This window comes from Mustelus asterias, unplaced genomic scaffold, assembly GCF_964213995.1.
Source record: "Mustelus asterias unplaced genomic scaffold, sMusAst1.hap1.1 HAP1_SCAFFOLD_35, whole genome shotgun sequence".
Classification (NCBI taxonomy): Eukaryota; Metazoa; Chordata; class Chondrichthyes; order Carcharhiniformes; family Triakidae; genus Mustelus; species Mustelus asterias.
The window spans coordinates 3,782,947-3,843,894 of NW_027590117.1; the positions used below are offsets into that span (position 1 = coordinate 3,782,947).

At 44.3% G+C, this 60,948-nt stretch overlaps 7 non-coding genes across 7 annotated transcripts; 2 read left to right on the forward strand and 5 right to left on the reverse strand.

The window, feature by feature from the left end:
- Window positions 1-424: 424 nt before the first annotated feature.
- On the reverse strand, window positions 425-514 carry trnap-cgg (transfer RNA proline (anticodon CGG)). The gene is given in 2 exon segments: window positions 425-460; window positions 479-514. It is a non-coding gene; the product is annotated as a tRNA-Pro (tRNA).
- Window positions 515-29,034: 28,520 nt separating this feature from the next.
- trnag-ucc (transfer RNA glycine (anticodon UCC)) lies at window positions 29,035-29,107 on the reverse strand. Its single transcript has one exon. It is a non-coding gene; the product is annotated as a tRNA-Gly (tRNA).
- Window positions 29,108-30,940: 1,833 nt separating this feature from the next.
- trnas-gcu (transfer RNA serine (anticodon GCU)) lies at window positions 30,941-31,022 on the reverse strand. Its single transcript has one exon. It is a non-coding gene; the product is annotated as a tRNA-Ser (tRNA).
- A 5,705-nt stretch (window positions 31,023-36,727) lies between these two features.
- On the forward strand, window positions 36,728-36,811 carry trnal-cag (transfer RNA leucine (anticodon CAG)). The gene has a single exon. It is a non-coding gene; the product is annotated as a tRNA-Leu (tRNA).
- A 6,756-nt stretch (window positions 36,812-43,567) lies between these two features.
- Window positions 43,568-43,639, forward strand: trnam-cau (transfer RNA methionine (anticodon CAU)). Its single transcript has one exon. It is a non-coding gene; the product is annotated as a tRNA-Met (tRNA).
- Window positions 43,640-59,326: 15,687 nt separating this feature from the next.
- trnas-uga (transfer RNA serine (anticodon UGA)) lies at window positions 59,327-59,408 on the reverse strand. The gene has a single exon. It is a non-coding gene; the product is annotated as a tRNA-Ser (tRNA).
- A 297-nt stretch (window positions 59,409-59,705) lies between these two features.
- trnag-ucc (transfer RNA glycine (anticodon UCC)) lies at window positions 59,706-59,777 on the reverse strand. Its single transcript has one exon. It is a non-coding gene; the product is annotated as a tRNA-Gly (tRNA).
- Window positions 59,778-60,948: the final 1,171 nt, after the last annotated feature.

Sequence of the window (60,948 nt, forward strand, 5' to 3'; positions counted from 1 at the left end):
TGAGTTAATTGCCTCTGGAGTGGAATGCCGAACAGCATCACAAAGATTCACTTCCTGCTCAGTGAAATGCCTGGAGCAGAGTTAAAATATAATCAATTCAAAACCAAACTGTGACCCCCAGCTTTGTCAGACTGCAATTTCTTTCTGACTAAAATACAATTGAACACACGATGCAAGAATCCCTGACGCGATAAGCAATGGACAGTCCTGATTGATTCATTGGGATAAGTTTACAGTCTGGTTACGTGGGTGAACATTCTTGAAAACTTTTCATTTTCTCCATGTGCAGCATTGGGAAAATTGTCGCGAGGTGTTGCAGGATTTCAAACCTGATCTCGAGATATGTAAGTCCCGCCATCTAAAACGCAACGTATTTTGTTCAGATCAACGACCAGCATTTGGGATCAAAACTGGCAGCAAGCGAGGGCTCGTCCGGGATTTGAACCCGGGACCTCTCGCATGATCAGACGACGAAATCCCCGAAGCGAGAATCATACCACTAGACCAACGAGCCGCTGGCAAGCAGGCTCCTCAACCAATACACTTCTGCTCACTAGCTGTCTTTACAGACAATGTCATAACAATGGAAAATTGAAGAAAAACACAGCAGACTCACGGGGAAATGTGATCCTTTTTGTCTTAGACCCTGAAAATTCAACCAGATGTTCAATGTTGGGATTGTAGTTTCTCTCAGCGAAAGAAATTCCCATCACGTCAGTTCAAAGATTGTTGTGAAGAACCGACATGAGCAAAGTGTGGAAGACCACAGCTGCATGTGTTCAAATACAGAGAAGTTATTTGTTAAACGTTCCGTAGATTAATGATGAGAGTGAGTTTTAAACTCACCCGTGTAGACCATCGCTAAAACCGTTCGGCCATCTCCTCAGTCACGCAGGAGCTTGGAAAAAGGCTTCCATCCATTTGATTTTCGATCCATGAATATTTGGGGAAGAAGGTCACCCTCACCATCGCTCCTGGATGCCCAGCCAGATGGAATATGTTGGAAATGTAGTTGCTGCAAAACAGAGAAAATTTCCATCCCAGCAGGTCACCTTCTATTGCCTTTTAGCTCTGATAAAGGGTCAGCTGGACTCGAAACGTCACCTCTTTTCTCTCCTTACAAATGCTACCAGACCCGGGAGATTTTCCAGCATTTTGTCCATTGTTCATTAACATTTCTGATTTTACAATTGCGTTGCGAAAAGATGGTTGATAAGCTTAGGGAGACAATAAAAGTATGTTTGCACTGGATCTTCATGTAGCGGCTGGCTCACCTCACTGGCCAGAGGGCATGATTCTTGCTTGGGGTAATGACATTACAATGCTGGAGGTCTCCGGTTCAAATCCTGCATGATCCCAGACACAATTTAAAAAGAAAGTTCTTCGCAATGGAGATGGCGACAATGAACAAAAGTTGGGGCAGAGCTCATCTCCCGAGAAATCATTGCAGAGAAGAAACCATACAGTCTGACAGAGTTGGCAATCCCACGGTTTTGTTTTATTTTTTCCACATTTTGGTATTACTCTGGTTCTCCCACTGAGCCTTGAGGATTGGTGCGTTTCAGCAATCCAGTTCAGGGGAAATTAACAATTAGGATACATACACAAGAACACTGGAAACAGGAACAGAAGTAGGCCATTCGGCCCCACGAGCCTGCCCCGCCATTCAATAAGATCATGGCTGATCTGTTTGTGGTTCAATTTCCACATTCCCATCTACCTCCGATAACCTTTGATTCTGTTGCCGAACAATAATCTATCCATCTCTGCCTTAGTAAATATTTAGTACCCTGCCTCCACCGCCTTCTGAGTCAGAGAGTTCCAAAGTCGCACAATACTCTGAGAGAACAAAATTCTCCTCACCTCAGCCCGAAAAGCGGAAGATCAGTTTTCTTTAAGTGTCTGTTTTTCTGAATTCACCCACAACTGGAGACGTCCTTTTCACGTGTATCTTCTGAAGGTCATTCAAGATCTGATGTACATCGAGCAAGTTACCTCCAATTCAGCCAGTTTGCGTTACCTTTCAGCCTAGTAAATCTCGTCTGCACTGTCCACCCACTCAGTTATCAAACTAGTAAAGCTTTCTGGACCGTTTCCAACGCAATTACATCCTTCATAGAATATGGATACCAAAATTTCGCACAATGGTCGAGATACTTCACAAATGACCTGTACAACTGAAGCATAATATTCGTTTCTTTCATGGTCAATTGCTTGTAATAAAGCAAACATTCAATTAACCTTCTTTATTACTTGCTGTACCTACATACTAATTATTTGCGCCTCATGCACTAAAACACCGAGACCCCCTCTGCAACTTCGAATTCCACAACCGTTCTATATTTGAGTAATAATCTGATTTTGTACTCCTTCTGCCAAAATAAATAACTTCACATTATATTCCAGTTGCCAGGCTTCAACCCATGTCCAGAACTCGTCTATAACTAGCTGCATGCTCCTTCTGTCCTCTTCACAACTCACTTTCCTCGATGTATTGTGTCTCCTGCAAATTCTGCTCCTATGCTTTCATGCTGTGGACTGGGGTAGCTGAGCTTCTATTGAAAGACAACTCCCAGACACAAAGGTCTGAATGATCTTTTCCTGTGCTGTAACTATTCTATGTGTATCGATGTAGGAGTCATTCTGTGTCACTTGGTGTGTGGTACAGGATTTGAGTGTGGAATTCATTGTCTATCTGTCAGTCACTGTGGGTGTGTATGAGTGAATGATTCATTCTGTGTGACTCTGTCTTTGCAAATACTTTGTAAATCTGGAGTAATTCAATAAATAATATACCTAAATGAAATTGGGTCAATTAGTTCTAATTGGTAAACTGCTCGACACACCCCTCCTTCCAGATTTCCATTAATTACAGCTGCGCTAATCGTCTCCAATTTTCTGGACGACAGCAAATTGCAAATGTTGCCGATCCAATCATAATTTAACAGTGATTTTTAGAGTGGATTTATTGATTACATTACGAGGTCTGTCCTATCCCATCCCATTATTAATTCTTCATATTGACCTGTTCCTGCAATATCGAAACTTTATGTGAATATCTTCCCTCTGTTGAAGTTCTGGTTTCGGCGAGTAGATGCCAACAAACTCGGGTAGAACGAAGCTCACGTATTAGAGAGGGACAAACAGACAACACTTGTTCATGTTCTGTTGGCGATGTGAAGTTTTAGCAACACTAATATTGAACGTGGCTTTTAATGGCATTTACTTTGTAACAAACATTTGTTGTCGTTGGCCGTCCATCGATTCGAGGATAACATCCACTCAGGTCCGTAAGTTTCTCCTATGGATCTTCATGTGAGTGAACGGGGCGATTCTCGGCCCACAGATCTTTGGACACATGGGACAGGATGTCCCACGAGGTAGTGGGATCAAGAGCGCAGAATTAGCTTCCTGTTACTTTCTTCTCTGCCGCCATTCTGCCTCATCATTAAGATCCTGTGACTCAAAGCGTGCTGCAGCTTGGGGGACCGATTTTGGCCATTTTGAACGATGACTAACAAACTGCTCCCAGTCATCAGCATGAATGAATCGCTTCAACCTGGAGGACGTCGGGGAGGCATTGCTGGTACAATTCCTCTCGTACACTTAGGATTCTCTGATACACTGGAGCAGTTACCTCATTGTGCTGAAACCACCAACAGTCAACGACATATATGAGAGAGTGAGATACATTCTTATCTGCCCTTCTCTGGTCCATTTTATCGAAATCTTTCACTAATTTCAAGCCCAGAATGAGGCCACCCCTCAGCCTTGTTATTACAAGAAAAGAAAGATGCAAACAGTCAAAACTTTACTAGGCCTTTCCTTTGTTCTTAATGATTCTTCTTTTTATGGGCTGTGGATTTCACCTGCAGGACCAACATTTGTTGCCCTTCCCGAATTGCCCTTCAACTGAGAGTGGCTTGCTCGCCCATTTCAGAGGGCAGGTAAGAGTCACCCACATTGCTCTGGCTCTGGAGACACATGTGCCCAGACCAGGTAAGGAGGGCACACTTATTTATCTAAAGTGCACTGGTGAACCAAATGAGGTTTTATAACAATCGACGGTAGTTTCAAGGCGGCCATTACTGAGACCCAGTTTTTCAATTCTAGATTGATCAAATCAGTGAATTTAAATTTGACCAGCTGCCATGGTGGGATTCACTCCGTGTCCGCAAATATTAGTGCGGGCCTCTGGATTACCAGCGCAGTGACATTGCCTTTCATCCCTGTAAACAAAAACAGTTCATTCAGTTCATTATTAAACCTCTTCCTGAGGAGAATAGATTCCCCTCCCCACAGAATTCTATGAAATCTATTGCTGCAAAGCCTGTTGCTCCATTCGGGAGCATCAATAATTTATTAAGATTACACAGATGAGATTGATTTCTCAGGAGCTCAATAAATTAATGATATGAGAAAATTGAATGAAGCAGACAACAATGAAATACTTCCTGAAAAGGCGCCCTGCAATGTTTGCAAGAAAATGCTAAACTAATAGTTGATAAGTAACATGGTGGTTTTCCGGATCTTTTCTGCATAATGCGACGGTGACAGGACACGAAACTACAATCTTCTGATAACAGCGTAATCACGAAGTCTTATCCATTAGGCCACGCGATCAGCACATGTATTGATGCAGAGGGTGTTACTGCCATGTGAATAACTACCGTGGTTATATTCATTCTCAGTTCTATTTTTGGATGCTCCGCTGCTTTCCATATACCAGAAACTCGAAGGGAAATCTCCAGCTGCTCTAACCTGCAGAAAACTAAAGTCCACTTCTAACATTCCTGGGTGCTGTCTGTGTGGAGTTTGAAATCAAAAGAGAAAATGCTGGAAAATCTCAGCAGGCCTGGCAGCATCTGTAAGGAGAGAAGGTGCTGACGTTTCGAATCCAGATGACATTTTGTATGGAGTTTGCACGTTCTCCCCGTGTCTGCCTGGGTTTCATTCAGGTGTTCCGGTTTCCTCCCAGTTTCAACAAGGTGCAGATTAGGTGGATTGGCCAGACTATATTGACCCTTAGTGTCAGGGGGATTAGCAGGGTCATTACGTGTGGTTACAGGGATGGGGAGGGATTCTCTGTCAGAGAGTCGGTGCAGAATCAGTGGGCAGAATGGCCTCCTACCGCACTGTAGGGATCCTATGCCTCCAACACATCCTGCCTTAAACATTCAACACCTATCCCCGAATCTCCGTGCTCGCAGTTAATGTAGCAACTTCCCCTATGTGCCTTAGTTCAATATGTTTTTTACACGTCTCTTACACCACTCAATCTCGTGTGCTGCAAAGAGAAAACGCTCCGAATTATCCAACCAAACCTTGTAGCTAAAATCTCACATCGCTGGGTCCAAACCAGTAAATCTCCTTTTCTCCCTCCTAAGGACCCTCACACAATTTCTAAAGTGTGGTTACCAGGTCTCGTTGTGATTCTAAAACAGCCGCAGTTGATCCGAGCTTTATAAAGATTGAGCATAGCTTCCCTTCTTTTATATTCAGTGTCCTAATTAATGAGGCCGAAGATGCAATCCACTTCCCGAACGACTCACTCAAAATCTCCTCACGTTCAAAGATCTCTCTAAACCTCAGGTTCCTCTGATCCTGCAATCCTGTGTAGAACTGGAGCATTCAGAGTGGCAGGGTGGCACAATCATTGACACAGTGGTTAACATATTGCCTCACAGGTTCCATTCCGGCCTCAGTTCACTGTCAGCTTGGAATTTGCATTTTCTCCCCATGTTGCATAGGTTGCCTCCAGGTTCCCTCGTTTTCCCCACACAGTTCAAATATGTGCGGGTTAGGCTGATTGACCATGGATTGAATGCATAGTGTCAGTGGGATGAGACGGGTAAATGTGTGGGGTTATGGGAATAGGGCCTGGGTGGGATTGTCGTCAGTACAGACTCGATGGGCCAAAGTGCCTCCTTCTGTACTGCAGGGGTTCTATGTTCTGTTGCCTCTTTCCATCCCTTCTATCAGAATGCAGCACTGTTCCTGATTGTGGGATGAATAATGTGTTTCTACTACAATATTAGTCAGAGCTAAGACTGCAGCTTCTGTTTCTCCAAACCGGAATTTACAAGGACTTTTGGCACTGATACATTATCTAGCCGAGCAGACTCTGTCTCTGTCTATCCCTCCACCCACTCTCATCAACTCTTTATGAAGGCTGAATATTGTTTAGTGTCTGAATGCACATAATATGTATCTACATCTGATCATATAGAATTCAGCTTGTGAACAAGATCATCATTTCAACCAGTTCCGGGGTAACCCAGGCACAGCTCTGATTGGCTGCAACCCCCGAATCTGGGGAACTGACACAGTGAACATCGCCGGCCTCAGAGGCTTTAACAGTTACTGAGCTGTGAAACTCCAACTAATCCCCGATAATCCACAGCACAGAGCGAGAGAGGAAAGCCTGCCCTGGGAGCTGTCAATCTGAACATAAGAACATAAGAAATAGGAGCAGGAGTAGGCCATCTGGCCCTTCGAGCCTGCCCCGCCATTCAACAAGATCATGGCTGATCTGAAGAGAATCAGTTCCACTTACCCGCCTGCTCCCCATAACCCCTAATTCCCTTATCGATCAGAAAACTATCTACCCGTGATTTAAACATAATCAACGAGGAAGCTTCCACCACTTCAATGGGCATAGAATTCCAGAGATTCACTACCCTCTGAGAGAAGATGTTCCCCCTCAACTCTGTTCTGAACCGCACCCCCCCTCCCCTTATTTTGAGGCTGTGCCCTCTAGTTCTGGTTTCCCTTCTAAGTGGAAAGAATCTCTCCACCTCTACCCTATCCAGCCCCTTCATTATCTTATATGTCTCTATATGATCACCCCTCATCCTTCTAAACTCCAACGAGTACAGACCCAATCTGTTTAATCTCTCCTCATAAGCTACACCCCTCATCTCCGGTATCAACCTGGTGAACCTTCTCTGCACTCCCTCCAAGGCCAATATATATTTTCACAAATAAGGGGCCCAAAACTGCACACTGTACTCCAGTTGCGGCCTCACCAGTGCCTTGTACAGTTGCAGCAAGACCTCCCTGCTTTTATATTCTATCCCCCTCGTGATAAAGGCCAACATTCCATTCGCCTTCTTGATCACCTGCTGCACCTGCAGACTGAGTTTTTGCGATTCGTGCACAAGGACCCCCAGGTCCCTCTGCACAGTCGCACGATGTAATTTTTCTCCATTTAAATAATATTCCAATTTACTATTATTTCTTCCAAAGTGGATAACCTCACATTTGCTAACGTTATATTCCATCTGCCAGATCCTCGCCCACTCGCTCAGCCTATCCAAATCTCTCTGCAGACTTTCCGCGTCCTCCACGCAAACTGAGACATAGTTTGACTTGTCAATGTGCAAATGTGAATATTGTGTCAGAGAGAGTGTGTTGAAGGGGCGGCTGGGTTAGACTAATGTTATTGTGTTTGTGTGTCCGCCCTCAGCGCCGGATCTCGCCGTCCTTCTGGTGTCAAATCGCAAGATTTCCTGGCATAGGATCGCGCTGTTCCCTTGCTCAGGCCTGAAGAGAAAATTTAATGGAAAATGTTCGTCGATTGCAAGATTTCAGTTGACAAACGGAGAATAAGTCAGCGCTGGACTGAGAGAGCGCGATCAATGCAGCAAAGAGACGGGTTGAAATGGAAATTGCTGCCCGGAATTCGGATGGAACTTTCTCAACAGGAAATATTCGGATTTCAGTAACAGAAATAATTAGTCTGAGAATGCGAAATGTCAAGTTTTAATTGTAATGGGATAGATTGTGAGGAGAGACAAACACAGAGAGGCTGGCGGAGCCGGGAGCTGACAGCAGCTTGTCTCTGCTCCGTCCGCTCTCTGTCTTTAAATTACTCTGTACCGCCACCACTGGTTTCATTTCGGATCCAGTTCTGACTCTCACACACATTTTCCACACACTCTCATATGTCATTGTTTAAAAAGGGCTGCCGGGAAAAGCCTGGGAATTACAGGCCAGTGAGCCTCACAGCTGTGGTGGGTAAGTTGTTGGAAGGTATTTTGAGAGACAGGATCTACAGGCATTTAGTGACGCAACGACTGATTAGGGACAGTCAGCATGGCTTGGTGAGTGGAAAACCATGTCCCACAATTTTGATTGAGTTTTTTGAAGGGGTAATCAAGTGCAGTGAACTTGATGTTGCCTACATGGACTTTAGCAAGGCCTTGACAAGGTACCACATGATAGGGTGTTGCATCAGGTTCAATCTCACGGAATCCAGGGTAGCTAAATGGATACAAAATTGGCTTGATGACAGAAAGCAAAGGGTGCTTGTCGAGGGCTGTTTTTCAAACTGGAGACCTGTGACCAGCGGTGTGCCTCAGGGACCGATGCTGGGTCCGCTGTTATTTGTTATTTATATTAATGATTTGGATGAGAATAGAGGAGGCACGGTTAGTAAGTTTGCAGATGACACCAAGATTGGTGGCATAGTGGAGAGTGAAGAAGGTTATCTCTGATTGCAACGGGATCTTGATCAATTGGGCCAGTGGGCTGACGAATAGAGTTTAATTTAGATAAATGCGAAATGATGCATGTTGATAGATTGAACCAGGCAAGACTTCCTCAGTTAATGGTAGGGTGTTGGGAAGAGTTACAGAACAAAGGGATCTTGGGGTACAGGTTCATAGCTCCTTGAAACTGACGTCACAGGTGGACAGACTGGTGAAGACGGCATTCAGCATGCATGGTTACATTGGTCAGAACATGAAATACAATAGATGGGACGTCTTGTTGAAGTTGTACAAGACCTTGGTAAAGCTACACTTGGAATACTGTGTACAGTTCTCGTTACCCTAATGTAGAAAGGATATTATTAAACTGGAAAGAGTGCAGAAGAAATTTACTGGCATCTAACGGGACTTGATGGTTTGAATTATAAGGAGAGGCTGGGTAGATTGGGACTTTTTCCTCTGGAGCGTAGAAGGCTGAGGTATGATCTTATAGGGGTCTATAAAATAATGAGGGGCATAGATTAGCTAGATAGTCAATACATTTTCCCAAAATTAGGGGAGCCTAAAACTAGAGGCCATAGGTCCACGTTGAGAGGGGTGAGATACCAAAGAGTCCAGAGGGGCATTTTTTTTCATAGAGAGGGTGGTGACTGTCTGGAACAAGCTGCCAGAGGTAGTAGTAGAGGCGGGTATAATTTTGTCTTTTAAAAAGCGTTTAGACAGTTACAGGGGCAATATGGGCACAGAGGGATATGGGCCAAATGCGGGCAATTGGGACTATCTTAGGTGTTTTAAAGAAAAGGGCGGCATGGACGAGTTGGGCCGAAGGGGCTGTTTCCCTACTGTAAACCTCTATGACTATATGACTCTGTCATCTTGTCGGCTTGGTGCATATTGTACCAGAAATATATCGTGTGCGTAAACAAGACAACAACTGCTTTCTGAACGAGCTGTCCAGCTCGATTCAATCTGTCAGAAATTATTGGACGTCTTTTAAAGCAACATCGGTTTATTTGCAATATTCTCTAATCTCTGAATATATACCATCAATTTGTCGCTTGTGTTTGGGATCCTGGGAAAAGCGAGCACTTAATCCAGACATCTTGAAATCAATTCTAACATGGAATTTCCATTGATGTCTTATTATTCTCAAGAATCCTCTTTCACTAAAGTCCCAATATGACTATTCCTCCCTATTTTTCACGTGCTCCTTCCATTCCCAAACTGTTATCACCAGGAAGACCGAACGCTCAGCTTGTTGCAATGTGTTTGAATGAACACGATGTCATATCATATCCCCAGCATTTTGAATTTCTCATTCATTCAATGCATTCTGGTGAAATGCTTTTCTTATGTCCTGTGTGTCATTACATAAGAATCTTACTCTGACAAGAGACCTTGTTTTGCTCTTATGCTGCTATGTTTATTTTCTTTCACGTTATGATTTTTCTCATGGAAGTTACAGCACAGAAGCCATTCGGCCCATATTGTAGATGCCAGCTGAGAACACCCTGGTGCCCATTCCAATACCAACTTCCTGCGCCCGGCTCACAGCACAGATCCAGCTTTTCATAGAAAAAAAATACTGAAAATTACGATTCATTCCCGTGGACTGCCCTGGAGAAGCTAATTAAACATTTAAAATGAGAACCGCTGCGAGCAGGTTTCCAACCTGCGCATGGAATCCCCGCTGTGGTTCGAGTCCAACACCTTAACTGCTCAGCCACCACAGCGGCTTATCCGTACGAATGATGTAACCACTTCAGAAACATTCATAGCAACTTCGTCAGGCACCCAGATTATGCAAAGCACAGCGTGTGAGGTGAAATCTGTTTGTCTCTCTCTTTTTGGTATCTTTATCTTTGATTATGAATTCACTTATTAGTTCAGAGATTTTCGTCTATTTCAATATTTTTTTCAGCATAAAAAATTGAAGCCGAATTTAACATCGGCAAAAAAAAACAAGTTAAGTCCATTTTAATTCACAACCGGCAAACATTGCGTTCGAACTGTTTGTGCCCACATGCTTTGAAACGCAAGAAGCCGTGGATAAGGTGACAATTGATTAATACGATTAGCGGGAATTGAACCCAGGTCAACTGCTTGGAAGGCAGCTATGCTCAGCACTATACCACCATCGCTGTGTTGTTTAAGTGCCCGTTAATTTCATTAGTTATAATTATGGAACTACCTGAATTGCTGATTTCATCAGACACCAGGTGTGTCCAAAGCACACGTTCATAAACTGAACTTGGCTTGTCTCGTTTTTCTGGACTGTTTAACTTACCTTTTTTACTGTTGTTTCTGACTGAGAACTCATTGATTAGTTTTGAGGCCTGTTCTTCCATTGAAACAAAGTTTACACTGAAAGCAAATTGAAGCTGGATTTACCGTTCGTAACTCATTGATAATAAGAATATTCATTCAGTGAGTCCCATTTTACGAGTGACCCTCTTCTGTTCTGACCTGCGATAGCTAATTAAATAAGTCACCACTGTGATGGTCAGGAACTGGCGTTTGGTCAACTGCTCGCACAGACACCACGACACCACCATCGCTCACCTGACTCTGCAACTTCCCCTGTATTTACGGAACTAATACACAAGGAACGAATTGGCACAGAAATCAAAGATTCGAGAATCCTATAACCGACGTTCCGTTTCGCGGAGTTTTACATTTTCCGTAGATCGGGGTGAGCAGGATCGCCCAATCAGAAAGCAGATCTCTGGAACATGGAATTTGATTGATATCATGTTTTACAATCATTTTAATCGGTAAAGTACCACGTTGATGTTATTTCACTCCAATCCAAAAAAGGTTCTGAATGAATCGTTAACTTGCGTTCAGCCAGGAGATGGCGGCAGTGAACAATAATTTGGACTTGCTGTTTGTGTCCACACATCTGGACAGGAATGGACCTGCTGTTGCCGCGTAGTTGGCCAAGCAAGAGGCACAGATACTGACCAACTGCACCCGCTCCAAATAGATTCACAAAATTTCTGAACAAACGGAAAACAAGCGCAACTGATCTTTTAAGAAGATATGACAATCTCTGAAAGCATTATATTCACACATCTTCAAGAATCAATTTGCTGTAACTAATTCAATATGAACCGTTTCGATGTCAGCCCTATGCATGGCCAGTTCTCAAACAGGCATTGACTGGTTAGAAGTTTTAATGTTATCAGAGAACAGTCATCAATATTCTCAGAAAAGTGAAACTGCCACCCCGAACTTCATAGAGTACCTACAGTACAGAAAGAGGCCATTCGGCCCATCGATCCTATGCCAACAACATGCAGGCCCTATCCCAGTAACCCCACGTATTTAACATGCTAATGCTCCTGATACTAAGGGGCAATATAACTTGACCATTCCACCTAACCCGGCGCTAATTTTCATGGCGGAACGACCGATTCTGGAAAGACAAAATCTGCCACTAGTGCCGCAAATGAAACTAAATCTGCTTTGGAGCTTCTGAAATCACATGGTTTCATGGTGGCAACTCCTACCCAAAGCTGGTGTCCTAATTTGAATCGGTTGTCAGCTCGGGTTTCTCATTTGGATGAAGAATACGGAATGGTGCTGGACTATTCACCCTTCAAACCTGTGGAACTCTGTGTCTTACCTTCACATGGTTCGTGAACCTCAAAATAAGTGATCAGTTCATCCTCAATCAGTCAAGTCGGAGACAGAGTTTTAAATGTCATAACAATAAAGATGGAATGCAAATCGATTTGTGCAGAGATTTTAAACATTGACGTCGCTGGTCAGAATGGCCGAGCGGTCCAAGGTCACAATCTCCACTGGAGGAGAGGGTTCAAATCTCACTCCTGACCTTAATTTCTCATTCGCGAGCCACCATCCAAACCCAAGAAATCTCTCACCTGGCAGCACAAGGGCAACAGACGCAGAGAAACAACGACCCGCTCTAAGTTCCACTCCGAAACCCACATCATCCTGACTTGGAAACATATTGCTGTTCCGATGGGTCACAATCCTGGAAATTCCTCCCTAACAGCAGTGCATGTTCTGATACCACATGGACTGCAGTGGCTACAGAATGAATTCATACCAATTACTCAAAGATAATTAATTTGGATAATATGTGCTTCCCGGGTCAGCGACACACATATCCCGTTTAAATGAAGTATTTTAAAGAAATCACCTCGCGCCACAGAATGGCCTTCAGAGCAGAAAACTGTGTGTATGAATCACATCCTGAACACGGCTACTTTTATAGCAAAAGTGGATCTGAAAACAGTAAATGGAACCAGCTCAAGATAAACCGCTTAATGTTTAGCGGAAGTGTTTCACTGAGTGATGTGTGCAATTCCCTCTGATGTGCTTGTTCAATGTCGGGGCAAGGCGGATTTGAAAGGTTTATGGGGAAATCGGTGCAGTCTCAATAGACCGCTGTAGGATTCAAATATTTTTCTTTCATGAATCTTTCCGAGATCCCGTAGCATCTGTGGAGAGAGAAACGGTCGTTCCCGTGAAATGTCTGCATTCGAAATGTGAACTATCTCTATTTTCACAGTTACGTTCCAGGTCTGGTCGTATCTCTTTTTTCACAAATACCACCAGATCTGGAACGTATTTCCAGCATTCCGCTGTACCACGAGTAGCAGTGTCAAGCTCTGTGGCTTAGTTGGTGAAAGCGCCTTTCCGGTAGCAGGCATGACCCTCGTTTCAAATCAGTGTGAACATGCACTGGAAGTGTCTCTTTTTTGACAAATACCACAAGATCAGGAACGTTTTTCCAGCGCTCGCTTGTCCCAAGAGTCTCTGGGGTTTAGTTGGATAAAGCGCCTTTCTAGTAAACAGATGATTCTCAGTTCAAATCTAGTTAGAGCCTTGACTTCTTTCACGTGATCTTTGCAATTGCGTAAGTCACAATGTCCGTTTCTTGCTAGTCCATGTTGCCTTTCCCATTCCAGTGCATGATCTCCACAGATGAAACAAAACCATATTTCCAGACTCCCCACGAATATCTCGAATGTTTACTTACACGATTCAGGTATTTTCATCATCTTGCAGTAAAAAAACATTTAATCTGCAATTAACCCAATGCTGCAAGTTCTTCAAACACAGATTTTCATTTTTTCCCTCCGGGAATTTCTAACCGTCAAATGGCCTTCGATTAATACAATCCCGACAGTGCTGAAGGAGACCATTCTGCTCATCGAGTCTATATCGACTCGCAGACAGAGAATTGCACACAGGAAATATCCCCACGGCGCCACGCATCCACCCCGCTAATCTACCTTTACAAACACCTTGGGGACCAAAGGGCAATCTAGCATGGCCAATCCACCCAACCTGCTCATCTTTGTGGGAGGAAACCGGATGACCTGGTTTGCTGAGATAACTTGCCTGGGTGAATACAGCTTGAACAGCACTACAGATGTTTGGCACCATCCAGGACAAAGCATCCCAATTAATTCGCTTCCCATGCATAAAAAAATCACACCCTTCACTACCGAAGCACAATGGCAGCAGTGTGCACCATCTACAAGATGCACTGCAGCAACTCAGCAAAGCTTCTTTGCCAGCACCTTCCAAATCCACGCCCATTACAGACTAGAAGGACAAGCGCAGCAGACACATCAGAATAACACCACCACCCTGCAGGGCACGGATATTTATTTATTGATTGCAGTTATTTATAAGTTTTTGTTGTTGCGTGTGTGTGTCCTTTAATCTGCTTTATCTTCCAAAAGAAGCAACATATCTAATTGAAAAATATGTTACTATTTCTAACGCAATCAGCGAACGTTGTGTCAAACTTTAAGAAAGCCACTGGGGATTAAGTTTTCTTCTTGAGTCAGTGGTTTCCCTGGGAGTCGAGTTAACAGAAACAGAATGGAGAGAAGGAAACGTCGGTGCCAAAGCTCAATCACAACAATGAAGCAGCAAACCGCTTGCTTCGAATCCGACCCAAAGTCAGACTTTGGTGGGACTCGACCCCGCAACTTTTGAATGGCTAATTTGCACATTACTTTGAAGTCCAACGCGCTATCCATTGCGCCACAGAGCCGCGTGCCGGGAGTTTATGCTCCACATATGGATTCTTGACAATGTAGAAACGATTGGTAAGTTCAACAACCTCGTAGTTAAAATGTCGGGAACAGTAAAGAGGAACTTCATTGTTTGCAAGTTATGTTGGAACATCTTATGTCTGGTAAAACAGCTGTGGAAATACACACCTTTGTGCCCTTTACACAGAAAATCTGTCCATCACGGAATGATCCTCCCTCTCTCTCTCTTCCTCATTCTCCGTACAGCTTGGCGTCTAATCTCACATGCTTCATAGTCGGGAGACGCATTCTACTCCATCTGTCACAGGGCGGATCAAAACCTGTTCCCAATTGCAGTAAAACACCTGCACAGAACACAACGCAAAGCTGGGAGCTGGAAATCTGAAACAAAAACACAAGATGCTGGAAATGCTCAGCAGATGAGGCAACACTTTTGTTTAATGGAGATTTCTGTAAAACAAGCTCCTGAAGCACAGCACAACTGCACAGTTTAAAGTTTCCTTTCATTCACAATGGATGCTCCAGCATATGAGTTTGAACAATTAAAATTGATAATGTACATTGTTATTCTCGACGTCACAGCCTGAAAACGGCTTCAGGCATTGATGTCACCCTTGGATTTTAAATTTGTAAATCCATTCTCTATCTTTTTAGAGCGACTATTGAAACTGTATCCATCACCCGCTCAGTTCTTTGTGAATGAGAAGGAGAATTGAAGATATATTTGGATAACTTTCCTTTGACTAAATTTCAACAGAAGCATAAAGGCGGGAATCACACACAGCACTTCATGAACTCACACGCTAAGCATTGAAAGGTGACAGTGTTTATTCAAAGGATGGTTCTATTTATTCATTTATTATTAATGGAAAATAAAAAAGTTGGAACAGCGTGCAATCTGGGCAATATAACTGGGCAGAATGAAACACAATGGGGACTGGGCAGGATAAGACGACCATGGACAGTTCACAAAGTGAAGGTGCGACTTTGACTGAGTTGTCAGACGGAGCAGGGAGTCGTTGCAGAGCGAAGGTACAAAGGAAAGTGGGAGTGCTAAATGTTTAATGATCACTGCACAAGTAGACGGTGAAATGTAGACTTTATTCGATGGGTTCTGACAAGGGTGAATAGACTGTGGCATCTTGGCGCGGTAAATGTGCAATTGGGATGAGGAAAGCTAAAGTTATACAAATTATTTTATATCACCTCTCCTCGATCTTCGAACCAAAATGCATCACCTCACACTTCCTTACATTAATTGAATTGCATCCGTCACTTGTTTGCCCATTCCACCAGCCTGTCTGTATCTTCTTGAAGAATATGAATACCCTTCTCACTAAGGGTCAGAATATTTTCATGTTTTGGACCACTGGCAAATTTTGAGATTGAAACCTGTACATCCAGATATAGTTCAGTAATATATATCAAGAAAAGCAAGTTTCTCTCTGTATACCATCCCCAATCAGAAATAGGTGAAACTTTGTGTAATATATGCTTTAATAAGTTTGTACTAATAATTAAACTGTTGCATAATGAAATTCTAATTATGCTAAACAATAATGATTCAAAATGCCACTTGGTTCAAAAGAAAATACATACCGGTACTAATACTTACACTTAAAAAACATAGCCTTGTTGCTTTATCGGTATATAAATGATGAATACAGAAGAAAGCAGCGTACTGGTAGATTTCGAATTGGTATGGCCAACACATTTAGCATTTCGAAATTCCTCTGTCCCAGTTCAATACAATGTGAACAATTTTTGTTTGTTGTGTCCCTCTCTTACGTCTAAACTTCGGTCTGGTAAGAAAACTCACAACACCAGGTTAAAGTCCAACAGGTTTATTTGGTAGCACAAGCCACAAGATTTCGGAGCACTTTCCCTTCATCAGGTGAGTTTTACTAGTTACTGTGAAATTTCTCTCGTCGCCAGACTCCAGCGCCTTTTCGGGTCAATGCACCTTACCAGCACATCTTTCAGACTGTGGGAGGAAACCGGAGCACCTGGAAGAAATCCATGCAGACATGGGAAGAACGTGCAAACTCCACACAGACAGTGACCCAAGCCAGAAATCAAGCTCTGTTCCCTGGCACCGTGAGGCAACAGTGCTAACCACTCTGCCACTGTGCAGCTGCAGGGTGACCAAGGGTGGGAATTGAATGTCCCAGGGTATTCAATATTTAGGAAGGATAGTCATAAGGGAAGAGTGGTGGAGTGGCACTGCTGGTTAAAGAAGAAATAAACGCAACAGTGAAAAAGGATATTAGCTCTGACAATGTGGAGCCTGTATGGGTAGACATGAGAAATAGCAAGTGACAAAAAAACCTGAGTGGGTGTCTTATATAGACCCCCAAACTGCAGTGGTGATGTTGGGATTGGCATTAAACACGAAATTAGAGATGCATGTGAAAAGGGAATATCGGTGATAATGGGTGATTTTAATCTGCACAAAGATTGGACAAATCAAATTAACCACAATGCCAGCGAGGAGGAATTCCTGGAGTGTATACAGGATGGTTTTCTTGAACAATATGTTGAGAACCGACCAGAGAGCAGGCCATCTTCGACTGGGTACTGTATATTGAGAAGGGAATAATTGCAAATCTAGCTGTATGAGAACCTTTGCGGATAAGCAACGATAAAATGATTTTTTTTAACAAATGGAAAGTGGAGTAGTTGATTCGGAGATTGTGGTGTTGAATCTTAATGAAGGAAACTATGAGGATGTGAGCCGTGAGTTAGCCTTGTTCGATTGGGGAGAGTTCTGAAAGGGATGACGGTGGATAGGCAAAGGCAAACATTCAAGGAATGCATGGGGGAACTGCAGCAACTGTTTATTCGGGTCTGGCACAAAAGCAAAATGGCGAAGAGGTCCAATCCATGACTTACAAAGGAAATTAGAGAGAATATCCGATCTGAGGAAGAAGCATACAGGTTGACCAAGGGAAATAGTAGATCTGAGGATTGGGAGCAATTTAGACTTCACCAAAGAATAACCAAGGGATTGATTAAGAAGGGCAAAATACTGTACGAAAGTAAGATTGCAAGGAACATAAAGGATGACACTAAGAGTTTTTATGGATACGTGAAGAGAACGAGGTTGGTGAATGTAGGTCCCCTCCAGGCAGAAGCGGGGGAATGTATAATAGGAGACAAAGAAATGGCCGAGCAACTGAATACATACTTTGGTTCTGTCTTCGCAAAAGAGGTTATAAATTAAATGCCTGGAATATTCGTGAATGAACAAAGAACAAAGAAAATTACAGCACAGGAACAGGCCATTCGGCCCTCCAAGTCTGCACCGACCATGCTGTCCGACTGACCTAAAACCCCTACCCTTCTGGGGACGTATGCCTCTTTTCCCCTCCTATTCACGTATTTGTCAAGACGTTGCTTAAAAATCATTATTGTCCCTGCTTCCACTACCTCCCCCGGCAGTGAGTTCCAGGGACCCACCAACCTCTGTGTAGAAATCTTGCCTCGTATTGCGCCTTTAAACTTGCCCACGCACCTTAAAATTTTGCCCCTTTAAATCTTGCCCACGCACCTTAAACCTGTGCCCCCTGGTAATTGACTCTTCCACCCTGGGGAAAAAGATTCTCACTATCCACTCTGTCCATGCCACTCAAAATCTTGTAGACTTCAATCAGGTCGCCCCTCAACCTCCTTCGTTTCAGTGAGAAAACCAAGTTTCCCCGACTTCTCCTCATAGCGAATGCCCTCCATACCAGACAACATCCTGGTAAATCATTTCTGTACCCTCTCCAAAGCCTCCACATCCGTCTGGTAGTATGGCGACCAGAATTGAACACTATATTCCAAGTGCGGCCTAACTAAGTTTCTATAATCCAGTCAATCTCTCCAATCTCTCTATAAAGCTGCAACATGACTTGCCAATTTTTAAACTCAATGCCCCGGCCAATGAAGACAAGCATGCCGTATGCCTTCTTGACTAACTTCTCCATTTGCGTTGCCACTTGCAGTACCTGTACACCCATATCCCTCTGCCTATCAATATTCTTCAAGGTTCTGCCATTTACTGTATATTTCCTATCTGTATTGGACCTTCCAAAATGCAGTACATCACATTTCTCCGGATTAAACTCCATCTGCCATTTCTCTGCCCAAGTTTCCAACCGATATATATCCTGCCGTATCCTCCGATGGTCTTCATTGCTATCCACAAATCCACCAAACATAGTGTCTTCCGCAAACTTACTAATCAATTACATTTTCCTCCAGATCATTTATCTATATATTACAAACAGCTAAGGTCGCAGGACTGATCCCTGAGGAATACCACTTGTCACAGCCCTCCATTCAGAAATGCACCCTTCCACTTCTACACTCTGTCTTCAATGATCGAGTCAGTTCTGTATCCACCATGCCAGCTCACCTCTGATCTCAAGCGCAATCACCTTCTGCAACAGTCTGCCATGGGGAATATTGTCAAAGGCCTTATTGAAGTCCATGTAGACAACATCCATTGCCCTACCCTCATCAATCATCTTCATCACTTCCTCGAAAAACTCGATCAAGTTAGTGACAGAAGACCTCTCCTTCACAAACCCATGTTGTTCTGGCTAATCCGTCCACCTATTTCCAAGTGGGAGTAAATCCTGTCTCGAAGGGTCCTCTCCAATGATTTCCCTACGACTGACAAGATTTAGTGAGGGGGAAGAACTGAGGGAGATTAATATCAGTAGAGAAATGGTACTGGGAAAATTGAAGGGGCTAAAGGCGGATAAATCCCCAGGGCCTGATAATCAACATCCCAGAGTACTGAAGGAAGTGGCTCCAGAAATACTGGATGCATTGTCATCTTCCAGGATTCTATAGACTTTTGAACAGTCCCTGCAGATTGGAGGGTAGCGAATGTCATTCCAATATTCGAAAAGGGAGCTAGGGAGAAAACAGGGAACTGTAGACCAGTAAGCTCAACATCAATAGGGGGGAAAATTCTCGAATCCATTATCAAGGATTTATCGCAGAGCATTTAGAAAGCAGCGGCAGGATCAGACAGAGACAGCATGGATTTAAGAAGGGGAAATCATGCTTCACAAATCTGCTGGAATTATTTGAAGATATAACCGGTGGACCTGACAAAGGGATACCAGTTGATCTGGTATATTTGGACTATCAGAAAGCGTTTGACAAGGTCCCGCACAAGAGATTATCGTGCAATGTTAAAGCAATGGAATTGGGGGAAGTGTATTGAGAGAGATAGAAAGTTGGTTGGCAGAGAGGAAACAAAGAGTAGGAATTAATGGGTCCTTTTCAACTTGGCAGGCAGTAACCAGTGGTGTGCCACAGGGATCGGTGCTGGGACTCCAGCTCTTCACAATATATTTTAATGATTCGGATGAGGGAACAAAATGTAACATCTCAAAGTATGCAGATGATAACAATTTGGGTGGGAGGGTGAATTGTGACGAGGATGCAGAGATCCTTCAGAGCGATCTGGACAGGTTGGGTGAATGGGCTAATCAATGGCAGGTGCAGTATAATTTGATTAACTGTGAGGGTATTCACTTTGGAAGCAAAACAAGAAGGCAGATTACTACCTGAATGGCTGTAAATTCGGAGCGGGGGTTATGCAGCGGGAGGTGGGTGTCCTTGTGCACCAATCACTGAAGGTAAGCATGCAGGTGCAGCAGGCGGTAAAGAAGGCAAACGGTATGTTAGTCTTCATTGCGAGACGTTTCGAATACAGGAGCAAGGATGTGTTGCTGCAATTATACAGGGCCTTGGTGAGGCCACACCTTGAGTATTATGTGCAGTTTTGGTCTCCATTTCTGAGGAAGGATGTTCTTGTTCTCGAGGGAGTGCAGCGAACGTTTCCCACGATGATTCCGAGGATAGCAGGTTGGAGAGATTGACTAGATTAGGATTATTTTCGCTGGAGTTCAGACGAATAAGGGGATTCTCACAGAGACGTAAAATTCTAACAGGACTGGACAGGGCAGATGCATGGAGGATGTTCCCGATGCTGGGGGAATCCAGAACCAGGGGTCACAGACTGAAGATTCAGGGTAGACTGTATAGGACGGAGGTGAGGAGACATTTCTACACCCAAAGAGTGGTGAGCCTGCGGAATTCATTTCCACAGCTAGTAGTTGATGCAAAAACATTGAATGTATTCAAGAGGCGGCGAGATATAGCACTTGAGGCAAAAGGGATCAAAGGGTACGGGTAAAAAGCAGGATTAGGCTATTGAGTTGGACAATCAGCCATGATCGTAATGAATGGTGGAGTAGGCTTGAAGGACCAAATGGCCTCCTCCTGCTCCTGTCTTCTATGAATCCCCCAAAGCGAGAATCATACCACTGGACCAACGAGTCGGTGACATGCAAGGAGCTGAGCCAATCAATATATGTTCCGCTCAAAGCAGACTAGCTGTCTTTGCAGACCATGATCGAGGAATAGAAAATGAAGAAAACACAGCAGATTTAAAGGGAAACATGATCCTCTCTGTCTTAAACCCTGAGTATTCAACCAAATGTTCAATGTCGGAATTGTAGTTTCTCTCAGCGACATTGATTCCCATCATATCAGTTCAGAGAAAGTGTGGAAGAACACAGCTAAGTGTGTTCAAATACAGAGAAGCAATGCATGAAACGTTCCATCAATTCATGATGAGAGTGGGTTTTGCACCCACCCGTGAAGAATACAATCGATAAACAGACCATCGCCAAAACCACTCGACCATTTCGTCAACTTCTCAGAAACTTGTGAACCGTCTCCTTCCATTTGATTTTCTATCCATGAAGAATTGGGGAGGAAGGTTCCCCCCACAATCGCTCCTGGATGTCCAGCCAGATGGGACCTGTTTCAAATGTAGCTGCTGCAAACACAGGAAATTTCTATCCCATCAGGTCAGGGAATGTTAGGAATGGAGCGGTGTGAAACATTCCCAGGCCATGTCCCACATGTTTCTCCTCAGCATGAAAACTCACCGCGGAAAGACTGAAACAGAGGCTCATTCAATCACATCATGATTCACATCACTCACACCTTAACCATGAGGCCACTGATGAAGTCAGGATGACTTCGAATTTCTCCTAAAATGCCAACTGACTGGCAGAATGACATTACACACGGGACTGGCGAGTCACAACCATCGGCTGACTTGGCGAGTAGTGAAAATTGATATAACTCCTTCTGATCTTCACGAGAACAGGCAGTGAAATAGAACATTGTTCATTGACACCTCTGCTGCATTGTGAAAAAGTGGTTGATAAACAATTGCGTTGTGAAAAGATGGTTGATAAACTTTGGGATACATTGAAAAGTTGTTTTCATTGCGTTGAGCTCCAACGGGTGGCTCGTTGGTCTCGGGGTGTGATGCTTGCTTTGGGCGCAGCATTAAAATGCGAGAGGTCCCGGGTTCAAATCCCGGACGAGCCCAGGCAGGCTTTTTTTTAGAAGATAATTCCTTGCAATGAAGAGGGCGACAATGAGCGAAAGCCGAAGCAGTGCTGAGCTCCCGAGAACTCATTGCAGAGAAAATGTCTCTGCAAAAGTCCGGAGGCAACCATACAGTCTGACAGAACTGGGAATCCCACGGTCTGATATTAATTTTTCCATAATTTACTTTCATTCCGGTGCTCCGAGTGAACCGTGAGTATTGGTGCATTTCAGCAATCCTGTTCAAGGGCAATTTACAACCAGGCGACATACACATCAACAGAGGAAATAGGAGCAAAAGTAGACCATTCGGCCCCACAAGCCTACCCCACCGTTCACTCAGATCATGGCTGATATGTTTGTGTTTCGATTTCCACATTTCTATCTATCCCCGATAACCTGTGATTCTGTTGCCAAACAAGAATCTATGTACCTCCGGCTTAAAAATATTCAATATCCCCGCTTCCACCGCCTTCTGAGGCAGAGTTGCAAAGTCGCTCAATGCTCCGAGAGAACAGAATTTGCCATCCGAAAAGAAGAAGCTCAGTTTTCTTTAAGTGCCTGTTGTTCTGGATTCACACACAAATAGAGACATCACTTCCACGTGCAACTTGTGAAGACCATTCAAGATCTGAGGTGCTTTGAACAAGGTACCTCCCACTCGGAGTATCTCTGGGACAAAGACGCCCAGCCAGTCTGCGTAACCTTTCCTCTGATCAACCTAGTAAATCGTCTCTGCACTGTCGAACTATTCATGATATCAGACTGGTAATTCTCTTCTGGACCGTTTCCAACACATTCCCACCCTTCATTAAATATGGACACCAAAACTTCAGACAATATTCGAGATACTTCACTAATGACCTGTACAACTGAAGCATGACATTCTTTTCTCACACGCTGAAATGCTTGTAACAAATCAAATATTCCATTAACCTTTTTTATTCCTTGCTGAACATGCATACTAATTATTTGTGACTCGTGCACTCGAGCACCGAGATCCCTCTGCACCTTGGAAATCTGCAGCCGTTCTATATTTGAGTAATAATCTGATTTTGTTATCTTCCTGCCAAAGTGAGTACCTGCACATTATATTCCAGTTGCCAGGTTTCTGCCCATGTACAAAACCTGTCTGCAGCTATCTGCAAGCTCCTTACGCACTCTCCACAAATTACTTAACGACATATATTGTGTCTTCTTCAAGTTTTGCTGCCATGCTTTCATGATGTGGGCTGGGATAACTGAGCTTCTATATAAAAGCCAACTCCCTGACACAAAGGGCCGGATGATCTTTTCCTGTGCTGTAACTATTCTGTGTGTATGGGTGTGATAACCATTCTGTCGCACTTAGTGTGTGGTGCAGGATTTGAGTGTGGAATTCATTGTCTATCTGGCAATCTCAGTGGATGTATATGAGTGAATGATTCATTCTGTATCACCCTGTGTTTTGTTCATCCTGTGATTGGGGAATTACTAAATGTCTCCCAGTCTCTCAGACACTTTGTAGATCTGGAGTGATTCAATAAATAAGATACCTAAGTGAAATTGGGACCATTTTTTCGAATTCTTAAACTGCTCGTCCCGATCCTCCACCCAACTATTTCATGTAACATTATCTGTTTGTATCTGAAATCCATTCTCCTTCCAACACTTATCCAGCTTTCCATTAAATGCAGCTGTGCTAATCGTCTCCAATCGTAGAATGCCGAAAGTACAGAAGGGAGGACATTTGGTGCATCGAGTGTGTACCGACTACAATCCCACCCAGGTCCTAGTTCAGTAACGCTCATTTACCCTGCTGATCCCGCTGACAATCGGGTCCATTTAGTTAGGCCGATCAGCCTAGCCCGCACATCTTTGGACTGTGGGAGGAAAGCCACACAGACATGGGGAGAGCGTGCAAACTGCACACAAACAGTGAACCGAGGCCGCAATTGAACGTAGGACCCTGGCGCTGTGAGGCAGGAGTGCTAACCACTGTGCCACCCAAAATTATTTCCAGTCTCTTCGCAAATTTCCCGTGTCATATCCTCCAGTACCTTTGGATGGTCAAACGAAATTTAAATCTGGTGATCGTTTCTTCTCGTGTTCTGCAGTGACATATTCACTGCAATGATTTCTCATGACCTCAAACCTGCTCCCGATTTAATAAACGATCGCTTGGCTTGTCCGGGTTTTAAACCCGGAAGCACTGGCATACTAATATTACCCTAACCGAGAATCATACCCCTCGACCAACGAGCCAACTGCCAATGCTCTGGACGATAGCAAATTGCAAATGCTGCCGACTCAATGATAATTTAATATTGATTTCTAAAGTGGATTTAATGATTAAATTACGAGGTTTATCCAATCACACCCCTTTATTAATTCTTCATATTGACCTATTCCTGGAACACCCTCACTTGACGTGAACGTCTTCCCTTTGTTGAAGTTCTGGGTTGCGGCCAGTAGATGTCAGCACACCCAGGAAGAGCGAAGCTCACAGACCAGAGAGGTATAAATAAACAAGAATTGTTCAGACTATCGGGAAGTTTTAACAATATTAATGTTGGACGTGGCTTTTTTATGTTAGTTATTTTGTAACAAGCAGTTGTTATCGTTGTCTGTCTCTTGATTTGAGGATGACACCCAGTCAGGGCCGTGAATTACTGCCATGGGTCTTCAACTGAGTGAACAGGCCCATTCTCGGGCCACAGAGCTTTCTTCTCTGTTGCTTTATTCTCTCCCGCCATTCTGCCTCATAAAAGCGTGCTGTAGATTGAGGGATATGTTTTGGCTATTTTCAACGATGAGTAACAAACTCCTCCCAGTCACCAGCATGAATGCTGCCTCGCTTCAATCTGGAGGATGGCGGGGAAGCATTACTGATGGAATTTCTCTCACACTCTTAGGATTCGCTGATACGCTGGTCGCATGTACATCATTGTGCTAAAACCACCAACCATCAATGAGAGTGAGATACATTTTTATCTGCCCTTCTCTGGCCTATTGTATCGAAATGAAATTTTTCAAAATCTTTCACTAATTTACAGCCCAGCATCAGACCACCCTCAGCCTTGTTATTGCAGGAGAAGAAGCATCCAGTTTCTCAATCCGTTACCAGGCCATTCTCTTTCTACATCACTATTCTACTTTTTATGGGCTGTTGGTGTCGCCTGCTGGACCAGCATTTGTTGCCTTTCCCTAATTGTCCATCAACTGAGAGTGGCTTGTTCGGCCATTTCAGAGGGCAGGTAAGAGTCACCCTCATTGCTCTGGGTCTGCAGTCACATGGAGGGCAGACTTCTTTATCTAAAGTGCACTGGTGAACCAGATGAGGTTTTACAACAATCGGCGACAGTTTCAAGGCCGCTATCACTGATACTAGCTTTCAATTCCAGATTGATTTAATCAATGAATTAAATTTCACCAATGGTGGGATTTACTCCGTCTTCCCAATGATTAGTGCACGCCTCTGGATTACCAGCCCAGTGACATAACCTTTCATCCCTGTAAACAGAAACAGTTCATTCAGCTCATTATTAAACCTCTTCCTGAGGATGTGAGAATTCCCTCCACAGAATTTGATTAAACCATTTGCTGCAAAGCCTGTTGCTCCATTCGGGAGCATCAATGATTTATTAAGATCTCAAAGATAAGATTGATTTCTTGGGAGGAGAATAAAATAATGAGATTAGAAAATTGAGTTAAGAAAACAACAAGGAAGTGCATTCTCAGATAACGCCCGGCAACGTTTGCAAGAAAATGCAGAGCTTTCAGCGATAGAAGGACATTTCGTTTTTTTCCGGAACTTCGACCAGATTTCTGCATAAAACGACCGCGACAGGACACGAACCTGCAATTTTCTGATAGCATCATCACTACGATTGCCGAAGTCAGACGCCTTATCCATTAGGCCATGCGGTCAACAGATGCAATGGTGCACAGAATGTCAGTACCATGTGAATACCTACCGTGTTTATATTTATTGTCACTCCTATTTTTGGATGCTTCGCTGATTCCCAGATGCCACAAGTTGAAGGGGAATCCCCAGCGTTTGTAACTGGCAGAAAACTGAATTTCATTACTAACATTCTTGGATGCCTGTCTGTGTGGAGTTTGCACGTTCTCCCCGTGTGCGTGGGTTTCCTTCGGGTGTTCCGGTTTACTCCCATCCCCAACGATGTGCAGATTAGGTGGATTGGGCAGGCTGAATTGACCCTTCTTGTCGGGGGGATTAGTAGGGTAATTACTTGTGGTTGCAGGGAGGGATTCTCCGTCGGTGAGTCGGCGCAGAATGTCTGGGCCGAGTGGCCTCCTTCCGCGCTGTTGGGATCCGATGCCTCCTATACATCCTGTCTTAAATCTTCACTGCCTGTCCCTGAATCCTTCTGCTCGCAGCTAATCCAGCAAATTGGCCTGTGTTCAATGTGTTATGCTCTTTTACACGTCTCTTACATCACCACTCAATCCCGTCAGCTGCAAAGAGAGAAAATCCGAATTATCCAGCCAAACCTTTTCGCTAAAATCCATCATCGCTGGATCCAAAGCAGTAAATCTCCGAAGGACCCTCACACACTTTCTAAAGTGTGGTTACCGGGTCTGGGTGCAAACCTAAAACAGCTGTAGTTAAGCAGAGCTTTATAAAGATTGAGCATAACTTCCCATTTTTTATACTCAATGCCTCCATTTATGAAGTAAGAAGTCTCACAACACCAGGCTCAAGTCCAACAGATTTATTTGGTGGCTTACTTCTTACTGTGTTTACCCCAGTCCAAAGACGGCATTTCCACATCATGGCTTCCATTTCCGAAGCCAAGCATCCAATCCGCCTTCCTGACAACTCTCTCAAACTCGCCTCTCTCCTTCAAGATCTCTCTGAACCTCTGGTCACTCTGAGCCTGCACACTGCTCAGAACTGGGCCATTCAGTTTATATTGCCTCTCCCCATCCCTTCTGTCAAAATGCAGCACTGTCCCTGAGTGTGGGATTAATAATGTGTCTCTGTTACAATATCAGTGAGAATCTCCAAGAGAATCTTTCTGGATAAAGCCGGAATTTACAAGGATTTCAGCCACTGAGGCATTGTCTGGCCGTCTGTGTATCATCGCCCTAACTCACTCTGTCCATGTCTATCCTTCCACCCCCACTCGTTAACTGTATATGAAGGGGGGATCTTGTTGGTTAATGACTGAGTGCAAACCATCTGTATCTTCATCTGAAAAAATAGAATTCAGCTTGTGAACAAGATCATAATTTCAAACAGTTCTGGGTTAAACCAGGCACAACTCTGATTGGCTGCAGCCCCCCGAATCTGGGGAACAGACACTGTGAGCATCGCCAGCCTCAGAGGCTTTAATAGTTACTGAGCTGGGAAACTCCAATAATTCTCCCCGAATCCACAGCACAGAGCGAGAGGAGAGGAAAGCCTGTCCTCGGAGCTGTCAATCTGAGACACAGTTTGACCTGTCAATGTGCAGAGGTGAACACTGTGTCAGCGAGAGTGTGCTAAAGGGGCGGCTGGGTTAGACTAATGTTACTGTGTTTGTGTGTCCGCTCTCAGCGGCTGATTTCCCAGTCCGTCTTGTGTCAAATCACAAGATTCTCCTGTCATTGGATCGCGCTGCTCAGACCTGAAGAGAGAATTTAAGGGAAAGTTTGGGTCGATTTTAAGGTTTCAGTCGACAAAAGCGCGATCAATGCAGCAAAGAAACGGGTTGAAGTGGGAATTGCTGCCTTGAATTCAGATGGAATTTTCACGACAGGAAACGTTCGGATTTCAGTAACAGAAATAAGTCAGTCTGAGAATCTCGATAGTCTAATTTTAATTGCAGTGGGAGAGTTTGTTAGGAGAGAGAAACACAGCTGGAGGATCCGGGAGCTGACAACAGCTTGTCTCTGCACCATCCGCTCTCTTCCTTTCAGTTGCTCTGTGCCGACACCACTGGTTTCATTTCGGACCCAGTTCTGACTCTCACACACATTTTCCACACACTCTCGGATATCATTTTCTGCCAGAAATACATCTGATGCGTAAACATGGCAACAGCTGCTTTCTCAATGAGCGGCCCAGCTCGGTTGGATCTGTCAGAAATTATTGGGAGATTTTAAAGCAACATCGATTTGGTTGCAGAATTCTCTAATATCTGAATATATTCCATCACTTTTTCGCTTGTGTTTGGAGTCCTGGGCTGAGTGACCACTTAATCCATAGACATTTTGAAATTAATTCTAACGTGAAATTTCCTGATGTCTTATGATTGTCTATAATCCTCTTTTACTAACGTTCCAATATGATTATTCTTCCTTATGTTCCACATGTTCGTTCCATTTCCAAACTGTTTTAAGCAGGAATACCGAACGCCCAGTAATGTCCAGCTTGTAGCATGTTTTGAATGAACATGATATTTCATCATCTAAGCAGCATTTTGAAATTCTCATTCATTCAATGTATTCTGATGAAGTGTATTACTTATGTCTTGTGTGTCATGACACAAGAATCATTCTCTGAAATAAGACCTTGTTTTGTCCTTGTGCTGCTCTTTTTCTTTCTTCTCAAGTCATGATTTTTCTCATGGAAGTTATAGCACAGAAGCCATTCGGCCTATATTGTCGATGCCAGCACAGTTCCCGGTCTTTATAGAAAGAGCCCACAGTAAATTAGAATTCAATATCATGGGCTGCCCTGGAGAAGGCAATTAAACATTTCCAATCTCGCTCATTGCGCACAGAGTTTGAACCTTCGCGAGGAATCGATGGTTTTGAGTCCAACGCCTTAAACACTCGGCCAACGCAGCTGCTTATCTCTCAAAATGATGTAATCACCTCAGCGATGTTCATGTTAACTTCATCAAGCACCAGGATTGTGCAGTGAGCAGTGTGTGAGCTGACATGTGTTCCTCTATTTTTATTTGGTGTCGTTATGTTTGACTGAGAATTCATTTGTTCAATTATTCTTCTATTTCACCATTGTTTCAGGATAAAGAAATTGAAACCGAATTCTCGGTCCGAAATAAATAAAATTAGAAGGGGAAGCGTATTTATCGGCAATTGCCGCGTTCGAATTTTATTTTGTCCACAAAATAAAGTCATAACCCCTACATTACCAATGCGATGGCCGGGAATCGAACCCGGGTCAACTGCTTGGAAGGCAGCTATGCTCACCACTATACCACCGCTCGCTATGTTTAAACGATGGTTATTTACATTTGTTATAATTACGGAAGTGCCTTAGTTGCCGATTTCCTCAGACACCAGGTGGTCCTGACGCACATTTTGTAAACTGAAATTGTTCACCCTTGTTTTTTGGACAGTTTAAGCCTACTTTTTAATATTGTACCTGCCTGGGAACTCATTGAATAGTTTTGAGGCCTGTTCTTTCGGTTAAAAAAGTCTCCAATCAAAGCAAATTTAGATTCCAAGTCGAACGCCTGAACCACCCTGCCATCGGAGCTGTTTATTGGCCAGTCGATGCAACGACCTCAGTAACGTTCATATTGACTTCATCAGGATTATTGAGATCACAGTCAGGGAGGTCAACTGTGTTCGGTTCCCGTTACTTTATATCTTTGTCTCTGACTGAGAACTCATTCATTAGCAGAGAGACTTCTTCCTCCTCAATATTTTTTTCTGCAGAGAGAATTTGAAGCGGAATTTTCCGTCCGAATAAATAATATTTAAACGGGACGTCCTTTTTTGTTTCATTTTCGGCAAATGCTGCGTTTGAACTGTTTTTGACCACATGATTTGAAACGCAAGAGGCCGTAGATAAGGACCGAAATAAATGACCAGTGCTCAGGGCGGGAACCGAATCCAGGCTAACTGCTTGGAAAGCAACCATGCGCACCACTACACCACCATCGCTTACTCTGTTAAATAGGTTGTTATTTTCATTAGTTATAATTACGGAATTACTTTCGTTGCTCACGAAGGTGTGTCCATAACACAATTTGTAAACTGATCTTGGCTGTCGCGTTTTTCTGCACAGTTTAACACCCCTTTTAACTGTTGTTTCTGACTGAGAATTCATTGAATAGCTTTGAGGCCTATTCTTTCATTGCAACAAAGTTTACACAGGAAGCAAATCGAATAAATATTTCCATTAATAACTCATGAATAATGAGAATCTTGAATGAATTTCATTTCAGATGTCCTGTTCTGTACTGTTCTGACCTGCGATAGCTAATTAAATAAGTCACCAATGTGATGGCCAGGAACCTTGATCGAATGCTCACACAGTCACCACCCTCGCCCACTTGACTCTTGGAGCTGCTGCTGCCCACAGAGGTGGCCAAGCAAGAGGCACAGATGTTGACAAACTGCACCCGCTCCAAGTAGATTAACAAAATTACTGAACAAAAAAAGGCACTATGACAGTCTCTGTGAAAGCATTGCACCAACACCTCTTAAAGAATCAATTTGCTGTAACTAATTCAATATGAACCTATTCAATGTCAGCCCTATTCCTTGCCAGTCCTCAAACAGGCATTGACTGGTTAGAAGTTTTAATCTTATCCGAGAACAGTTGGAGAAATTCTCAAAGACGTGAAACTGTCGCCCTGAACTTCATAGAATCCCTACAGTCCAGAAGGAGGCCATTCGGCTGATCGAGCCTGCGCCATCAGCAATCCCATGCAGGCCCGTAACCCCACATATTTAACATGCTCATGCTCGTGACAGTAAGGGGCAATTGAACATGACCATTCCACCTAACCCGGCACTAATTTTCATGGCGGAACGTCCGATTCTGGAAAGACAAAATCCGCAACTGGTGCCTCAAATGAAGCTGGAGCCTGTTTTGGAGCTTCTGAAACCACATGTTCTCCTGGTGGCAAACGCCTGCCCAAAGCTGGTGTCCTGATTTGAATTGAGTTTCTCATTTGGATGAGGAATATGGAATGGTGCTGGATTATTCACCCCAAATACCTGCAGAACTCGGTCGAAACTTCACGTTTGTTCGGAAACCTCAAAATAAGTCATCAGTGGGTCAATACGAAGACGGAGAAAATGCACCTACGACGAAGATGGGATTCGAACCCACGCATGCAGAGCACAATGGATTAGCAGTCCATCGCCTTAACCACTCGGCCACCTCGGCATGCGTCTCCACTCCCCCAAACCAGCTCTTGTGCTCTTAACACCCGCAACAAGAGGACATTTCTCCCGCAGGACAATGTTGTGTTCCTGCTCTCTCGTTAATCTCGGTTCGTTGTAACTCTTCCATTCGATGTAAATCCATAGAAAGTAAAGAGGGAGACAGTTAATTTATCAGGTCCCTCCAGGTCAGAAGGTTGCGTGTTTAATTCACGTCAGGCTCCTGGAGGATTTCTGCAGTTGGTCTTTGCACTCTGCATCCGGGGAAAGTTGATTGTTTGCAAATGTTCGCGAAATGATACATTTCAAAATTATGATGAAATGATATTTTAGGGATACCTCCGGTTTCCACGAGCAGGTCATATTTTTGCTGTTTGTAAATTTAAAGCAACGTCCACGGTCCGAGATGATTCAGCGGACATCTCGGGGAGAGCTGACTTCTGGTGATTTGACCGGAGGATTCACATCTCAGGCGGGGAGCAAGGCTGAGAAGGCGGGGCCTGTATCAATAATCTCAACCGATACGGGAAATGATCGGGAGCTGTTGGCTGAATCTGCTGCACAGCCAACTGAACTAAACCTGGGACAAATGCGCTGTGCCACTCACGGTAACACAAATCAACATGACGAAGCAAATTTGCTGCCGAGAAAATCCAGATTTGCTATTGGACAGCAGCCGAATATGCCTTTTTGATGCGAGTGAAAACACGATAGCAAAGGGTGGTTTCGATCCATCTACCTCTTGGTTACGGGCCGCTTCCGCTGCGACACTCTGCTCCAAAACATAATCGCTTCCTGCCTATGATTGTTGCGCGGCAGTCCGACAACTATTAGAAACATAGAAACATAGAAACCCTACAGTGCAGAAGCAGGCCATTCGGCCCATCGAGTCTGCACCGACCACAATCCCACCCAGCCCCTACCCCCACATATTTACCCGCTAATCCCTCTAACCTCCGCATCTCAGAATTCTAAGGGGCAATTTTTAACCTGTCCAATCAACCGAACCCGCACATCTTTGGACATCTATTGATTTAAAACAACAACCTCCGTGGTGGGAAGCACACCCTGGCTGGACAATAACACATGACATCACCTCGAGTGTAACAGATAGAGAAAGACACACAGAAAAGCAGTAGAGACTATCAGGATACACACACAATGACAGACAGAAAAGGTGCCGAGCAAACCAGCAAGATACTGAGATGGAAAACATGATTATTTCTGAAAAGCTGTTTTCTGTTACACAAAGCCAGGCCCTGTTTTGAAATCTATTTCCTGCTGTTTAACTGTGTTCTGTGCTGTGTAACTGTTCTCTCCGTTGTGGAACGGTGACTCTGTCGTTGACAGATCTTCACTGTGGTTGTGTCAAATTCTTCCCTGTTGTGTAAATGTGTTCCCTGTTGTGTAAATGTGTTCCCTGTTGTGTAAATATGATCCATCTTGAGCAGAAGTTTTCTCGGTTCTGTAAAGGCGTGTCCTGTTGTGTGACATGTTCTCTGTTGTTCTGTGATGTTGTCTCTGGAAAACAATCGACGGAAATTTCAAGGCAGCCATTTCTGAAGCTTGCATTCAATTCCCGCTTTATTTGGGCCGAATGGCCAACTCCTGTTTCTGTTTTCTATCCATGTTTCTATGTATTAAATCCGTGAATTTGAATTTTGCAAGCTGCCGTGGTGGGATTTACTCCGTGTCCCCAAATATTAGTCCGGACCTCTGGATTGCCAGCCCAGTGACATAACCTTTCATCCCTGTGAACAAAAACAGTTCATTCAGCTCATTATTAAACCTCTTCCTGAGGACATTAGAATTCCATCCACAGAATTCCCATTGGCCGATTGATAACAAATCATTTTGTTCGAGTTGGGAACATCAATAATTTATCCAGATCAAACAGATATTGTGGAATTGTTCGGATCAAAACTTCTAAGATAATGAGAATTAAATGGACAAAGTTACAAGGGAAGTAATTCTGAGAAAGCTCCCTGCAATTTCTGAAAGAAATAGTGGATTTCAGTCAACAGGCTCAGTTTTGAGGAGGTTCCACCAGATTTCTGTACAAAGTGACTGGGTTGGAAACTGTAATCTTCAGATAGCATCACAAAAGGCACCGTTCGGCTCCGGTTACGCGCCTGAAAGTGAGTGATTTTTGTGGAGTATGTGGAATATTTCTGGTTCCAGTCCTGTTCAGCCACCGCCACCGCCCCCCCCCCCCCCCCCCCACCCCGCCACCCCCTCTTCCCACCCCCCAACTCTTTTTCCGTTACGTCGATGACTGTATCGGTGCTGCTTCCTGCTCTCATCTGCGCCTGGAAAAAATAGCGATTTTGCTTCCATTTTCTACCCTCGTATTTTCGCATGGTCCAAATCCGACACTTCCCTTCCCTTCCTTGACCTGTCTGCCTCCAATTCTAGATAGACTGACCACCAGTAACTAAAGCCCCACCGACTCACACGCCGAGTACAGATCCTCATACCCCGCTCCCTGTAAGGACGCCATCCCCATTCTCCTAGTTTGTTCACCTCAGTCGGAACTGTTACCCTGATGCACGGTAGCACAGTGGTTAGCACTGCTGCTTCACAGCTCCAGGGTCCTGGGTTCGATTCCCGGCTCGGGTCACTGTCTGTGTGGAGTTTGCACATTCTCTTCGTATCTGCGTGGGTTTCCTCCGGGTGCTCCGGTTTCCTCCCACAGTCCAAAGATGTGCGGGTTAGGTTGATTGGCCGGGTTAAAAATTGTCCCTTAAAGTCCTGAGATGCGTAGGTTAGAGGGATTAGCGGGTAAAATATGTGGGGTTAGGGCCTGGGTGGGATTGTGGTCGGTGCAGACTCGATGGGCCGAATGGCCTCCTTCTGCACTGTAGGGTTTCTATGATTCTAAGATTCTTTCCAAATCGGCGCTCCTGACATGGACTCCAACTTCCTGAAACCAAGGTGCCTCCACCCCGACCCTCGGTGTTTGGTTGGGCGCTCAACCGTGCCCTATTCATCTCCCGCACCTCTGACCTCACCCCTTTCTCCTCGCAGAGCCACGATCGGCTCCCAAAATACAGAAGTCAAACAGACATTGTTATCGTCTTCTTTTCCATCTGCTCACTCAATATTTCGTCGATATCTTCACAAAATCCAAAAGGAATGGCGATCAGTTTTCCAGTCAGTGATCAGCCCTCTGGAGGTGATAAAAGAAAATGAACAGTTTCATCCACTCTCGAAACCCTGGGGGCTTGAACATGCGCGGTGAACCACGTTAGATTTTAAATCAAACGCCTGAACAACTCGGTCATCGCAACTATAACCAACATCTAACAAACCAGTTTATGAACAGCTGATTTCTTCAAAGTTTACCTTTGATTGTCTCGCCAGACAATGACGAGGAATCTAACACACTATCCGTTGCGTCACAGAGCCACACCTGGTGCACTTATTCCCCATCCCCATATGGGAATTTCTGACGTATCGAACAGACAGTTCAAAAGTTCAGCAATTGGACAATGACTATATTTCAAAAATCCTTTATTATCAGTGAAATGATTTGGGACGCCCTTTGGTTCTGAAAAGAGCTACAGAAATTCCAGTCGAACTCTGAAAGGACACAGACAGCTTAGTGGAATGGGAGGACATGTGGCGGATTAAGTGATTCATTTTGGTGGGAAGAACGCAAAGAGACAATACAAAATAAATGATATAATTCCAAAAGGGGAAACAGGAACAGCGGGAAATATATGGACCTGTGTACAAATCATTGAAGGTGGCAGGGCAGTTTGTAACAGCCGTATATTATCCCCGGATTTAAAAACAACATCAGGATTTTGATACAAATTTTCTGCAAAGAAAATCCAGATGTACTATTCGATCGCACATTAGATATTCCAAGCATTGCCTGTCGCCTGAGGTATGGTAACCCTTGGGTTAAATCGCCACAAGTAAGCTCTCCCTTTTGAGGGGGAAAGCAGCCTCTGGTCATTTGCAACTACGGTGACTTTATCTTTATATCTGTGTCATATTCTTTGATTTTATTTCATTTGATTTATTCTTGTCACATGCATTAGTACACAGTGAGAAGTATTGTTTCTTACATGCTACGCAGACAAAGCATACCATACATAGCGAAGGAAAGAAGAGAGCGCACAATGTAGAGTTACAGTCACAGCAACATGTAGAGAAAGATCAAATTAATACGAGATAGGTCCAATCAAAATTCTGATGATAACAAGGAAGACGCTGTTCTTTACTTGGTTCCTGCCTGCCCTCAGATTTTTGTATCCAGTTCTCGACAGAAGCCGGGGGAAGATAATCTGTCCACGGTGTGTGGCTGCTTCAACTCGCTGCTTTTCCAAGGCAACGCGGCGTGTCAATGGATGGCAGACTGGTTTGCGTGATGAACTGGCTTTGTTTACGACACTTTGTAGATTTTTTGCGGTCCTGGACAGAGCAGGAGCCGCACCAAGCTGTGATGCAACCAGAAGGAATGCTTTTTCTGGTGCATCTGTCTGTATTCAGACTGTGTTTTGCATTATCTGCTGCTCAATGAAGATTGGGATCTTTCTGATTCGATCAGTTAAACTGTGCGTGGAGAAGTGACTTGTTCTGACTGTCAGCTTCCGGAACTGAAACATGGTTTCTCAATGAATTCTGTCTCTTTCAACTTTTGGTACTGCAACTGAGTTTCTGTATCCCCTCATTTTGACTCACCGATTTATGTTGTTTATTCATTTCTGGTATGTGGGTGTCGCTGGCTGGGCCCGCATTATTGCCCATCCTAAATTTCCCTTGAACTGAGCGGCTTGATAGGTCACCTCAGAGGGCAGCTTAGAGTCACCAAAGTTGCTGTGTGTCGGGGGCCCCATTTAGGTCCAAACCAGTTAAAATATTCATTCCTTAAAGGACATTAGTGAAGCAGTTGTCTTCCTTTTGACAATCGATCCATGGTCGTCAGACTTTTAATCCCAGATGTTCTTAATTGATGAAATTTCACCATTTGCCTTGGTGGTGGTGGTGGTCTGTGTGTGTGTACGTGAGAGAGAGAGATTCTCACATAATCAGTCCGTTTGTGAGTGTGGATTAACCTTTAATATTCCCTCACAAACACTGTGATCCCCTTGCTTTTGTGAATTCCCAAGAAGCATTTGTACTACTGAGACCCTGGTGGTCGGGTGGAGGGTGGGGTGAGGGTTGAAGGCAATGCCGCAGGGTGCTGAGTGTGGAAGCAGCCGATTTTAAAGCTTGTGAGTTGGAAAGTGAAGAGTGAACTTGTCTGTGTGAAGATCACAGAAAAGGTATGTCTGGACCTGCGCCCTCGAGACAAGTTTTGGGTTGTCAGTAAATGAACTCCTGTAATGAAGGGACAAAATCAGAAAGAGGAAATGCTGGAAATATTCAGCAGCTCCGAAAGCAGCTGTGGAGAGATATTCCTGTCGCCAGGATATAACTCTCCGATTGGATACTTCACGTTGCTCAGATCTGACACTCTCAACACCTTCGTGTAAGGAACAGGTAGGGCGGGAATTGGGTCTTTGTTGATTTGAGCAAACAGCGCAATCCAGCAATGAGAAGCTCCTCAGCCCCCGGCGGCTTGGGAAAGGATGGGACTCAGATACAGGACTCTGGTTAGGGTTCAAAAATGGAAAAATACATCGAGTTATAAATGTAATGACAATAAAGGTGGAATTCAGATCGACTTGTGCAGAAATTTTACACTTGGCTAATGTAGTCAGGATGGCCGAGCTGTCTAAGGCGCTGCGTTCAGATCGCAGTCTCTTCTGGAAGGCGTGGGTTCAAATCCCACTCCTGACAGTGATTTTTCGTTCGCGAAGCAGCATCCAAACCCAAGAAATTTCTCACCTGGCAGCACAAGGGCAGCTGATGCTGAGAAACAACGACCACCTGTGAGTTCCACTCCGAGACACACTTCATCCTGACTTGGAAATGTATCACCGTTCCCCTGGCTGACTCACAATCTTGCAACTCCCTCCCGAACAGGAGTGTATGTGTACATATACCACATGGACTGCAGCGGCACCAGAATGAATTCATCGCCAATTACTCAAAGATTATTAATTTGGACAATAAATGTTTCTCGCGCCAGCGGCACACATATCCCGTATGAATAAAGTACTTTTTAAAAAATCACCTCGTGCCACAGAAGGAGCACAACTGCCTTCAGAGCAGAAAACTGTGTGTGAATCACATCCTGAACACGGCTACTTTTATACCAGATGTGTGTCTGAAAACAGTAAGTGGAACCAAGCTCACGATAAAACTCTCAATGTTTAGTGGAAGTGTTTCACTGAGTGATTTGTGTGATTCCCTCTGATGTGCTTTCTTTTGTGAATTCCTAAGGAGCACCTCCCCTGAGACCCTGGTGGGCGGGTGTCGGGGAAAGGCGGATTTGAAAGGTTTACAGGGAAATCGGTGCAGTCTCGATGGGCCACTGTCGGATTCAGTTATTTTTCTTTCATGAATCTATCCGAGATCCCATAGCATCTTTGGAGAGAGAACCGGTCATTCCCGTGAAAGGTCTGCATCTGAAATGTGAACTATCTCTATTTTCAGAGGTACGTTACAGATCTGGTAATATCTCTTTTTTCACTAATACCACCAGATCTGGAAAGTATTTCCAGCATTCTGATGTACCCTCGAAGAGCGGTATCAGGCTCTGTGGCTTAGTTGGTTAAAGCACCGATTTAGTAAATCAGAAGATTCTGGATTCAGATCCTCTGATTCCTTTCCAGTGAACTTTGCAACTACGTAAGTCGCAATATCCATTTCTTGCTTGTCAATTTTGTCTTTCCCTTCACAGTGGATAATCTACAACGATAAAAAAACATAGTTCGAGAGTCTCCTCGAATATCTTGACTATTTATTGACGTGATCCAGGTACTTTCATCATCTTGCAGTAAAAAAACATTTAATTTGCAGTAAATCCAATTCTCCAAGTTCTACAAACATAGCGTTCCATTGTTTTCTCAGGGAATTTCGAACAGAGTCAAATCGCCTTAGAATCACACCATCCCGACAGTGGTGAAGGAGACCATTCTGCCCATCGAGTCTGTCCCGACTCTCCGACAGAGAATCGCACACAGGACCTATTCCCGCAGAACCACGCATCCACCCCGCTAATCTACCGATACAAACACCTTGGTGACCAAGGGGCAATCCAGCATGGCCAAATCCACCCAACCTGCTCATCTTTGGACTGTGGGAGGAAACCGGAGCACCTGGTTTCCTGAGATAACTTGCCTGGATGAATGCAGTTTGAACAGCACTGCAAAAACTTGGCACCAGCCAGGACAAAGCATCCCACTTCATTCGCTTCCCATGCATAAAGCTTCACTCCCTCCACTACCGACACACAATGGCAGCAGTTTGCGCCATCTACAAGATGCACTGCAGCAACACAGCAAGACTCCTTTGCCAGCACCTTCCAAACCCACGACCACGACAGCCTAGAAGGACAAGCGCAGCAGACACGTCAGAATAACACCACCAGGTTGCAGGGCACTGATATTTATTTATTGATTGTAGTTATTTATAAGTTGTTGTTGTTGCACGTGTGTGTTGTTTAATCTTCGTGATCTTCAAAAGAAGCGAAATATCTAATTGAAAAAGATGCTACTATTTCTAACCCAACCAGCGAACGTCGTGTCACACTTTAAAAATGCTCCCGGGGTTTGCGATTTATTTTTGAGTCAGTGGTTTCCCTGGGAGCCAATAAACAGAAGCAGCATGGAGAGATGGCAGAGCAGGAAATGTCGGTGCCGAAGCTGAATCACATCAACGGAGCAGCAACCTGCTTTCGACTAATGGGACCCCAAGTCCGATTCTGGTGGGCCTGAAACCCACAACCTTTGAATGGCTGACTTGCCATTATTTAGCTGTCTAACGCGCTACCCAAAGCGCCACATGCTGGAAGTTTGCTTTACTTGTCCATATATGGATTTTTGACAATGTGGAAAGTTCAACAATCTCGTAGTTAAAAAGTCAAGGACTGTGAAGAGGGACTTTATTATTTGCAAGTCATGTTGCTACATCTTATGTCTGTTAAAACAGCTGTGGGAATACAGACCATTTTGTCCTTTGTACATGAAATCTGTCCATCACAGAATGATCCTCCCTCTTTCTCTTCCTTATTCTCGTGGACAGCTCGGAATATAATCTCACAGGCTTGATAGTCGGGGGCACATTCTACTCTATCTGTCACAGCGCTGATCAGAATCTGTTCCCTGTTCCAGTTAAACACCTGCACAGAACACAACGCAAAGCTGGAAGCTGGAAACCAGAATCAAAAACCGAAAATGCTGGATATGCTCAGCAGGTGATGGATGAATGGAGATTCCTGTAAAAGAGACCTTGGGGTACAGGTTCATAGCTCCTTGAAAGTGGAGTCACAGGTGGACAGAGTGGTGAAGAAGGCATTCGGGATGCTTGGTTTCATTGGTCAGAACATTGAATTCAGGAGTTGGGACGTCTTGTTGAAGTTGTACAAGACATTGGTAAGGCCACACTTGGAATACTGTATACAGTTCTGGTCACCCTATTATACAAAGGATATTATTAAACTAGAAAGAGTGCAAAAAAGATTTACTAGGATGCTATCAGGATTTGATGGTTTGAGTTATAAGGAGAGGCAGGATAGACTGGCACTTTTGTCTCTGGACTGTCAAAGGCTGAGGGGTCTATAAAATAATGAGGGGCATAGATCAGCTAGATAGTCAATATATTTTCCCAAAGGTAGGGGAATCTAAAATGAGAGGGCATCGCTGTAAGGTGAGAGGGGGAGATACAAAAGGGTCCAGAGGGGGAATTTCCTTCACACAGAGGGTGGTGAGTGTCTGGAACAAGCTGCCAGATGCAGTAGTAGAGGCGGGTACAAATTTGTCTTTTAAAAAGCATTTAGAGAGTTACATGGGTAAGATGGGTATAGCGGGATATGGGCCAAATGCGGGCAATTGGGAGTAGCTTTGGCGTTTTGATAAAAAGGCGGCATTGACAAGTTGTCCGAGGGCCTGTTTTCATGCTGTAAACCGCTATGACTATATGACAAGCCGCTGAAGCACAGCACAGTTGCACAATTTAAAGTTTCCTTTCATCCAAAATAGATATTCCATTCTAGTATTTTGAACAATTCAAATTGAAAATGTGCATTGTTATTCTCGTCGCCACAGCCTGAAAACAACTCCAGGCATTGATCTCTCCCTTGGATTTTAAATTTGTAAATCCATTCTCTATCTTTTAAAGCTACTATTGAAACTGTATCCATCACCCGCTCATTTCCTTGTGAATGAGCAGGAGAATTGAAGATATATTTGGATAATTTTCCTTTGACTACATTTGTACAGAAGCATCAAGGTCAAGGAGGGAACCACACACAGGACTTCATGAAATTCACCCACTAAAAGGTGACAGTGTTTAATCAAGGGATGGTTCTATTTGTTCATTTATTATTAATGGAGAATATAAAAGTTGGAACGTTGTGCAATCTGGGCATTGTAACTGAGCAAAATAAAACACAATGCGGACTGGGCAGGATAAGCCTAGCATGGGCAATGGACAGAGTGGAGGTGCGACGTTGGCTGGCTTGTGAGACGGCGCAGGGAGATGTTGCAAGGTGAAGGTACATCGGAAAATGGGAGTGTAAAATGTTGAATGATGAATGTGCAAGTAGATTGTGCAATGTAGACTGCAGGCTGGATATTCAATGGGTTCTGTGATGGGTGAATAGACTGTGGAATCTTGGCATGGTAAAGGTGCAATGGGGATTAGGACGGGTAAAGGTGTATCCTTTATTTTATATCACCTCTCCTCGATCTTCGGACCAAAATGCATCACTTCACACTTCCTTACATTAATTAACTTGTATCTGTCACGTGTCTGCCCATTCCACCAGACTGTCTATATCTTCTTGCAGATTATCAATATCCTCCTCACTAAAAATCATAATATTTTCAAATTTTGCACCACTGACAAATTTTGAGATCGAAACCTAAGCACCCAGATATAGGTCAGTAATATATATTATGAAAAGCAAATTTCTCTCTATATAATATCCCCAATCAGAAACAGGTAAAACTTTCTGAAAAATATGCTTTAATAGGTTTGTACTAATAATTAAACTGTTGCTGAATGAAATTCTAACTAAGCTAATTATTCAAATGCCATTTGGTTCCAAATAAAATGCGAACCGACACTAATACATTCAATTATAAGCATAGCCTTGCTCGTTTATCAGGATTTAAATGACGAATACAGAGGGAAGCAGCGTACTGGTAGATTTCAAAATGAAATGGCCAAAAGATTTAGTATTTCTAAATTGCGCAGTCCTAGGTTCAATATGATGTGAACAATTCTTGTCTGTTGTGTCCCTCTCTGATGTCTGAACTTCAGCCTACCAGAGTGTGCTGACATCCATTGGCCGCAATACAGAACTGCAGTAGAGCGGAAAAATGCATCTTAACTGTCGTTGTTGCAGAGACAGATCAAACAGGAGTTAATGATTGGATATCGGCATTACATTCCATAGAGAAATCAATATTAATGTACTTTTAAATGCAGTCAGTATGACTTCGAATTTGCTATTACCTGGAGCAGTTGAGTCGACTAGCACAGATGTACGAAAGGAAAATCTCGGTAATGAGACGATGGAGAATGAATTTCAGAGATAAGCAGATGATGTTACGTTGAAGAGTTTTAGTAGAGGATAGTGTGGAATCATGTACTAATTAGAACAAAGGCCCTGTTTCAATTATGTACCTTCCAGATAGAATGTGTACAGATTTGCTAAGTCTCTCAGAGAGATTCATAATGAACATCACACACATATGTCGCACCAGAGACAGAGCGATACAGAATGAGTCCAACACTCATACACCTCGAATCTTAGAATGGATACAGCAAAGAGAGGGAGATCATTCGGCCCTTTGTCTCTATGCTGGTCTGTACAAGAACAACTCAGCTCATCCCTTTCCCGTCCTTGTCTCATAACCATGGAAATCCTTTCACTTCAGGTGCTGATTCCATTCCTCCTTGACAGCCCTGATTTGATGCTGCCTCTGCCACCCTCTCAGGCAGTGCATCCCAGGTCCTAAATACTCTGCACATTAAAAGTGATCCTTCTCTCCTCAGGCAATGGGAGCAATATTTCTTCATCTACTCTTCTTAGACTGCACCCACAAGCCCACCACCTCACCAGGGTAGAGACAGAGAGATTCTTTCCACTTAGAAAGGAAACAAGAACTTGAGGACACAGCCTCAAAATAAGGGGGAGTCAGTTTAGGACAGAGTTGAGGAGGAACTTCTCCTCTCGGAGGGTAGTGAATCTCTGGAATTCTCTGCCCATTGAAGCAGTGGAGGCTACCTCGTTAAATATGTTTAAGTCACAGGTGGATAGATTTCTGATCAATAAGGGAATTCACGGTTTTGGGGAGCGAGCGGGTAAGTGGAACTAAACCACTATCAGATCAGCCATGATCTTATTGAATGGCGGGGCAGGCTCGAGGGGCTAGATGGCCTACTCCTGCGCCAATTTCTTATGTTCTTACCATCTCGAAGGACAGCGGCAATAGATACATGGCAACACCAGCACTGCAAGCTCCCCCTCAAGCCACTCACCATCCTGACTTGGAAATACATCGCGGCTCTTTCGCTGTCAGAGTGGCAAAATTCTGAAAGACTGTATGGCGAACAGCACTGTGGCTGTACCGACACCTCATGGACTGCAGCCGTTCAAGAAAGCAGCAAACCATCACCTTTCGAATGTCAGTTGGGGATTGGCAATGAATGCTGGCCTCTTCAGTGATGCCCACCTCTCGAAATGAATAAAACAAATAAACTCTCGCAACTACAACCGGAGACAGATAGATACAGAACAAATCTCACTCACGTGCATGTTTGGATACAATCTGAATCCCCCAATCACATTCACTAACAGAGGGTAAAATGCAGTCGAAATTGGGCGATCGTTATCCAGTTGCAGTTTAACCAGAGTTTTATACAAGAATAGAGAACATCTTAACACAACGTGCAACATTTTAACCCAATATGGAACATTATGAGACCAGTTAATCATCTTTCTGCCGAACAGAAAACATCTTCACGGAGAATATTTTCACACAACACGGAACACGTTTACAGAGCAGGGCATATATTAACAGAACATTTTAAAAAAGTGCACAACATGGATCATATTTATACAACCGGAAAGATATTGACAGCATCAGGGAAACATTTTACACAACAGCAGAAAGCACCTCTCAACAACAGAGAGCAGAGTTACACAGCAGGAAATATATTTACAAATATGTACTTGCAACAGAAAATTCCTTTAAAAATAGAGATCGATTTTCCAAGTCCGTGCTTTGCCGGTTTCCCATCACCTTTGCCTGTCGTTACGTGTCCAGACAATCTCTCTTACTACTGTTGTGTGTTTTTCTCTGTTTTATTCTCGCTTTGATGCAGTGGCTGAGCGTCCTGACACTGGAACGTGTATTAAATGATACAGGAGCGAAAATCTGCCTGACTATATTGATAGGCAGCAGAAAGGGCACTTGCCGGAGCAGAGTGGCGCAGCGGAAGCGTGCTGGGCCCATAACCCAGAGGTCGATGGATCGAAACCATCCTCTGCTATTCCTATTATCACTGACAATTAAACGACTTGTGGCTTTTCCGTGGAGTCTGCAGACAGGTATTTACATCGGCTTCTCTTTTCTCCAAAAAACCTCAATCTGCAGTGAATCAATTTTATATGCAAGAAAGCATACGAACGGGGAACATCTTAACACAACATGCAACAATTTACTGACAGAAACATCTTCACGGAGAATCTTCTCAAACAACATGGAACACATTTGCAGAGCAGGGGCCATATTAACAGAATAGAAAAAAAAACATTTACACAGCCGGAAACACAACAGCGGAGCATCTTACACAACAGCAGAAATCATCTCTCAACAACAATTGAGACAGTTACATGGGTAAGATGGGTCTGGAGGGGCAAACACGGGCGATTGGGAATCGCTCGGTGGTAAAAAACTGGGCGGCATGGACAGGTTGGGCCGATGGGGCTGTTTCCATGTTGTAAAACTCTATATCATAGAGCACAGCAGGAAAAACAGTGAAACACTTTGCACAACAACAGTGAACATCTTTGAACAGCAGAGAGCACAGTTACACAGCGGGAAATATATTTATAAACATATTTACAAGAGAAAACTCCTTTCAAACATCAGTGATCAATTCCGTGACTGTCGTTACACGTGAACAAACAACCTCTTTGGCTGCTTTTGTGTGTGTCTTTCTCTGACCCTTTATTCTTGGTGTAATGCAGTGGAATTGTGTAGCCAGACTGAGCCTCCTGAAACTGGTGATGGTGTTAAACAAAAGTGTGGAATTTAATATCTGACTGATTCCACTGATAGGCAGCGGGGGTGGGGGGTAGGGTGAGGGGGAGGAGGAGAGGGGGGAGGGAGGAGTGGGAAGGAGGGAGGGGGGACGGGGAGAAAGAGAGGGGAGAGGAGAATGGAAGGGGGAGGGGGAGAGGGAGGGGGAGGGGGAGATGGGAGGGGGAGCGGGAGGGGAAAGGGGGGAGGGAGCAGGGGAGAGGAGGGAGCGGGGGAGGGGGGAGGGCGAGGGGTGAGGAGGGGAAGGCATGTGGAGGGGAAGGGGAAGGAGGGGGAACGGGGGAGGAAGGGGAGGGGGAGGGGAGGAGGGAGAAGGGGACAGGGGTCGTGGGGGAGGAGTGAGGGGGCTGAGACTGGGGAGCGGAGGCGGGGGGGGCGGGGGTGGGGCGGGTGGAAGCGAAGATGGACTTTCTGTAGCAGAGTGGCGCAGCTGAAGAGTGCTTGGCCCATTGCTCAGAGTCCGATGGATCGAAACCACCCTCTGTTACTTCCTCTGAACAATAATAACAAAACCACTTGACTACAATTCTGCAGCATTTACGTGGAATATGCAGGCAGGTATCTGCATTGGCTCCTCTTTTCTGTTTTAAGCCTCAACCCAGTTTGATATGCACACAAGGTGTAGATACTGTGAACATGCACCAGGGTATATTAGACAGAGGTAATGGTGCACAGGGCACAATTTCAGAATTTGTGGACAATGTGAAACTTGGAAGCATCGTGACGTGTGAGGAGCCTGGTGTAAAACTTCAAAAAGGACATCGGCAAGTTGACGGAATGCGTGGACAAGTTACAGATGAAATTCAAAGCTGAGAATTGTGAAGTGATTCATTCTGGTAGGAAGATTATAGAGAGACAATGAAAAGTAAAAGGGAAACAGTTCCAAAGTATCTAATCCATTTCATTAGTAACGTTTCTCAGACCTACAACTCTAAATGAGGTGCATTAGTACAACTCTAAGATAACACCAAATTACTGCGGATGCTGTCATCTGAAACCAAAAGAGAAAATGTTGGAAAATCTCTGCCGGTCTGGCAGCATCTGTAAGGAGTGAAATGAGCTCGTGTATCGAGTCCAGATGACCCTTTGACAAAGGGTGATCTGGATTGGTTTACTGCCAATTGGTAACTTCCTTGAAGTCAATAATAATCCATTCAAAATATCCGCATATGTATTTTACAATCATAATTACTCATTTGAATTAAATTACTGCATCTCACATTACTTCGTGTTAGCTCATAAACGTATTTAAAAGTCATTTAACTGAATGCTGCGAGTTGTATCCATGCCTTCATGTCTACTGGTTTAAATATCTTACCACTCCATCAGGGGTTCCACTTACAGGTATTAAAAGTCATGAGAAGTCTGGACAGAATGGATAGGGACAAACTGTTCCCACTTGTGGAATGATGAAGAATGAGAGAGAACAGATTGAACATCATGAGCAAAGGAAGGAACAGGAAGACGAGGAAAACATTTTTCACACAGTGAGAGTTTAAAGTTTGGAATACACTGCTGGAAAGTGCGGTGGATACAGATTCAATTGAAACGTTCCAAAGGAATTAGATTGTTATCTGCCGCGTTACAGGGAGAAGGCGGAGATGTTCATTTTCTGTCACAACTCCTCACATAATTTCTCATTCATCATTCATCACTGAATCGAGTGTGAACTGTTCTCTTGTCGTTTCTAAACAAGTAGAAGTGCAACACTGATTAAATGACAAGACAGTTGGTGGCCTAAGTCACTGGAGAGTTAAAAAATTACAAATATGTGTCTGAAAGGAGATGAGGATGGCACAGTGACGGAATTTGAAATAAAAACAGAAAATGCAAGAAACCTCATGCAGGTCTCACAGCATCTATCGGGGAGAAACAGAGTTAATGCTTTCGGTGTCCGTGACTCTTCTTCAGAGTTGAGGAGAGTTTGAAATGTGACGGATTTAAAATGTTCTCGAGAATTCGGAGCACAATCTGGATTATTCATTCAAGCAATTACAAAGGCAAATCGCATGTTTGGTTTTATTGCACGTGAATTGGAGGAGATGAAGAAAAGTGTCTTGCGACAATTGTACAGGAGTTTATGGAGACCACACCTGCAATGCTGTGTGCAGCTGTGGTATCCACATTTGAGAAAAGATAAGCTTGCATTAGAGGCGGTACAGAGAAGGTTCACTAGATTACCCCCCGGAATGAGGTGGTTGTTCCATGTTGAGAGGCCGAGTGAATTATTCTGAGAGACCCTAGAGCTCAGAACAATGTGTAGATGCTGAGTGAATGATTCCATTGCTGTCCTCTGGGCAGACGAGTGGCACATGAAGTAAAAGTAAAGAAAAGTAAAGTTAAAGTAAAGTTTATTAGTCACATGTAAGGCTCACATTAACACTGCAATGAAGTTATTGTGAAATTCCCCAATTTGCCACAGTCGGGCACCTGGGTGAGTCAATCACCTAACTAGATGATGTTCAATGCACAGAAGTGTGAGTTGATTCATTTTGAGAGTGTGGAGAAATAAATGGAGAAACACTTAAGGAAATACAGGAAAAAAGGGATCTCGGTTCCTCAGTAGAAAAGTCATTAAAGGTGGTTGGGCATGTTGAGAGAGCAGGTAATAAAGCAAATGACACCCTATGTTTTATTGGAAGATTGAATACATGAATAAGAAGATCATGTTGAGATTTTAAATACACTAGATAGGCCTCACCTGGAGCACTGAGTCCAGTGCTGGGCACCACTCTTGAAGAAGTTTGGAGGGAGTGCAAACGATATTCACATGAATGATTCTGTTGACAAAGATTTGTAGCAATGAAGATCGATTGAGAAGTTGGGTATTTTTCCTCACGGGAAGAAGTCTGTGAGGACCTGTAGAGGGAAACGTAACATTGAGGAAGCAGGTGTGCTGCAGAAGGATTTGGATAGGCTGGGAGAGTGGGCTCAGAAATGGCAGAAGGAAAACAATGTGGGAAAGTGTGAGGTTACGCACTTTGGAAGGAGGAATGGAGGCACAGATTACTTTTTAAATTGTGAAATGCTTAGGAACTCAGAAGCACAAAGGGACTTGGGAGTCCTTGTTCAGGATTCTCTTAAGGTGAACGTGCAGGTTCAGTCGGCAGTTAGGAAGGGAAATGCAATGTCGAGAGGGGTGGAATACAAGAGCACGGATGTACTTCTGAGGCTGGCAAAGGCTCTGGTCAGACTCCGTGTGGAGTATTGTGAACAGTTTGGGCACCGTATCTAAGGAAGGATGTGCTGGCCTTGGAAAAGATCCAGAGGAGGTTCACAAGAATGATCCATGGAACGAAGAGCTTGTTGTATGAAGAACGGTTGAGGACTCTGGGTCTGTATTCGTTGGAGTTTACAAGGATGAGGGGAGATCTTATTGAAACATAAAAGATACTGGGGGGCCTGGAGAGAGTGGACACAGAGAGGATGTTTCCACTTGTAGGAAAAACTACAACCAGAGCACAACCTCAGACGAAAGGAACGTTCCTTTAAAACAGAGATGAGGAGGAATTTCTTCAGCCAGAGTGTGGCGAATCTATGGAAATCTTTGCTGCAAAAGGCTGAGGAAGTTAGGTCGTTGAGTGTATCTAAGGCAGAGATAGATAGATTCTTGAGTAATAAGAGGATCAGGGGTTATGGGGAAAAGACAGGAGAATGGGAATGAGAAAAATGGCGGAGCAGATTCGAAGGGATGAGTGGCCTAATTCTGCTCCTATGTCTTATGGTCTTATGGAAGAGAAATAAGAGTGGCTTTCGCACTGCTGCTGCAGAATGACAGGGACCTGGACTCAATTCAGGCCTTGGGTGACTGTACGCATTTTTCACATTTTCTCTATGTCCACGTAGCTTTCCTCTGTGTGCTCTGGTTTCCCCCCACACTCCATTGATAGGGTAAGTGGATTTACCATGCTAAATTTACCCTTATGTCTCCCAGTATGTTTAGATTAGGAGGATTAACAGGATAAATATGTGAGGTTGCGTGGATAGATCAGAGAATCAGTGCAGACTCAATAGGCCGAATGGCCACCTTTTGCAATGTAGGGATTCAATGATAGAGTTTTTTATGTTCCAGTCAAGCGTTCATCAAGAACCAGGGGGAAAATTTCAAAAAATGTGTCAAAATTGCACAGATTCAGTTCCTAATGTATACATCTTTGGAAACTCAAAGGAACATTTAACATGGCCAATCCACCTAAGCTGCACATCTTTGAATCGTGGGAGTCAACCAGAGCACCCAGAGGAAACCCACGGGGGAGAATGTGCAAAATTTGCACAGTCAGCAAAGGCCAGGAGCAAACCCGGGTCTCTGGGGCTGTGAGGCGGGAGAGTGGGATTAGGTAGCCTGCAATTTCAATAAGGCAGTGTAGACTTGATGGACCAAATGGGCTGTTACGGCATTGTAAAGATTCTGTGGTCTGGAATCTAAAACATGATCCTATTGAATGGAGCAGCAGGCTTGAGGGGCCAAGTGGTCCACTTCTGATCCGATTTATTGTGCTGCTGTGTCCAGAAAGCTGCTAATTGATTTCTCATCATTAAATCAGAATTTACTCCAGATACCGTTAATGCATCAACCCTGTGCTCAGTGACAAACACTGACTCGTGGTTAAGCAATGTCTCAATTTTAATATTCTTATCCGTGTTTCCAAAACCCTCCATGTCCTCAGCTCTTCCTCCCTTTCATCACCTCCAGCATAACAATCCTCTGAGATATCTGAGCTCCACTGATTCTGCCCTCATGGTACGAAGTCTCACAACATCAGGTTAAAGTCCAACATGTTTATTTGGTCGCCAAAGCCACGAGCTTTCGGAGCGCTGCTCCTTCATCACGTTACCTGACTTACCTGATGAGGGAACAGCGCTCTGAAAGCTAGTGGCTTTTGCGACCAAATAAAACTGTTGGACTTTAACCTGGTGTTGTTAGACTTCTTACTTGGTTCACTCCACCAGTGATATTCGTACTTTCAGCTCTCTGGGTTTCAGCTCTGGAATACCCTCTCTAAAAGCCCCTGGCTTCCAGCTTGCTTTCCTCTCGTTCATTTCTGTCGCCTGTTCCCTTCATTTCTTTCCTCCTTTCTTTCCCGCGGGTTTCAGCTCTTGCATCCTCTGACTTTCCGCAGTCCTTTTGCCGCTTAAACTGCCATCAACGAATTATAATTGTACAACTATAATTGTGTGAGCGGTTCCACTTTAAGGATTCTTTCCGCCTCCAGCTCTTTGATTTCTCATTGGTTTCAGCTCCGGATCGAATTGAATGACGCAATGACGCTGGGCTGGGAGTGAAGCTCACGAGTTTGTTTATTTGGTTTGACCTAAAAAGAGGGCAAATATCAACGATAACCCACGACCATCGGACCGGCAGTCGCGCACGAGCGGCACAGTCCGATTGGACACTGCGTTACGATTGGCTTGACAAGATGTCAATCACATTTTGGGGCTGTTGGTGTTAGCAACGCGGTCTGCGATTGGTTACAATTGGGAGCATCATTTTCAATGGTCTCGCACTTCTGACTATGGAACCCATTGATTGGGAATCAAGTAGATAAGGTTGTTAAGAAGGCATATGGTGTCTTGGCGTTTATTGGTAGGGGGATTGAATTTAGGAGTCGTAGCGTTATGTTGCAACTGTACACAACTCTGGTGCGGCCGCACTTGGAGTACTGTGTGCAGTTCTGGTCCCCACATTACAGGAAGGATGTGGAGGCTTTGGAGAGGGTGCAGAGGAGGTTTACCAGGATGTTGCCTGGTATGGAGGGGAGATCCTATGAGGAGAGGCTGAGGGATTTGGGATTGTTTTCGCTGGAAAGGCGGCGGCTAAGAGGGGATCTTATTGAAACATATAAGATGATTAGAGGTTTAGATAGGGTGGATAGTGATAGCCTTTTTCCTCTGATGGAGAAATCCAGCACGAGGGGGCATGGCTTTAAATTGAGGGGGGGTAGTTATAGAACCGATGTCAGGGGTAGGTTCTTTACCCAGAGGGTGGTGAGGGATTGGAATGCCCTGCCAGCATCAGTAGTAAATGCGCCTAGTTTGGGGGCGTTTAAGAGATCCGTAGATAGGTTCATGGACGAAAAGAAATTGGTTTAGGTTGGAGGGTCACAGTTTTTTTTTTAACTGGTCGGTGCAACATCGTGGGCCGAAGGGCCTGTTCTGCGCTGTAATGTTCTATGTTCTATGTTCTATGTTCTAGCTGTCACTCAGTGGGCGCAGAGCGGCCATTGGATAATCGCGATGCGCCAATTTCCGATTGGTTTTCCCAGCTGTCGGTCGCAGGCCGTTGGCGGGGATTTACCCTGGACCCATCAGACACCGCGCGGAGCGGCAGCAAATGTACCGCCAGTGGCTTCAGTCCCCGGGTCCGGATCCATCCACAGCGGGGCACCGGATGGGTGAAGGGTTTTGGTAGCGGGAATCTCATCCTGCCCGGCTGTAAATGGGGTGGCACAGTGGTTAGCACTGCTGCCTCACAGCGTGGGGAGTGTGGGTTTCCTCCGGGGGCTCCGGTTTCCTCCCACAGTTCAGAGATGTGCGGGTTAGGTGGATTGGCCATGCTAAACTGCTCCTTCGTTTCATGGGGACAAGCTCGGGTCAGTGCTGGGGGTAGAACCTGGGTGGGATTGTAGTTGGTGCAGACTCGATGGGCAGAATGGCCTCCTCCTGCACGGTCGGATTCTATAAATCCGCAGCTTAGTGTTTCCAATGGCAGCTTCCTGTGTAAACATGTCACGCTGCAGTTCCCCCGTCTCAGAAATAGCGGCACTGCCCTAAAAAGAGGGCAATAGCGGCACTGCAAACTCCCTGGAGTCAGACCAATCAGCACAGAAATTGGGATCTTCCCGTGCTTTGTGTGTTGGGCTCAGTGTCACAGCAGGTTAGAGCAGCTCACTTTGCAGAGGCCGTGGTTAGATACTGGGATCTTCCTGTGCTCTGTTTTGGGATGGGGCTTGGTTACTTTGAGTGAATCTCCCTTATTGTTTGGTTCTAATTACAGCCTCTCTCTCTCTTACAGTCAGCCTGGGTGTTCCTGACTGAGCAGAATGGCCTGATCTCGCCACACATATTGAGAGGGAGGAGCTGCCGCTCGAGATGAAGATGATTGAGAACTCCAGCTTTCTCTCCACTCGTTTACTGAGTGGGCCTTCATCCATCATTAGTTTTCCCAGGATGTCAGGTACATTAACACCTTCACCTGCTGTGCACACTGACCTGACAGTGGGAAGGTATTGGAGCATAATGGGGCAGTCAACCATGTCAAAGGTGTGGGTCGGTTGAGAAGGATGAGGAGATGAGGAGGGATTGTTCAGCTGGATAAGACTGCACTCGGCCGGTTCCATTCTTATCTTTCTGGTCATATGCAGAGTATTACCTGCAATGGTTTCTCTTCCCATCCTGTTCTGTTACCACGGAAATCACCCAAGGATATATCCTTGGCTCCTTCCTATTTTTCATCTACACCTTACCCCTCAGTGATATTATCTGAAAGCACAGTGTTAGTTTTCACATGTCTGCTGATAATACCCAGCTCTACCTCACCATCACCTCTCACAACCAATCCCCTGTTATTAAGTTATTACACTCCTTCTCCGACCTCGAGAACTGGTTAAGCAGAGAATTCCCCCAATTAAATATTTGGAAGACCAATGTTTCCACTACAAATTCTGCTCTCAGTCACTGAGTCCATCTCCCACTGTCAATGTCCGAGTTTGAAACAAACCCTCATAATCTTGGCACCTCATCAGACTCGGAAATAAGATTCCAACCACATATCTGTTCCTTCACCAAGATCACCTATTTCCAGCTGTGTAACATCACACAGTGTTTGTAATACCTCAACTCACCCGTCCCTGAAACCCTCATCCATGCTTTTGTTACCTTTAGACGTGACAATTCAAACACACTCTGGCCCAGCAGAATTCCTTGCTTAGAGGACATTAGTAAACCAGATAGGGTTCAATGACAAGCGACAATTAGATTTTTGATTGCAGATTCATAGTGAATTCAAATTTCATCATCTGCCATAATATCCACATAATACTACATCTGCCATGTAGATGCCCACACACTCAGCCTGTCCAAATCACGCTGGAGGATCTCTGCATGCCCCTCAAAGCTCACCCTCCCACACAATTGTATCATCTACATATTTGGAGATAATACATTTAGCTCCCGTGTCCAAATCATTAATATATAATATGAACAGTTGGGGTCCTCGCGCAGATCCCTGCGGTACCCCACTAATCACTGCCTTCCAATTGGAAAAATACCCATTTAGGCCATCTCTTTGCTTCCTGTCTGTTCACCAGCTTTCTATACATCACAAGGCACTACCTGCAATCCCATGTACTTTAATTTTATATAGTAGAGAGGTGGCACAGTGGTGAGCACTGCTGTCTCACAGCACCAGGGACGCGGCTTCGACTCCTGGCTTGGGTCACTGTCACTGTGAAGTCTGCACGTACATCTATGTACGTCTGCATCTATGTGGGTTTCCTCTGGGTGCTCCAGTTTCCTCCCACAATCTGAAAGATGTGATTGTTAGGTATATTGGTCATGCTAAATTCTCCCTGAACAGGTAGCAGAGTCTGGCGAGTGGGGGATTTTCACAATAACTTCATTGCAGTGTTAATGTAAACCTGCTTCTGACACTAAAAAACAAATTAACCTTTAAAACTTAAAAACGTCATGTGAGACCTTGTCCAAAGCCTTCTGAAAGTCTAAATAAACCGCATCCACAGGTTCTTCCTGGTCTACTCTCCTAGTTACATCCTCAAAGAATTCCAGTAGTATTGTCAAGCATGATTTCCCTCACTTAAATCCATGCTGATTATAACCCTGCTTTCCAAATGCTTGATGATGGACTCCAGCAACTGCCCGCTGACCGGCGTTCAGCTCGCTGTTCATTGGTTCCCTCTTTCTTTTCTGCCTCTGTTCTTGACGTCCAACAGGTTTATTTCGTAGCAAATACCATTTGCTTTCGGAGCGCTGCTCCTTCGTCAGATGGAGTGGAAATCTGCTCTCAAACAGGGCAAACTGTGGCCTTTTGAGAGCAGATTTCCACTCCATCTGACGAAGGAGCAGCGCTCTGAAAGCTAATGGCATTTGCTACCAAATAAACCTGTTGGACTTTAACCTGGTGTTGTTAAAGCTGTTACTGTGTTTACCCCAGTCCAACACCGGCATCTCCACATCATCTGTTCTTGAATACAGGGTTTAGATTAGTTACCTCTCTATCCTCTGAAGGTGCTGACTCTGGCTGGGTTCAGTTCCACACTCACTGGTTCCTCTCTCTCTCCTGAAGGTGCTGACTCTGGCTGGGTTCAGTTCTACACTCACTGGTTCCTCCCTCTCTCCTGAAGGTGCTGACTCTGGCTGGGTTCAGTTCTACACTCACTGGTTCCTCCCTCTCTCCTGAAGGTGCTGACTCTGGCTGGGTTCAGTTCTAACTCACTGGTTCCTCTCTCTCTCTCTACTGAAGGTGCTGACTCTGGCTGGGTTCAGTTCTACACTCACTGGTTTCTCTCTCTCTATTGAAGGTGCTGACTCTGGCTGGGTTCAGTTCTACACTCACTGGTTCCTCTCTCCCTCTCGACTGAAGGTGCTGACTCTGGCTGGGTTCAGTTCTACACTCACTGGTTCCTCTGTCCCTCTCGACTGAAGGTGCTGACTCTGGCTGGGTTCAGTTCGGAAGCTGGAAATCTGAAATGAAAGCAGAAAAGCAAGCTCAGCAAATTGTGCAGCATCTGTTCAGACAGAGAAACAGAGGTAGTGTTTCAGGTCTGTGACCTTTCATCAGAACTTGAAAACATAGAAACTGGGAAGAGGAGTCGGCCATTCAGCCCTTCGAGTCTATTCCATCATTCAATGTGATCATGGCTGATCCTCTATCTCAATTCCATACTCTCGTTTTTTTTCCCCAATACCCCTTGATGCCACTAAAATCTAAAAAAAACTCTCTCTCCTTCTTGAATATACGCAGTGACTTGGTCTCCACAGCTTCTGAGGCAGAGAATTCAACAGGTTCACCACCCTATGAGTGAAGAAATCTCTCCTCCTCTCCTTCCTAAATGGTGAAGATGGAAGTCCCCGATTGTTCTGAAGTTGGAGGTGAAGAGGAGCCAAGCTTCAACAACTTGCTGACAGACATCAAAAGGCAGCTGCTTTGAGCAAGGCGATCCTCGAACAGGCCATTCAGAGTTGCCAAGTCCTGGAATATCACCGCTGCTGGAGAACAGAGAAGGTGTGAGTCAAGGTAGGATGCTCGAGTGGTCAAAGATGGGATTGAACCATTGGTGGAGACTCCTACTCCAGTTATGACTCCTTCTGGCATTGATGGATGGTTTGAAGTGGAGGAAATTAGTCAGGATGGAAGTGGTGATGAGATTCACAGTCACTCCCTCAGCTTCGGGACCATTTCTAAGGCAATCTGTGCAGCGACTCCACTCAGGGGTGGGTGTCAGAACAGCTCACCAGATGGAAGGAGGACTGGAGCACAGCTGAGGCCATTCAGCCCCAGTACTTTCTTAAACTCTCTGCTGTGCAGTTCAAAAACTGGAAGTCCAAGATTCAAGCCATGTTACGCAGGCGACTGGGAAAAGCATCATTGGATTAATCAGATCAGTGGCCCATACTGGAAAGACTCAAAGCCCAGCAGAGAGATGTCAACATGAATTTTCACTTTTAATGTCTCGTCTTTACTCTAAACAATTTATTGTGTTTGTATAATTATCTTAAATATTACACGTTATAACAAATACTCGGAATATTTAGCATTGCCGGAGAAGTGTAACCGTGAACAATGCCCTGTTCATTCAGTTTGGGGATCACTTCCTGACAGAGGAAGATTGGGACATGACAGCTTCTCCCTATCAGCTCCTTCCACTTCCCTCCACAATCCTGAACACCTCTATCAAATCTCCTCTCAACCTTCTCTTCACCAAAGACCCAAATTCTCCAATCTACTGATGCACCTGAACTTCCTCATCTCTGCACCCTCGCCCAGAGATTTATTGCAACCTCTTTTATGCCTTCACCTCCTTTCTAAACACTGCTGTCCTGTAGATAATGCAATACTCCAACTGAGGCCAAGGTTTTATATGGCTTTCCCATAACTTGCTTGGTTTTGTAAGCTATGGCCCTATGTATAAAGCTCACAATCCCAAATACTTTAGTAACCACACTCTCAACCTGCCATCCAAACAGCAATGATTTGTGTCACATTTAACCACAAGTCCCTTGTGCTGCCATGTGTTGTGTAATGACCACAGTTTGAATCTGGGCTCTGTGCAGCATTGCCGATGTCTCTAATATGCATCAGGAAGAGCAGGTTCCTAACACCAACCCTCCTGGAATCCCACTTTAACCGACCTCCATTCCAAATAAAAACATTTCCCATTGCTGTGTTTCCTGTCACTCAGTCAGTTTCCTATCCATGTTGCTGCTGTCCCTTTTATTCTATCAGCTCCAAATGTTCCAACAAGTTTGCTGTGTGCCCCTTTATTTATAAAAGGCTTTTTGGCAGTCCATGTTCACATTAACCACATTACCCTCATCAATCGTTTCTGTTACCCTCATTAAAATCTCAAGCAAGTTAAATATGATTCCCCTTTAATAATTATGTCTGTGTTTTCCTTAATTAATGTACATTAGCACAAGTGAGTGTTAATTTAATCTCCAGTTATTGTTTGGAGAATATTTCACGTTGCTGAGGTTAAACTGATTGGATTTAGTTGGCTTATTGTCACAGCCTTTTCTGATCAAGTGTATTTACCATTTGCAATTCTCCAGTCCTCTGACACCACCCATATAACTAGCTGGGATAGAAAACGTTTAACCATTGCCTCTGCAATTTCCACCCTTTTTTCCCGCAGTAACCATGCTTGTGTCTTGTCCAGTCACAAGAACATAGGAAATAAGGGCAGACATTTACTATGTGGCTCATCAATAATGTTAAACCATTCAATGCAATTATGATTTCTGTATCTTTATTGCCATCCAGTGCAAAGCACAGAGGCACAACATTAAAACAAGAACAGCAACATCATCAGACAATACATAGATAGAAATCACACTATATTTCTAATATGTTTTCTAAAAGTCACTACATTTTCAGCATTCCCAACAAAATCATTTGAAATATCAACAATTCTATTGGGGGGAAGACAAACTGTGACGATTAAGATGTGAATCAAATTTCTGTAATTTATACTGACGATCACCAAAAATATGGTAACTCCGAATAAAGAACTTTTCAAGCTTGGGTAATAAGGTCATGTATCAATTTACTAATTTGAATTAAACCATAAATCAACCTCTTGAAAGGTTGCAATCCAATAATTCTTAATCCCTCATAAAGTATTCCCCTCATGCCTTCCATTTTCCTGGTTACACAGCTTTCCACTCTTTCTATCAGCTGTATATCTTTTTGAAAGTGTGGGTTCCAAACTGTGGGTGCAGACTCCAGATGTGGGCATACCAGCTGCTTATGGAGTTTCAGATCTTGGGATTGAACTCCACTTTACTCCTCACTCCCTTGATTTCCTGAGCAACCAAAATTTGTTTATCTCAGCCTTATTTGTCATAGACTGTCATAACCTGCAGTGCAGATGGAGGTCATTTGGCCCATTGAATCTGCACTGACTTTCTGACAGAGCATCCCACCCAGAACCTATCCCGGTAACCCCATATATTTATCCTGCTAATCTCCCTAACCAATATATTTTGGACACTAACAGGCAATTTAACATAGCCAATGCACCGAACGTTTGGAGAATGAGAGGAATCGCAAACATGGTGAGGACGTGCAAACGTCACACAGGCAATCACCCAAGGTGGAATTGAACCCAGTTCCCTGGTGCTTTGAGGCAGCAATGCTAACCACTGTGCCACCACTAGTGTATTCAACAATGGAGCATGTCAAAGGATCGCAACCCAATGAGTGCAGAAATTTATTCTCATGCCAGTCTGAAATGATCTGATCCTTACACTGAGCCAGCTTCCGCAATCTCCCAATGTCCACAAAATCAAACCCCTTCAGAATCTTGTATGTTTTAATGTTTTGCCTCTCATGCTTGTGAATCACAGAGAATACAGACCCAGTTTATGAAGGGTCACATCGTATGAAACCCTTTCACCCTCGTGGACCAATTTACTGACCCTTAGTTAGTGATTGAAGCATAATGAGAAAACCCTTTCCCGCAGTGAGTAGTTCAGCTCTGGGATGCATTGTCTGACAATGTGGTGATGCTGCTTCAAGTGAAGCATTCAGAAAGGAATTGGATTGTTAAAGTTACACCAGCAGAGTGGCACTGGTTAGCGCTGCTGCTTCACAGTGCCAGAGACCCATGCTCAATTCCTCCATGGCGACTGTCTGTGTGGAGTTTGCACATTCTCCCTGTATCTGCATGGGTTTCCCCAGGTGCTCCAGTTTCCTCCCATAGACTAAAGATGTGCAGAATAAATGAATTAGACATGATATATTGCCCCTTCGTGACCCAAGATGTGTAGAGTAAGAGGGTTAGCCATGGGCGAAAGATGTTCTTCCAGAGAGTCAGTGCAGATGCAATGGCCTCCTTTTACACTGTGGATTATGCGGGACCCAATGGATACTCAGTTCTTCCATTTGTGAAGCCAAGGATCCCATCCACTTTGCAACCGACAGTCCTAAACTGTCTCACTTTCAAATATGTCCCTGAACCTCACTCCCTCTGAGCCTGCAGATTGTTTGGAACTGGACCATTCAGTTTTATTTGCCTCTCCCCATCTCTTCTGTCAAAAGGCAGCACTGTTCCTGAGTGTGGGATTAATAATGTATCTCTTCCACAATATCAGTGAGAACTGATACTGCAGCTTCTGTTTCTCCAAGAGAATCTTTCTGGCTAAAGCTAGAATTTACAAGGATTTCTGTCACTAAGACATTGTCTGGCCGTCTGTGTCTCACCGCCCTAACTCACTCTGTCTCTGTCTCTCCATCCACTCTCATCCACTCTATGTGAAGACGGGATATTGTTGTTTAGTGACTGAGTGCACACAATCTGTACCTTCATCTGATCAAATAGAATTCAGCTTGTGAACAATATCATCATTTCAACCAGGTCTGGGTTAAATCAGGCACAGCTCTGATTGGCTGCAGCCCGCCGAATCTGGGAAGCAGACACTGTGAGCATTGCCGGCCTCAGAGGCTTTTACAGTTACTGAGCTGGGAAACTCCAACTAATCCCTGAGAATCCACAGCACAGAGCGAGAGGAAAGCCTGTCCTGGGAGCTGTCAATCTGAGACACCGTTTGACCCTGTCAATGTGCAGATGTGAACCTGCTCCTTCCATTCCCAAACTGTTATCACGGGGAATACAGAACACCCAGTAATGAACAGCTTGTTGCAATGTGTTTGAATGAACATGATGTGATATAATCGAAGCAGCATTTTGAAATATTCATTCAATGTATTCTGATTAAATGTATTTTTATGCTCCGTGTGCATTCTTATGCCATTGCGTAAGAATCTTCCTCTGACAGGAGACCGTGTTTTGCCTTTGTGCCTTGATGCTGCTTTTAAAAAAAAAATTCGTGTTATGAATTTTCTCATCGAACCACCGGAAGAATTATAGAAAAATAACAGCACAGAAGGAAGCCATTGAACCTATCCTGCCATGCCAGTCCAAGGACACAGCAAGAAATCTCACAACACCAGGTTAAAGTCCAACAGGTTTATTTGGGAGCTGTCAGAGCGCTTGCTGCTCCTTCATCAGGTGAGTGGAGTTCTATTCACAACAGGGCATATAAAGACACAAATTCAATTTACACGCCCATCTTCCTGCACCCAGCCGAATGCATGATGGAGATCCAAATACTTAACGAGCCATCTTTGAGTCAGTAGCTGCCCTCAAACAGCAGAGTCAATATTCCAAATGACACCCGCTGCGAGCAGGGTTCGAACCTGCGCGGAGAAACCCCATTGGATTTCAAATCCAACGCCTTAACCACTCGGCCATCGCAGCTGCTTATTTGCAGTTGTGATGTAACCGCCTTAGCAACATTCACAGAGCGGGCACCGGAATGATGCAGAGCACAGCGTGTGAGCTGAAATTTATTCGTCTCCTTTTAATTTGTATCTTTGTCTCTGATCCAGAACTCATTCACCAGTTCAGAGATTTGTTATTCTTTTTCAATAACCTTTCAGGAAAATCAAATTGAACCCGAATTCTGCATCCGAAAAATAAAGTCCACTTCATTTCAGTCAAATGCTGCGTTTAAACCACAAGAGGGCGCGGATAATGTTCGATACACATTACCAATGCGATGGCCGGGAATCGAACCCAGGTCAACTGCTTGGAAGGCAGCTATGCTCACCACTGTACCACCATCGCTCACACTGGGTAAGCAGTTATTATTTTCATTAGTTATAATTACAAAACTACCTTAGTTGCTGATTTCAGCAGACACCAGGTGTGTCCTTGGCACATTTTATTTTAACCTGAACTTCCCTTGTCTCGTTTCTCTGGACAGTTTGAGCCACCTTTTTGCTGTTGTTTCTGACTGATAACTCTGATTAGATTTGCAGTTCATTTGAACAAAGTTTCCACTGAACGGAAATTGAAGCTGGATTTTATGTTAGAAACACATGGATGATGAGAATATTTGGTGTTTTTTTTTAGGAGTGTCCCCCATCTGTTCTGACCAGAGATAGCTAATTAAATAAGTCAAAACTCTGGGTCAGGAACTGACCCTTGGTCAAATGCTCGCACAGTCACCACAACACCACCTGGCTCTGTCACCCCCTCTGTATTTATAGAACGAATACACAAGCAATCAAGTGGCAGAGAAATCACAGCTTCGAGAATTATATAACCGACATTCCCGTTCTGGGAGTTTTACACTTTCCGATAGATCGGGGTGAGCAGGGTCGCCCAATCAGAAAGCAGATCCTTGGGACATGGAATTTGATTAATATCATGTTTTGCAATCATTTTAATCGGGCAGAACCATGTTGATGTAATTTCACTCCAATCTGTGAAGGTTTGTTTGAATCGTGACCTTGTTGCACAACTTGCGTTCAGCCAGGAGATGGCAGCAGGGAACAATAATTTGGATTTGCTGTTTGTGTCAATAAATCGAGTAAGAAGTCTCACAACACCAGGTTAAAGTCCAACAGGTTTATTTGGGAGCAAATACCATAAGCTTTCGGAGCGCTGCTCCTTCGTCAGTTGGAGTGGAAATGTGCTCTCAAACAGTGCACAGAGACACAGAAATCAAGTTACAGAATACTAATTAGAATGTGAATCCCTTCAGCCAGCCAGGTCTTAAAGAGATCATCATAGAAATCCTACAGTGCAGAAGGAGGCCATTCGGCCCATCGAGTCTGCACCGACCACAATCACACCCAGGCCCTACCCCCACATATTTTACCCACTAATCTACGCATCCCAGAACTCTAAGGGGCAATTTTTTTTAACCTGGCCAATCAACCTAACCTGCACATCTTTGGACTGTGGGAGGAAACCGGAGCACCCAGAAGAAACCCACGCAGACACGAGGAGA